The sequence below is a fragment of the Heptranchias perlo genome, unplaced genomic scaffold (assembly GCF_035084215.1).
Source record: "Heptranchias perlo isolate sHepPer1 unplaced genomic scaffold, sHepPer1.hap1 HAP1_SCAFFOLD_583, whole genome shotgun sequence".
NCBI classification, from domain to species: Eukaryota; Metazoa; Chordata; class Chondrichthyes; order Hexanchiformes; family Hexanchidae; genus Heptranchias; species Heptranchias perlo.
This window is the reverse complement of record NW_027139605.1, coordinates 1-71,302: the sequence shown is the minus strand read 5'-3', so window position 1 is coordinate 71,302 and position 71,302 is coordinate 1. Positions and strand designations below refer to the sequence as shown.

The window sequence follows — 71,302 nt, the reverse complement described above, 5'->3', positions numbered from 1 at the left end:
CTCTCTCTGATCCACTCGCTCTCTCTCTCTGATCCGCTCGCTCTCCATCTCTCTGATCCGCTCGCGTTCTCTCTATCTGATCCGCTCGCTCTCTCTCTCTCTCTGATCTGCACGCGCTCTCCCTCTGATCCGCTCGCGCTCTCTCTCTCTCTGATCCGCGCTCTCTCTCTCTCTGATCCGCTCTCTCTCTCTCTGATCCGCTCTCTCTCTCTCTCTGATCCGCTCTCTCTCTCTCTCTCTCTGATCCGCTCGCTCGCTCTCCCTCTGATCCTCTCGCTCTCTCTCTCTCTCTCTGATCCGCTCGCTCACTCTCTCTCTGATTCTCTCTTGCTCTCCCTCTGATCCGCTGCCTCTCTCTCTCTCTCTGATCTGCTCGCTCTCTCTCTCTCTGATCCGCTCGCTGGCTCGCGCTCTCCCTCTGATCCGCTCGCTGGCTCGCGCTCTCCCTCTGATCCGCTCGCGCTCTCCCTCTGATCCGCTCGCTCGCTCTCCCTCTGATCCACTCGCTGGCTCGCGTTCTCTCTCTCTGATCCGCTCTCTCTCTCTGCCTCTGATCCGCTCGCTCGCGTTCTCTCTCTCTGATCCGCTCGCTCTCTCTCTCCCTCTGATCCGCTCGCTCGCGTTCTCTCCCTCTGATCCGCTCGCTCGCGTTCTCGCTCTCTGATCCGCTCGCTCGCTCTCTCTCTCTCTCTGATCCGCTCGCTCGCGTTCTCTCTCTCTGATCCGCTCGCTCGCGTTCTCTCTCTCTGATCCGCTCGCTCGCGCTGTCCCTCTGATCCGATCGCTCGCTCGCTCTCTCTCTGATCCGCTCGCTCGCGTACTCTCTGATCCGCTCTCTCTCTCTCTGATCCGCTCGCTCGTTCTCTCTCTGATCCGCTCGCTTGCGTTCTCTCTCTCTGATCCGCTCACTCGCGTTCTCTCTCTCTGATCCGCTCGCTGGCGCTCTCCCTCTGATCCGCTCGCGCTCTCCCTCTGATCCGCTCGCTCGCGTTCTCTCCCTCTGATCCGCTCGCTCGCGTTCTCTCTCTCTGATCCGCTCGCTCGCGTTCTCTCTCTCTGATCCGCTCGCTCGCGTTCTCTCTCTCTGATCCGCTCGCTCGCGCTCTCCCTCTGATCCGCTCGCTCGCGCTCTCCCTCTGATCCGCTCGCTCGCTCGCTCTCTCTCTGATCCGCTCGCTCGCGTACTCTCTGATCCGCTCTCTCTCTCTCTCTGATCCGCTCGCTCGCTCTCTCTCTGATCCGCTCGCTCTCTCTCTCTCTCTCTGATCCGCTCTCTCTCTCTCTCTGATCCGCTCGCGCTCTCCCTCTGATCCGCTCGCTCTCTCTCTCTCTCTCTGATCCGCTCTCTCTCTCTCCCTCTGATCCGCTGGCTCTCTCTCTCTCTGATCCGCTCGCTCTCTCTCTCTCTCTGATCCGCTCGCTGGCTCGCGCTCTCTCTCTGATCCGCTCGCTGGCTCGCGCTCTCCCTCTGATCCGCTCGCTGGCTCAAGCTCTCCCTCTGATCCGCTCGCTCGCTCTCTCTCTGATCCGCTCGTGCTCTCACTCTGATCCGCTCGCGCTCTCCCTCTGATCCGCTCGCTCGCTCTCCCTCTGATCCGCTCGCTGGCTCGCGTTCTCTCTCTCTGATCCGCTCTCTCTCCCTCTGATCCGCTCGCTCGCGTTCTCTCTCTCTGATCCGCTCGCTCTCTCTCTCTGATCCGCTCGCTCTCTCTCTCTGATCCGCTCGCTCTCCATCTCTCTGATCCGCTCGCTCTCCATCTCTCTGACCCGCTCGCGTTCTCTCTCTCTGATCCGCTCGCTCTCTCTCTCTGATCCGCTCGCTCGCGTTCTCTCTCTCTGATCCGCTCGCTCTCTCTCTCCCTCTGATCCGCTCGCTCGCTCTCCCTCTGATCCGCTCGCTGGCTCGCGTTCTATCTCTCTGATCCGCTCTCTCTCCCTCTGATCCGCTCGCTCGCGTTCTCTCTCTCTGATCCACTCGCTCGCGTTCTCTCTCTCTGATCCGCTCGCTCGCGTTCTCTCTCTCTGATCCGCTCGCTCTCTCTCTCTGATCCGCTCGCTCTCCATCTCTCTGATCCGCTCGCGTTCTCTCTCTCTGATCCGCTCGCTCTCTCTCTCTCTCTGATCCGCTCGCGCTCTCCCTCTGATCCGCTCGTGCTCTCCCTCTGATCCGCTCGCGCTCTCTCTCTCTCTGATCCGCTCACTCGCGTTCTCTCTCTCTGATCCACTCGCTCTCTCTCTCTGATCCGCTCGCTCTCCATCTCTCTGATCCGCTCGCGTTCTCTCTATCTGATCCGCTCGCTCTCTCTCTCTCTCTGATCTGCACGCGCTCTCCCTCTGATCCGCTCGCGCTCTCTCTCTCTCTGATCCGCGCTCTCTCTCTCTCTGATCCGCTCTCTCTCTCTCTGATCCGCTCTCTCTCTCTCTCTGATCCGCTCTCTCTCTCTCTCTCTCTGATCCGCTCGCTCGCTCTCCCTCTGATCCTCTCGCTCTCTCTCTCTCTCTCTGATCCGCTCGCTCACTCTCTCTCTGATTCTCTCTTGCTCTCCCTCTGATCCGCTGCCTCTCTCTCTCTCTCTGATCTGCTCGCTCTCTCTCTCTCTGATCCGCTCGCTGGCTCGCGCTCTCCCTCTGATCCGCTCGCTGGCTCGCGCTCTCCCTCTGATCCGCTCGCGCTCTCCCTCTGATCCGCTCGCTCGCTCTCCCTCTGATCCACTCGCTGGCTCGCGTTCTCTCTCTCTGATCCGCTCTCTCTCTCTGCCTCTGATCCGCTCGCTCGCGTTCTCTCTCTCTGATCCGCTCGCTCTCTCTCTCCCTCTGATCCGCTCGCTCGCGTTCTCTCCCTCTGATCCGCTCGCTCGCGTTCTCGCTCTCTGATCCGCTCGCTCGCTCTCTCTCTCTCTCTGATCCGCTCGCTCGCGTTCTCTCTCTCTGATCCGCTCGCTCGCGTTCTCTCTCTCTGATCCGCTCGCTCGCGCTGTCCCTCTGATCCGATCGCTCGCTCGCTCTCTCTCTGATCCGCTCGCTCGCGTACTCTCTGATCCGCTCTCTCTCTCTCTGATCCGCTCGCTCTCTCTCTCTCTCTCTCTCTCTGATCCGCTCTCTCTCTCTCTCTCTCTGATCCGCTCGCGCTCTCCCTCTGATCCGCTCGCTCTCTCTCTCTCTCTCTGATCCGCTCACTCTCTCTCTCTCTCTCTCTGATCCGCTCGCGTTCTCTCTCTCTGATCCGCCCGCTCTCTCTCTCTCTGATCCGCTCTCTCTCTCTCTGATCCGCTCTCTCTCTCTCTGATCCGCTCGCTCTCTCTCTCTCTCTGATCCGCTCTCTCTCTCTCTGATCCGCTCGCTCGCTCTTTCTCTGATCCGCTCGCTCGCGTTCTCTCTCTCTGATCCGCTCTCTCTCTCTCTGATCCGCTCGCGCTCTCCCTCTGATCCTCTCGCTCTCTCTCTCTCTCTCTGATTCGCTCTCTCTCTCTCTCTCTGATCCGCTCTCTCTCCCTCTGATCCTCTCGCTCTCTCTCTCTCTCTGATCCGCTCGCTCACTCTCTCTCTGATCCTCTCGCGCTCTCCCTCTGATCCGCTGGCTCTCTCACTCTCTCTCTCTGATCTGCTCGCTCTCTCTCTCTCTGATCCGCTCGCTGGCTCGCGCTCTCCCTCTGATCCGCTCGCTGGCTCGCGCTCTCCCTCTGATCCGCTCGCTGGCTCGCGCTCTCCCTCTGATCCGCTCGCGCTCTCCCTCTGATCCGCTCGCGCTCTCCCTCTGATCCGCTCGCGCTCTCCCTCTGATCCGCTCGCGCTCTCCCTCTGATCCGCTCTCTCTCTCTCTCTCTGATCCGCTCGCTCTCCCTCTGATCCGCTCGCTCGCTCTCCCTCTGATCCGCTCGCTGGCTCGCGTTCTCTCTCTCTGATCCGCTCTCTCTCTCTCCCTCTGATCCGCTCGCTCGCGTTCTCTCCCTCTGATCCGCTCGCTCGCGTTCTCGCTCTCTGATCCGCTCGCTCGCTCTCTCTCTCTCTCTGATCCGCTCGCTCGCGTTCTCTCTCTCTGATCCGCTCGCTCGCGTTCTCTCTCTCTGATCCGCTCGCTCGCGCTGTCCCTCTGATCCGATCGCTCGCTCGCTCTCTCTCTGATCCGCTCGCTCGCGTACTCTCTGATCTGCTCTCTCTCTCTCTGATCCGCTCGCTCTCTCTCTCTCTCTCTCTCTCTCTCTGATCCGCTCTCTCTCTCTCTCTCTCTGATCCGCTCGCGCTCTCCCTCTGATCCGCTCGCTCTCTCTCTCTCTCTCTCTCTGATCCGCTCACTCTCTCTCTCTCTCTCTCTGATCCGATCGCGTTCTCTCTCTCTGATCCGCCCGCTCTCTCTCTCTCTGATCCGCTCTCTCTCTCTCTGATCCGCTCTCTCTCTCTCTGATCCGCTCGCTCTCTCTCTCTGATCCGCTCTCTCTCTCTCTTTGATCCGCTCGCTCGCTCTTTCTCTGATCCGCTCGCTCGCGTTCTCTCTCTCTGATCCGCTCTCTCTCTCTCTGATCCGCTCGCGCTCTCCCTCTGATCCTCTCGCTCTCTCTCTCTCTCTCTGATTCGCTCTCTCTCTCTCTCTCTGATCCGCTCTCTCTCCCTCTGATCCTCTCGCTCTCTCTCTCTCTCTGATCCGCTCGCTCACTCTCTCTCTGATCCTCTCGCGCTCTCCCTCTGATCCGCTGGCTCTCTCTCTCTCTCTCTCTCTGATCTGCTCGCTCTCTCTCTCTCTGATCCGCTCGCTGGCTCGCGCTCTCCCTCTGATCCGCTCGCTGGCTCGCGCTCTCCCTCTGATCCGCTCGCGCTCTCCCTCTGATCCGCTCGCTCGCTCTCCCTCTGATCCGCTCGCTGGCTCGCGCTCTCCCTCTGATCCGCTCGCTGGCTCGCGCTCTCCCTCTGATCCGCTCGCGCTCTCCCTCTGATCCGCTCGCGCTCTCCCTCTGATCCGCTCTCTCTCTCTCTCTCTGATCCGCTCGCTCTCCCTCTGATCCGCTCGCTCGCTCTCCCTCTGATCCGCTCGCTGGCTCGCGTTCTCTCTCTCTGATCCGCTCTCTCTCTCTCCCTCTGATCCGCTCGCTCGCGTTCTCTCTCTGTGATCCGCTCGCTCTCTCTCCCTCTGATCCGCTCGCTCTCTCTCTCCCTCTGATCCGCTCGCTCGCGTTCTCTCTCTCCGATCCGCTCGCTCTCTCTCTCTCTCTGATCCGCTCGCGCTCTCCCTCTGATCCGCTCGCTCTCCCTCTGATCCGCTCGCGCTCTCCCTCTGATCCGCTCGCGCTCTCCCTCTGATCCGCTCGCTCGCTCTCCCACTGATCCGCTCGCTGGCTCGCGTTCTCTCTCTCTGATCCGCTCTCTCTCTCTCCCTCTAATCCGCTCGCTCGCTCTCCATCTCTCTGATCCGCTCGCGTTCTCTCTCTCTGATCCGCTCGCTCTCTCTCTCTGATCCGCTCGCTCGCATTCTCTCTCTCTGATCCGCTCGCTCGCGTTCTCTCTCTCTGATCCGCTCGCTCTCCATCTCTCTGATCCGCTCGTGTTCTCTCTCTCTGATCCGCTCGCTCTCTCTCTCTGATCCGCTCGCTCGCGTTCTCTCTCTCTGATCCGCTCGAGCTCTCCCTCTGATCCGCTCGCTGGCTCGCGCTCTCCCTCTGATCCGCTCGCTGGCTCGCTCTCTGATCCGCTCGCTCGCGTTCTCTCTCTCTGATCCGCTCGCTCTCTCTCTGATCCGCTCGCGCTCTCCCTCTGATCCTCTCGCTCTCTCTCTCTCTCTCTGATTCGCTCTCTCTCTCTCTCTCTGATCCGCTCTCTCTCCCTCTGATCCTCTCGCTCTCTCTCTCTCTCTGATCCGCTCGCTCACTCTCTCTCTGATCCTCTCGCGCTCTCCCTCTGATCCGCTGGCTCTCTCACTCTCTCTCTCTGATCTGCTCGCTCTCTCTCTCTCTGATCCGCTCGCTGGCTCGCGCTCTCCCTCTGATCCGCTCGCTGGCTCGCGCTCTCCCTCTGATCCGCTCGCTGGCTCGCGCTCTCCCTCTGATCCGCTCGCGCTCTCCCTCTGATCCGCTCGCGCTCTCCCTCTGATCCGCTCGCGCTCTCCCTCTGATCCGCTCGCGCTCTCCCTCTGATCCGCTCGCGCTCTCCCTCTGATCCGCTCTCTCTCTCTCTCTCTGATCCGCTCGCTCTCCCTCTGATCCGCTCGCTCGCTCTCCCTCTGATCCGCTCGCTGGCTCGCGTTCTCTCTCTCTGATCCGCTCTCTCTCTCTCCCTCTGATCCGCTCGCTCGCGTTCTCTCCCTCTGATCCGCTCGCTCGCGTTCTCGCTCTCTGATCCGCTCGCTCGCTCTCTCTCTCTCTCTGATCCGCTCGCTCGCGTTCTCTCTCTCTGATCCGCTCGCTCGCGTTCTCTCTCTCTGATCCGCTCGCTCGCGCTGTCCCTCTGATCCGATCGCTCGCTCGCTCTCTCTCTGATCCGCTCGCTCGCGTACTCTCTGATCTGCTCTCTCTCTCTCTGATCCGCTCGCTCTCTCTCTCTCTCTCTCTCTGATCCGCTCTCTCTCTCTCTCTCTCTGATCCGCTCGCGCTCTCCCTCTGATCCGCTCGCTCTCTCTCTCTCTCTCTCTCTGATCCGCTCACTCTCTCTCTCTCTCTCTCTGATCCGATCGCGTTCTCTCTCTCTGATCCGCCCGCTCTCTCTCTCTCTGATCCGCTCTCTCTCTCTCTGATCCGCTCTCTCTCTCTCTGATCCGCTCGCTCTCTCTCTCTGATCCGCTCTCTCTCTCTCTTTGATCCGCTCGCTCGCTCTTTCTCTGATCCGCTCGCTCGCGTTCTCTCTCTCTGATCCGCTCTCTCTCTCTCTGATCCGCTCGCGCTCTCCCTCTGATCCTCTCGCTCTCTCTCTCTCTCTCTGATTCGCTCTCTCTCTCTCTCTCTGATCCGCTCTCTCTCCCTCTGATCCTCTCGCTCTCTCTCTCTCTCTGATCCGCTCGCTCACTCTCTCTCTGATCCTCTCGCGCTCTCCCTCTGATCCGCTGGCTCTCTCTCTCTCTCTCTCTCTGATCTGCTCGCTCTCTCTCTCTCTGATCCGCTCGCTGGCTCGCGCTCTCCCTCTGATCCGCTCGCTGGCTCGCGCTCTCCCTCTGATCCGCTCGCGCTCTCCCTCTGATCCGCTCGCTCGCTCTCCCTCTGATCCGCTCGCTGGCTCGCGCTCTCCCTCTGATCCGCTCGCTGGCTCGCGCTCTCCCTCTGATCCGCTCGCGCTCTCCCTCTGATCCGCTCGCGCTCTCCCTCTGATCCGCTCGCGCTCTCCCTCTGATCCGCTCTCTCTCTCTCTGATCCGCTCGCTCTCCCTCTGATCCGCTCGCTCGCTCTCCCTCTGATCCGCTCGCTGGCTCGCGTTCTCTCTCTCTGATCCGCTCTCTCTCTCTCCCTCTGATCCGCTCGCTCGCGTTCTCTCTCTGTGATCCGCTCGCTCTCTCTCCCTCTGATCCGCTCGCTCTCTCTCTCCCTCTGATCCGCTCGCTCGCGTTCTCTCTCTCCGATCCGCTCGCTCTCTCTCTCTCTCTGATCCGCTCGCGCTCTCCCTCTGATCCGCTCGCTCTCCCTCTGATCCGCTCGCGCTCTCCCTCTGATCCGCTCGCGCTCTCCCTCTGATCCGCTCGCTCGCTCTCCCACTGATCCGCTCGCTGGCTCGCGTTCTCTCTCTCTGATCCGCTCTCTCTCTCTCCCTCTAATCCGCTCGCTCGCTCTCCATCTCTCTGATCCGCTCGCGTTCTCTCTCTCTGATCCGCTCGCTCTCTCTCTCTGATCCGCTCGCTCGCGTTCTCTCTCTCTGATCCGCTCGCTCGCGTTCTCTCTCTCTGATCCGCTCGCTCTCCATCTCTCTGATCCGCTCGTGTTCTCTCTCTCTGATCCGCTCGCTCTCTCTCTCTGATCCGCTCGCTCGCGTTCTCTCTCTCTGATCCGCTCGAGCTCTCCCTCTGATCCGCTCGCTGGCTCGCGCTCTCCCTCTGATCCGCTCGCTGGCTCGCTCTCTGATCCGCTCGCTCGCGTTCTCTCTCTCTGATCCGCTCGCTCTCTCTCTGATCCGCTCGCTTGCTCTCTCTCTCTCTGATCCGCTCGCTCTCTCTCTCTCTCTGATCCGCTCGCTCTCTCTCTGATCCGCTCGCTCACTCTCTCTCTCTTTGATCCGCTCGCTCTCTCTCTCTCTGATCCGCTCGCTTGCGTTCTCTCTCTCTGATCCGCTCTCTCGCGTTCTCTCTCTCTGATCCGCTCGCTCGCGCTCTCCCTCTGATCCGCTCGCGCTCTCCCTCTGATCCGCTCGCTCGCGTTCTCTCTCTCTGATCCGCTCTCTCTCTCTCTCTCTCTGATCCGCTCGCGCTCTCCCTCTGATCCGCTCGCTCTCTCTCTCTCTCTCTGATCCGCTCTCTCTCTCTCTCTCTCTGATCCGCTCGCGCTCTCCCTCTGATCCGCTCGCTCTCTCTCTCTCTCTCTGATCCGCTCTCTCTCTCTCCCTCTGATCCGCTGGCTCTCTCTCTCTCTCTGATCCGCTCTCTCTCTCTCTCTCTCTGATCCGCTCTCTCTCCCTCTGATCCTCTCGCTCTCTCTCTCTCTCTGATCCGCTCGCTCACTCTCTCTCTGATCCTCTCGCGCTCTCCCTCTGATCCGTTGGCTCTCTCTCTCTCTCTCTCTCTGATCTGCTCGCTCTCTCTCTCTCTGATCCGCTCGCTGGCTCGCGCTCTCCCTCTGATCCGCTCGCTGGCTCGCGCTCTCCCTCTGATCCGCTCGCGCTCTCCCTCTGATGCGCTCGCTCGCTCTCCCTCTGATCCGCTCGCTGGCTCGCGCTCTGCCTCTGATCCGCTCGCTGGCTCGCGCTCTCCCTCTGATCCGCTCGCGCTCTCCCTCTGATCCGCTCGCGCTCTCCCTCTGATCCGCTCGCGCTCTCCCTCTGATCCGCTCTCTCTCTCTCTCTCTCTGATCCGCTCGCTCTCCCTCTGATCCGCTCGCTCGCTCTCCCTCTGATCCGCTCGCTGGCTCGCGTTCTCTCTCTCTGATCCGCTCTCTCTCTCTCCCTCTGATCCGCTCGCTCGCGTTCTCTCTCTGTGATCCGCTCGCTCTCTCTCTCCCTCTGATCCGCTCGCTCGCGTTCTCTCTCTCTGATCCGCTCTCTCTCTCTCCCTCTGATCCGCTCGCTCGCGTTCTCTCTCTGTGATCCGCTCGCTCTCTCTCTCCCTCTGATCCGCTCGCTCGCGTTCTCTCTCTCCGATCCGCTCGCTCTCTCTCTCTCTCTGATCCGCTCGCGCTCTCCCTCTGATCCGCTCGCTCTCCCTCTGATCCGCTCGCGCTCTCCCTCTGATCCGCTCGCGCTCTCCCTCTGATCCGCTCGCTCGCTCTCCCTCTGATCCGCTCGCTGGCTCGCGTTCTCTCTCTCTGATCCGCTCTCTCTCTCTCCCTCTAATCCGCTCGCTCGCTCTCCATCTCTCTGATCCGCTCGCGTTCTCTCTCTCTGATCCGCTCGCTCTCTCTCTCTGATCCGCTCGCTCGCATTCTCTCTCTCTGATCCGCTCGCTCGCGTTCTCTCTCTCTGATCCGCTCGCTCTCCATCTCTCTGATCCGCTCGCGTTCTCTCTCTCTGATCCGCTCGCTCTCTCTCTCTGATCCGCTCGCTCGCGTTCTCTCTCTCTGATCCGCTCGAGCTCTCCCTCTGATCCGCTCGCTGGCTCGCGCTCTCCCTCTGATCCGCTCGCTGGCTCGCTCTCTGATCCGCTCGCTCGCGTTCTCTCTCTCTGATCCGCTCGCTCTCTCTCTGATCCGCTCGCTTGCTCTCTCTCTCTCTGATCCGCTCGCTCTCTCTCTCTCTCTGATCCGCTCGCTCACTCTCTCTCTCTTTGATCCGCTCGCTCTCTCTCTCTCTGATCCGCTCGCTTGCGTTCTCTCTCTCTGATCCGCTCGCTCGTGTTCTCTCTCTCTGATCCGCTCGCTCGCGCTCTCCCTCTGATCCGCTCGCGCTCTCCCTCTGATCCGCTCGCTCGCGTTCTCTCTCTCTGATCCGCTCTCTCTCTCTCTCTCTCTGATCCGCTCGCGCTCTCCCTCTGATCCGCTCACTCTCTCTCTCTCTCTCTGATCCGCTCTCTCTCTCTCTCTCTGATCCGCTCGCGCTCTCCCTCTGATCCGCTCGCTCTCTCTCTCTCTCTCTGATCCGCTCTCTCTCTCTCTCTCTCTGATCCGCTCGCGCTCTCCCTCTGATCCGCTTGCTCTCTCTCTCTCTCTCTGATCCGCTCTCTCTCTCTCCCTCTGATCCGCTGGCTCTCTCTCTCTCTCTGATCCGCTCGCTCTCTCTCTCTCTCTGATCCGCTCGCTGGCTCGCGCTCTCCCTCTGATCCGCTCGCTGGCTCGCGCTCTCCCTCTGATCCGCTCGCTCGCTCTCTCTCTGATCCGCCCGCGCTCTCCCTCTGATCCGCTCGCGCTCTCCCTCTGATCCGCTCGCTCGCTCTCCCTCTGATCCGCTCGCTGGCTCGCGTTCTCTCTCTCTGAACCGCTCTCTCTCCCTCTGATCCGCTCGCTCGCGTTCTCTCTCTCTGATCCGCTCGCTCGCGTTCTCTCTCTCTGATCCGCTCGCTCTCTCTCTCTGATCCGCTCGCTCTCCATCTCTCTGATCCGCTCGCGTTCTCTCTCTCTGATCCGCTCGCTCTCTCCCTCTGATCCGCTCGCTGGCTCGCGCTCTCCCTCTGATCCGCTCGCGCTCTCCCTCTGATCCGCTCGCTCGCTCTCCCTCTGATCCGCTCGCTGGCTCGCGTTCTCTCTCTCTGATCCGCTCTCTCTCTGCCTCTGATCCGCTCGCTCGCGTTCTCTGCCTCTGATCCGCTCGCTCGCGTTCTCTCTCTCTGATCCGCTCGCTCTCTCTCTCCCTCTGATCCGCTCGCTCGCGTTCTCTCCCTCTGATCCGCTCGCTCGCGTTCTCGCTCTCTGATCCGCTCGCTCGCTCTCTCTCTCTCTCTGATCCGCTCGCTCGCGTTCTCTCTCTCTGATCCGCTCGCTCGCGTTCTCTCTCTCTGATCCGCTCGCTCGCGCTCTCCCTCTGATCCGCTCGCTCGCTCGCTCTCTCTCTGATCTGCTCGCTCGCGTACTCTCTGATCCGCTCTCTCTCTCTCTGATCCGCTCGCTCTCTCTCTCTCTCTGATCCGCTCGCGCTCTCCCTCTGATCCGCTCGCTCTCTCTCTCTCTCTCTCTGATCCGCTCTCTCTCTCTCCCTCTGATCCGCTGGCTCTCTCTCTCTGATCCGCTCGCTCTCTCTCTCTCTGATCCGCTCGCTGGCTCGCGCTCTCCCTCTGATCCGCTCGCTGGCTCACGCTCTCCCTCTGATCCGCTCGCTCGCTCTCTCTCTGATCCGCCCACGCTCTCCCTCTGATCCGCTCGCGCTCTCCCTCTGATCCGCTCGCTCGCTCTCCCTCTGATCCGCTCGCTGGCTCGCGTTCTCTCTCTCTGAACCGCTCTCTCTCCCTCTGATCCGCTCGCTCGCGTTCTCTCCCTCTGATCCGCTCGCTCGCGTTCTCTCTCTCTGATCCGCTCGCGCTCTCCCTCTGATCCGCTCGCGCTCTCCCTCTGATCCGCTCGCGCTCTCTCTCTCTGATCCGCTCACTCGCGTTCTCTCTCTCTGATCCGCTCGCTCTCTCTCTCTGATCCGCTCACTCTCTCTCTCTCTCTCTCTGATCCGTTCTCGTTCTCTCTCTCTGATCCGCTCGCTCTCTCTCTCTCTGATCCGCTCTCTCTCTCTCTCTCTGATCCGCTCTCTCTCTCTCTCTGATCCGCTCGCTCTCTCTCTCTCTCTGATCCGCTCTCTCTCTCTCTGATCCGCTCTCTCTCTCTCTCTTTGATCCGCTCGCTCGCTCTTTCTCTGATCCGCTCACTCGCGTTCTCTCTCTCTGATCCGCTCTCTCTCTCTCTGATCCGCTCGCGCTCTCCCTCTGATCCTCTCGCTCTCTCTCTCTCTCTCTGATTCGCTCTCTCTCTCTCTCTCTGATCCGCTCTCTCTCCCTCTGATCCGCTCGCTCGCTCTCCCTCTGATCCGCTCGCTGGCTCGCGTTCTCTCTCTCTGATCCGCTCTCTCTCTCTCCCTCTGATCCGCTCTCTCTCTCTCTCTCTGATCCGCTCTCTCTCTCTCTCTGATCCGCTCGCTCTCTCTCTCTCTCTGATCCGCTCTCTCTCTCTCTGATCCGCTCTCTCTCTCTCTCTTTGATCCGCTCGCTCGCTCTTTCTCTGATCCGCTCGCTCGCGTTCTCTCTCTCTGATCCGCTCTCTCTCTCTCTGATCCGCTCGCGCTCTCCCTCTGATCCTCTCGCTCTCTCTCTCTCTCTCTCTGATTCGCTCTCTCTCTCTCTCTCTGATCCGCTCTCTCTCCCTCTGATCCGCTCGCTCGCTCTCCCTCTGATCCGCTCGCTGGCTCGCGTTCTCTCTCTCTGATCCGCTCTCTCTCTCTCCCTCTAATCCGCTCGCTCGCTCTCCATCTCTCTGATCCGCTCGCGTTCTCTCTCTCTGATCCGCTCGCTCTCTCTCTCTGATCCGCTCGCTCGCATTCTCTCTCTCTGATCCGCTCGCTCGCATTCTCTCTCTCTGATCCGCTCGCTCTCCATCTCTCTGATCCGCTCGCGTTCTCTCTCTCTGATCCGCTCGCTCTCTCTCTCTGATCCGCTCGCTCGCGTTCTCTCTCCCTGATCCGCTCGCGCTCTCCCTCTGATCCGCTCGCTGGCTCGCGCTCTCCCTCTGATCCGCTCGCTCGCTCGCTCTCTGATCCGCTCGCTCGCGTTCTCTCTCTCTGATCCGCTCGCTCTCTCTCTGATCCGCTCGCTTGCGCTCTCTCTCTGATCCGCTCGCTCTCTCTCTCTCTCTGATCCGCTCGCTCTCTCTCTGATCCGCTCGCTCACTCTCTCTCTCTGATCCGCTCGCTCTCTCTCTCTCTGATCCGCTCGCTTGCGTTCTCTCTCTCTGATCCGCTCGCTCACGTTCTCTCTCTCTGATCCGCTCGCTCGCGCTCTCCCTCTGATCCGCTCGCGCTCTCCCTCTGATCCGCTCGCTCGCGTTCTCTCTCTCTGATCCGCTCGCTCGCGTTCTCTCTCTCTGATCCGCTCGCTCGCGTACTCTCTGATCCGCTCGCTCGCGCTCTCTCTCTGATCCGCTCGCTCGCATTCTCTCTCTCTGATCCGCTCGCTCTCTCTCTGATCCGCTCGCTCGCGTTCTCTCTCTCTGATCCGCTCTCTCTCTCTCTCTCTAATCCGCTCGCTCGCTCTCCATCTCTCTGATCCGCTCGCGTTCTCTCTCTCTGATCCGCTCGCTCTCTCTCCCTGATCCGCTCGCTCGCATTCTCTCTCTCTGATCCGCTCGCTCGCGTTCTCTCTCTCTGATCCGCTCGCTCTCCATCTCTCTGATCCGCTCGCGTTCTCTCTCTCTGATCCGCTCGCTCTCTCTCTCTGATCCGCTCGCGCTCTCCCTCTGATCCGCTCGCTGGCTCGCGCTCTCCCTCTGATCCGCTCGCTCGCTCGCTCTCTGATCCGCTCGCTCGCGTTCTCTCTCTCTGATCCGCTCGCTCTCTCTCTGATCCGCTCGCTTGCGCTCTCTCTCTGATCCGCTCGCTCTGTCTCTCTCTCTGATCTGCTCGCTCTCTCTCTGATCCGCTCGCTCACTCTCTCTCTCTGATCCGCTCGCTCTCTCTCTCTCTGATCCGCTCGCTTGCGTTCTCTCTCTCTGATCCGCTCGCTCACGTTCTCTCTCTCTGATCCGCTCGCTCGCGCTCTCCCTCTGATCCGCTCGCGCTCTCCCTCTGATCCGCTCGCTCGCGTTCTCTCTCTCTGATCCGCTCGCTCGCGTTCTCTCTCTCTGATCCGCTCGCTCGCGTTCTCTCTCTCTGATCCGCTCGCTCGCGCTCTCTCTCTGATCCGCTCTCTCTCCCTCTGATCCTCTCGCTCTCTCTCTCTCTCTCTGATCCGCTCGCTCACTCTCTCTCTGATCCTCTCGCGCTTTCCCGCTGATCCGCTGGCTCTCTCTCTCTCTCTCTGATCTGCTCGCTCTCTCTCTCTCTGATCCGCTCGCTGGCTCGCGCTCTCCCTCTGATCCGCTCGCTGGCTCGCGCTCTCCCTCTGATCCGCTCGCTCTCTCTCTGATCCGCTCCCGCTCTCCCTCTGATCCGCTCGCGCTCTCCCTCTGATCCGCTCGCTCGCTCTCCCTCTGATCCGCTCGCTGGCTCGCGTTCTCTCTCTCTGATCCGCTCTCTCTCTCTCCCTCTAATCCGCTCGCTCGCTCTCCATCTCTCTGATCCGCTCGCGTTCTCTCTCTCTGATCCGCTCGCTCTCTCTCTCTGATCCGCTCGCTCGCATTCTCTCTCTCTGATCCGCTCGCTCGCGTTCTCTCTCTCTGATCCGCTCGCTCTCCATCTCTCTGATCCGCTCGCGTTCTCTCTCCCTGATCCGCTCGCTCTCTCTCCCTGATCCGCTCGCTCGCGTTCTCTCTCTCTGATCCGCTCGCGCTCTCCCTCTGATCCGCTCGCTGGCTCGCGCTCTCCCTCTGATCCGCTCGCTCGCTCGCTCTCTGATCCGCTCGCTCGCGTTCTCTCTCTCTGATCCGCTCGCTCTCTCTCTGATCCGCTCGCTTGCGCTCTCTCTCTCTGATCCGCTCGCTCTCTCTCTCTCTCTGATCCGCTCGCTCTCTCTCTGATCCGCTCACTCACTCTCTCTCTCTCTGATCCGCTCGCTCTCTCTCTCTCTGATCCGCTCGCTTGCGTTCTCTCTCTCTGATCCGCTCGCTCGCGTTCTCTCTCTCTGATCCGCTCGCTCGCGCTCTCCCTCTGATCCGCTCGCGCTCTCCCTCTGATCCGCTCGCTCGCGTTCTCTCTCTCTGATCCGCTCGCTCGCGTTCTCTCTCTCTGATCCGCTCGCTCGCGTTCTCTCTCTCTGATCCGCTCGCTCGCGCTCTCCCTCTGATCCGCTCGCTCGCTCGCTCTCTCTCTGATCCGCTCGCTCGCGTACTCTCTGATCCGCTCGCTCGCGCTCTCTCTCTGATCCGCTCGCTCGCGCTCTCACTCTGATCCGCTCGCTCGCGTTCTCTCTCTATGATCCGCTCGCTCGCTCTCTCTCTGATCCGCTCGCTCGCTCTCTCTCTGATCCGCTCGCTCGCGTTCTCTCTCTCTGATCCGCTCGGTCGCTCTCTCTCTGATCCGCTCGCTCGCTCTCTCTCTGATCCGCTCGCTTGCGTTCTCTCTCTCTGATCCGCTCGCTCGCGTTCTCTCTCTCTGATCCGCTCGCTCTCCATCTCTCTGATCCGCTCGCGTTCTCTATCTCTGATCCGCTCGCTCTCTCCCTCTGATCCGCTCGCGCTCTCTCTCTCTCTGATCCGCTCACTCGCGTTCTCTCTCTCTGATCCGCTCGCTCTCTCTCTGATCCGCTCGCTCTCCATCTCTCTGATCCGCTCGCTCTCCATCTCTCTGATCCGCTCGCGTTCTCTATCTCTGATCCGCTCGCGCTCTCCCTCTGATCCGCTCGCGCTCTCCCTCTGATCCGCTCGCGCTCTCTCTCTCTGATCCGCTCACTCGCGTTCTCTCTCTCTGATCCGCTCGCTCTCTCTCTCTGATCCGCTCACTTTCTCTCTCTCTCTCTCTGATCCGTTCTCGTTCTCTCTCTCTGATCCGCTCGCTCTCTCTCTCTCTGATCCGCTCTCTCTCTCTCTCTCTGATCCGCTCTCTCTCTCTCTCTGATCCGCTCGCTCTCTCTCTCTCTCTGATCCACTCTCTCTCTCTCTGATCCGCTCTCTCTCTCTCTCTTTGATCCGCTCGCTCGCTCTTTCTCTGATCCGCTCGCTCGCGTTCTCTCTCTCTGATCCGCTCTCTCTCTCTCTGATCCGCTCGCGCTCTCCCTCTGATCCTCTCGCTCTCTCTCTCTCTCTCTGATTCGCTCTCTCTCTCTCTCTCTGATCCGCTCTCTCTCACCCTGATCCTCTCGCTCTCTCTCTCTCTCTCTGATCCGCTCGCTCGCTCTCCCTCTGATCCGCTCGCTGGCTCGCGCTCTCCCTCTGATCCGCTCGCTGGCTCGCGCTCTCCCTCTGATCGGCTCGCGCTCTCCCTCTGATCCGCTCGCGCTCTCCCTCTGATCCGCTCGCGCTCTCCCTCTGATCCGCTCTCTCTCTCCCTCTGATCCGCTCGCGCTCTCCCTCTGATCCGCTCGCTCGCGTTCTCTCTCTCTGATCCGCTCGCTCGAGTTCTCTCTCTCTGATCCGCTCGCTGGCTCGCGCTCTCCCTCTGATCCGCTCGCTGGCTCGCGCTCTCCCTCTGATCCGCTCGCTCGCTCTCCCTCTGATCCGCTCGCTCGCTCTCTCTCTGATCCGCTCGCGCTCTCCCTCTGATCCGCTCGCGCTCTCCCTCTGATCCGCTCACTCGCTCTCCCTCTGATCCGCTCGCTGGCTCGCGTTCTCTCTCTCTGATCCGCTCTCTCTCTCTCCCTCTGATCCGCTCGCTCGCGTTCTCTCTCTGTGATCCGCTCGCTCTCTCTCTCCCTCTGATCCGCTCGCTCGCGTTCTCTCCCTCTGATCCGCTCGCTCGCGTTCTCTCTCTCCGATCCGCTCGCTCTCTCTCTCTCTCTGATCCGCTCGCGCTCTCCCTCTGATCCGCTCGCTCTCCCTCTGATCCGCTCGCGCTCTCCCTCTGATCCGCTCGCGCTCTCCCTCTGATCCGCTCGCTCGCTCTCCCTCTGATCCGCTCGCTCGCTCTCTCTCTGATCCGCTCGCGCTCTCCCTCTGATCCGCTCGCGCTCTCCCTCTGATCCGCTCACTCGCTCTCCCTCTGATCCGCTCGCTGGCTCGCGTTCTCTCTCTCTGATCCGCTCTCTCTCTCTCCCTCTGATCCGCTCGCTCGCGTTCTCTCTCTGTGATCCGCTCGCTCTCTCTCTCCCTCTGATCCGCTCGCTCGCGTTCTCTCCCTCTGATCCGCTCGCTCGCGTTCTCTCTCTCCGATCCGCTCGCTCTCTCTCTCTCTCTGATCCGCTCGCGCTCTCCCTCTGATCCGCTCGCTCTCCCTCTGATCCGCTCGCGCTCTCCCTCTGATCCGCTCGCGCTCTCCCTCTGATCCGCTCGCTCGCTCTCCCTCTGATCCGCTCGCTGGCTCGCGTTCTCTCTCTCTGATCCGCTCTCTCTCTCTCCCTCTAATCCGCTCGCTCGCTCTCCATCTCTCTGATCCGCTCGCGTTCTCTCTCTCTGATCCGCTCGCTCTCTCTCTCTGATCCGCTCGCTCGCATTCTCTCTCTCTGATCCGCTCGCTCGCGTTCTCTCTCTCTGATCCGCTCGCTCTCCATCTCTCTGATCCGCTCGCGTTCTCTCTCTCTGATCCGCTCGCTCTCTCTCTCTGATCCGCTCGCTCGCGTTCTCTCTCTCTGATCCGCTCGAGCTCTCCCTCTGATCCGCTCGCTGGCTCGCGCTCTCCCTCTGATCCGCTCGCTGGCTCGCTCTCTGATCCGCTCGCTCGCGTTCTCTCTCTCTGATCCGCTCGCTCTCTCTCTGATCCGCTCGCTTGCTCTCTCTCTCTGATCCGCTCGCTCTCTCTCTCTCTCTGATCCGCTCGCTCTCTCTCTGATCCGCTCGCTCACTCTCTCTCTCTTTGATCCGCTCGCTCTCTCTCTCTGATCCGCTCGCTTGCGTTCTCTCTCTCTGATCCGCTCTCTCGCGTTCTCTCTCTCTGATCCGCTCGCTCGCGCTCTCCCTCTGATCCGCTCGCGCTCTCCCTCTGATCCGCTCGCTCGCGTTCTCTCTCTCTGATCCGCTCTCTCTCTCTCTCTCTCTGATCCGCTCGCGCTCTCCCTCTGATCCGCTCGCTCTCTCTCTCTCTCTCTGATCCGCTCTCTCTCTCTCTCTCTCTGATCCGCTCGCGCTCTCCCTCTGATCCGCTCGCTCTCTCTCTCTCTCTCTGATCCGCTCTCTCTCTCTCCCTCTGATCCGCTGGCTCTCTCTCTCTCTCTGATCCGCTCGCTCTCTCTCTCTCTCTGATCCGCTCGCTGGCTCGCGCTCTCCCTCTGATCCGCTCGCTGGCTCGCGCTCTCCCTCTGATCCGCTCGCTCGCTCTCTCTCTGATCCGCCCGCGCTCTCCCTCTGATCCGCTCGCGCTCTCCCTCTGATCCGCTCGCTCGCTCTCCCTCTGATCCGCTCGCTGGCTCGCGTTCTCTCTCTCTGAACCGCTCTCTCTCCCTCTGATCCGCTCGCTCGCGTTCTCTCTCTCTGATCCGCTCGCTCGCGTTCTCTCTCTCTGATCCGCTCGCTCTCTCTCTCTGATCCGCTCGCTCTCCATCTCTCTGATCCGCTCGCGTTCTCTCTCTCTGATCCGCTCGCTCTCTCCCTCTGATCCGCTCGCTGGCTCGCGCTCTCCCTCTGATCCGCTCGCGCTCTCCCTCTGATCCGCTCGCTCGCTCTCTCTCTGATCCGCTCTCTCTCTGCCTCTGATCCGCTCGCTCGCGTTCTCTCTCTCTGATCCGCTCGCTCTCTCTCTCCCTCTGATCCGCTCGCTCGCGTTCTCTCCCTCTGATCCGCTCGCTCGCGTTCTCGCTCTCTGATCCGCTCGCTCGCTCTCTCTCTCTCTCTCTGATCCGCTCGCTCGCGTTCTCTCTCTCTGATCCGCTCGCTCGCGTTCTCTCTCTCTGATCCGCTCGCTCTCTCTCTCCCTCTGATCCGCTCGCTCGCGTTCTCTCCCTCTGATCCGCTCGCTCGCGTTCTCGCTCTCTGATCCGCTCGCTCGCTCTCTCTCTCTCTCTGATCCGCTCGCTCGCGTTCTCTCTCTCTGATCCGCTCGCTCGCGTTCTCTCTCTCTGATCCGCTCGCTCGCGCTCTCCCTCTGATCCGCTCGCTCGCTCGCTCTCTCTCTGATCTGCTCGCTCGCGTACTCTCTGATCCGCTCTCTCTCTCTCTGATCCGCTCGCTCTCTCTCTCTCTGATCCGCTCGCGCTCTCCCTCTGATCCGCTCGCTCTCTCTCTCTCTCTCTCTGATCCGCTCTCTCTCTCTCCCTCTGATCCGCTGGCTCTCTCTCTCTCTCTGATCCGCTCGCTCTCTCTCTCTCTGATCCGCTCGCTGGCTCGCGCTCTCCCTCTGATCCGCTCGCTGGCTCACGCTCTCCCTCTGATCCGCTCGCTCGCTCTCTCTCTGATCCGCCCACGCTCTCCCTCTGATCCGCTCGCTCTCTCTCTCTGATCCGCTCGCTCTCCATCTCTCTGATCCGCTCGCGCTCTCCCTCTGATCCGCTCGCGCTCTCCCTCTGATCCGCTCGCGCTCTCTCTCTCTGATCCGCTCACTCGCTCTCTCTCTGATCCGCTCTCTCTCTCTCTCTCTGATCCGCTCTCTCTCTCTCTCTGATCCGCTCGCTCTCTCTCTCTCTCTGATCCGCTCTCTCTCTCTCTGATCCGCTCTCTCTCTCTCTCTTTGATCCGCTCGCTCGCTCTTTCTCTGATCCGCTCGCTCGCGTTCTCTCTCTCTGATCCGCTCTCTCTCTCTCTGATCCGCTCGCTCTCTCTCTCTGATCCGCTCGCTCTCTCTCTCTCTGATCCGCTCTCTCTCTCTCTCTCTGATCCGCTCTCTCTCTCTCTCTGATCCGCTCGCTCTCTCTCTCTCTCTGATCCGCTCTCTCTCTCTCTGATCCGCTCTCTCTCTCTCTCTTTGATCCGCTCGCTCGCTCTTTCTCTGATCCGCTCGCTCGCGTTCTCTCTCTCTGATCCGCTCTCTCTCTCTCTGATCCGCTCGCTCTCTCTCTCTGATCCGCTCACTCTCTCTCTCTCTCTCTCTGATCCGTTCTCGTTCTCTCTCTCTGATCCGCTCGCTCTCTCTCTCTCTGATCCGCTCTCTCTCTCTCTCTCTGATCCGCTCTCTCTCTCTCTCTGATCCGCTCGCTCTCTCTCTCTCTCTGATCCGCTCTCTCTCTCTCTGATCCGCTCTCTCTCTCTCTCTTTGATCCGCTCGCTCGCTCTTTCTCTGATCCGCTCGCTCGCGTTCTCTCTCTCTGATCCGCTCTCTCTCTCTCTGATCCGCTCGCGCTCTCCCTCTGATCCTCTCGCTCTCTCTCTCTCTCTCTCTGATTCGCTCTCTCTCTCTCTCTCTGATCCGCTCTCTCTCCCTCTGATCCGCTCGCTCGCTCTCCCTCTGATCCGCTCGCTGGCTCGCGTTCTCTCTCTCTGATCCGCTCTCTCTCTCTCCCTCTAATCCGCTCGCTCGCTCTCCATCTCTCTGATCCGCTCGCGTTCTCTCTCTCTGATCCGCTCGCTCTCTCTCTCTGATCCGCTCGCTCGCATTCTCTCTCTCTGATCCGCTCGCTCGCGTTCTCTCTCTCTGATCCGCTCGCTCTCCATCTCTCTGATCCGCTCGCGTTCTCTCTCTCTGATCCGCTCGCTCTCTCTCTCTGATCCGCTCGCTCGCGTTCTCTCTCTCTGATCCGCTCGCGCTCTCCCTCTGATCCGCTCGCTGGCTCGCGCTCTCCCTCTGATCCGCTCGCTCGCTCGCTCTCTGATCCGCTCGCTCGCGTTCTCTCTCTCTGATCCGCTCGCTCTCTCTCTGATCCGCTCGCTTGCGCTCTCTCTCTCTGATCCGCTCGCTCTCTCTCTCTCTCTGATCCGCTCGCTCTCTCTCTGATCCGCTCGCTCACTCTCTCTCTCTCTGATCCGCTCGCTCTCTCTCTCTCTGATCCGCTCGCTTGCGTTCTCTCTCTCTGATCTGCTCGCTCACGTTCTCTCTCTCTGATCCGCTCGCTCGCGCTCTCCCTCTGATCCGCTCGCGCTCTCCCTCTGATCCGCTCGCTCGCGTTCTCTCTCTCTGATCCGCTCGCTCGCGTTCTCTCTCTCTGATCCGCTCGCTCGCGTTCTCTCTCTCTGATCCGCTCGCTCGCGCTCTCCCTCTGATCCGCTCGCTCGCTCGCTCTCTCTCTGATCCGCTCGCTCGCGTACTCTCTGATCCGCTCGCTCGCGCTCTCTCTCTGATCCGCTCGCTCGCGTTCTCTCTCTCTGATCCGCTCGCTCGCTTTCTCTCTGATCCGCTCGCTCGCTCTCTCTCTGATCCGCTCGCTCGCGTTCTCTCTCTCTGATCCGCTCTCTCTCTCTCTGATCCGCTCGCGCTCTCCCTCTGATCCTCTCGCTCTCTCTCTCTCTCTCTGATTCGCTCTCTCTCTCTCTCTCTGATCCGCTCTCTCTCCCTCTGATCCTCTCGCTCTCTCTCTCTCTCTCTGATCCGCTCGCTCACTCTCTCTCTGATCCTCTCGCGCTCTCCCCCTGATCCGCTGGCTCTCTCTCTCTCTCTCTGATCTGCTCGCTCTCTCTCTCTCTGATCCGCTCGCTGGCTCGCGCTCTCCCTCTGATCCGCTCGCTGGCTCGCGCTCTCTCTCTGATCCGCTCGCTCTCTCTCTGATCCGCTCCCGCTCTCCCTCTGATCCGCTCGCGCTCTCCCTCTGATCCGCTCGCTCGCTCTCCCTCTGATCCGCTCGCTGGCTCGCGTTCTCTCTCTCTGATCCGCTCTCTCTCTCTCCCTCTAATCCGCTCGCTCGCTCTCCATCTCTCTGATCCGCTCGCGTTCTCTCTCTCTGATCCGCTCGCTCTCTCTCTCTGATCCGCTCACTCGCATTCTCTCTCTCTGATCCGCTCGCTCGCGTTCTCTCTCTCTGATCCGCTCGCTCTCCATCTCTCTGATCTGCTCGCGTTCTCTCTCCCTGATCCGCTCGCTCTCTCTCCATGATCCGCTCGCTCGCGTTCTCTCTCTCTGATCCGCTCGCGCTCTCCCTCTGATCCGCTCGCTGGCTCGCGCTCTCCCTCTGATCCGCTCGCTCGCTCGCTCTCTGATCCGCTCGCTCGCGTTCTCTCTCTCTGATCCGCTCGCTCTCTCTCTGATCCGCTCGCTTGCGCTCTCTCTCTCTGATCCGCTCGCTCTCTCTCTCTCTCTGATCCCCTCGCTCTCTCTCTGATCCGCTCACTCACTCTCTCTCTCTGATCCGCTCGCTCTCTCTCTCTCTGATCCGCTCGCTTGCGTTCTCTCTCTCTGATCCGCTCGCTCGCGTTCTCTCTCTCTGATCCGCTCGCTCGCGCTCTCCCTCTGATCCGCTCGCGCTCTCCCTCTGATCCGCTCGCTCGCGTTCTCTCTCTCTGATCCGCTCGCTCGCGTTCTCTCTCTCTGATCCGCTCGCTCGCGTTCTCTCTCTCTGATCCGCTCGCTCGCGCTCTCCCTCTGATCCGCTCGCTCGCTCGCTCTCTCTCTGATCCGCTCGCTCGCGTACTCTCTGATCCGCTCGCTCGCGCTCTCTCTCTGATCCGCTCGCTCGCGCTCTCACTCTGATCCGCTCGCTCGCGTTCTCTCTCTCTGATCCGCTCGCTCGCTCTCTCTCTGATCCGCTCGCTCGCTCTCTCTCTGATCCGCTCGCTCGCATTCTCTCTCTCTGATCCGCTCGGTCGCTCTCTCTCTGATCCGCTCGCTCGCTCTCTCTCTGATCCGCTCGCTTGCGTTCTCTCTCTCTGATCCGCTCGCTCGCGTTCTCTCTCTCTGATCCGCTCGCTCTCCATCTCTCTGATCCGCTCGCGTTCTCTCTCTCTGATCCGCTCGCTCTCTCCCTCTGATCCGCTCGCGCTCTCTCTCTGATCCGCTCGCTCTCCATCTCTCTGATCCGCTCGCGCTCTCCCTCTGATCCGCTCGCGCTCTCCCTCTGATCCGCTCGCGCTCTCTCTCTCTGATCCGCTCACTCGCGTTCTCTCTCTCTGATCCGCTCGCTCTCTCCCTCTGATCCGCTCGCGCTCTCTCTCTGATCCGCTCACTCGCGTTCTCTCTCTCTGATCCGCTCGCTCTCTCTCTCTGATCCGCTCACTCTCTCTCTCTCTCTCTCTGATCCGTTCTCGTTCTCTCTCTCTGATCCGCTCGCTCTCTCTCTCTCTGATCCGCTCTCTCTCTCTCTCTCTGATCCGCTCTCTCTCCATCTCTCTGATCCGCTCGCTCTCTCTCTCTGATCCGCTCGCGTTCTCTATCTCTGATCCGCTCGCGCTCTCCCTCTGATCCGCTCGCGCTCTCCCTCTGATCCGCTCGCGCTCTCTCTCTCTGATCCGCTCACTCGCGTTCTCTCTCTCTGATCCGCTCGCTCTCTCTCTCTGATCCGCTCACTCTCTCTCTCTCTCTCTCTGATCCGTTCTCGTTCTCTCTCTCTGATCCGCTCGCTCTCTCTCTCTCTGATCCGCTCTCTCTCTCTCTCTCTGATCCGCTCTCTCTCTCTCTCTGATCCGCTCGCTCTCTCTCTCTCTCTGATCCGCTCTCTCTCTCTCTGATCCGCTCTCTCTCTCTCTCTTTGATCCGCTCGCTCGCTCTTTCTCTGATCCGCTCGCTCGCGTTCTCTCTCTCTGATCCGCTCTCTCTCTCTCTGATCCGCTCGCGCTCTCCCTCTGATCCTCTCGCTCTCTCTCTCTCTCTCTGATTCGCTCTCTCTCTCTCTCTCTGATCCGCTCTCTCTCACCCTGATCCTCTCGCTCTCTCTCTCTCTCTCTGATCCGCTCGCTCACTCTCTCTCTGATCCTCTCGCGCTCTCCCTCTGATCCGCTGGCTCTCTCTCTCTCTCTCTGATCTGCTCGCTCTCTCTCTGATCCGCTCGCTGGCTCGCGCTCTCCCTCTGATCCGCTCGCTGGCTCGCGCTCTCCCTCTGATCCGCTCGCTCTCTCTCTGATCCGCTCCCGCTCTCCCTCTGATCCGCTCGCGCTCTCCCTCTGATCCGCTCGCTCGCTCTCCCTCTGATCCGCTCGCTGGCTCGCGTTCTCTCTCTCTGATCCGCTCTCTCTCTCTCCCTCTAATCCGCTCGCTCGCTCTCCATCTCTCTGATCCGCTCGCGTTCTCTCTCTCTGATCCGCTCGCTCTCTCTCTCTGATCCGCTCGCTCGCATTCTCTCTCTCTGATCCGCTCGCTCGCGTTCTCTCTCTCTGATCCGCTCGCTCTCCATCTCTCTGATCCGCTCGCGTTCTCTCTCTCTGATCCGCTCGCTCTCTCTCTCTGATCCGCTCGCTCGCGTTCTCTCTCTCTGATCCGCTCGCGCTCTCCCTCTGATCCGCTCGCGCTCTCCCTCTGATCCGCTCGCTCGCTCTCCCTCTGATCTGCTCGCTGGCTCGCGTTCTCTCTCTCTGAACCGCTCTCTCTCCCTCTGATCCGCTCGCTCGCGTTCTCTCCCTCTGATCCGCTCGCTCGCGTTCTCTCTCTCTCTGATCCGCTCGCTCTCTCTCTCTGATCCGCTCGCTCTCCATCTCTCTGATCCGCTCGCGTTCTCTCTCTCTGATCCGCTCGCTCTCTCTCTCTGATCCGCTCGCTCGCGTTCTCTCTCTCTGATCCGCTCGCTCTCTCTCTCCCTCTGATCCGCTCGCTCGCTCTCCCTCTGATCCGCTCGCTCGCGTTCTCTCTCTCTGATCATCTCTCTCTCCCTCTGATCCGCTGGCTCGCGTTCTATTTCTCTGATCCGCTCTCTCTCCCTCTGATCCGCTCGCTCGCGTTCTCTCTCTCTGATCCGCTCGCTCGCGATCTCTCTCTCTGATCCGCTCGCTTGCGTTCTCTCTCTCTGATCCGCTCGCTCGCGTTCTCTCCCTCTGATCCGCTCGCGCTCTCCCTCTGATCCGCTCGCTCGCGTTCTCTCTCTCTGATCCGCTCGCTCGCGTTCTCTCTCTCTGATCCGCTCGCTCGCGTTCTCTCTCTCTGATCCGCTCGCTCGCGCTCTCTCTCTGATCCGCTCGCTCGCGCTCTTTCTCTGATCCGCTCGCTCGCGTTCTCTCTCTGATCCGCTCGCTCGCTCTCTCTCTGATCCGCTCGCTCGCTCTCTCTCTGATCCACTCGCTTGCGTTCTCTCTCTCTGATCCGCTCGGTCGCTCTCTCTCTGATCCGCTCGCTCGCTCTCTCTCTGATCCGCTCGCTCGCGTTCTCTCTCTCTGATCCGCTCGCTCTCTCTCTCTCTCTGATCTGCTCGCTCTATCTCTCTGATCCGCTCGCTCGCTCTCTCTCTCTGTGATCCGCTCTCTCTCTCTCTCTCTCTGATCCGCTCTCTCTCTCTCTGATCCGCTCGCTCTCTCTCTCTCTGATCCGCTCGCTCTCTCTCTCTCTCTGATCCGCTCGCTCTCTCTCTCTCTCTGATCCGCTTGCTCGCTCTCTCTGTGATCCGCTCTCTCTCTCTCTCTCTGATCTGCTCGCTCTCTCTCTGATCCGCTCGCTCTCTCTCTCTCTGATCCGCTCGCTCTCTCTCTCTCTCTGATCCGCTCGCTCTCTCTCTCTCTGATCCGCTCGCTCTCTCTCTGATCCTCTCTCTCTCTCTCTCTGTGATCCGCTCGCTCTCTCTCTCTCTGATCCGCTCGCTCGCTCTCTCTCTCTCTGATCCGCTCTCTCTCTCTCTCTCTCTGATCCGCTCGCTCTCTCTCTCTCTGATCCGCTCGCTCTCTCTCTCTCTGATCCGCTTGCTCGCTCTCTGATCCGCTCGCTCGCTCTCTCTCTCTGATCCGCTCGCTCGCTCTCTCTCTCTGATCCGCTCGCTCTCTCTCTCTCTGATCCGCTCTCTCTCTCTCTGATCCGCTCGCTCGCTCTCTCTCTCTGATCCGCTCGCTCTCTCTCTCTCTGATCCGCTCTCTCTCTCTCTCTCTGATCCGCTCTCTCTCTCTCTCTGATCCGCTCGCTCTCTCTCTCTCTCTGATCCGCTCTCTCTCTCTCTGATCCGCTCTCTCTCTCTCTTTGATCCGCTCGCTCGCTCTTTCTCTGATCTGCTCGCTCGCGTTCTCTCTCTCTGATCCGCTCTCTCTCTCTCTGATCCGCTCGCGCTCTCCCTCTGATCCTCTCGCTCTCTCTCTCTCTCTCTGATTCGCTCTCTCTCTCTCTCTCTGATCCGCTCTCTCTCACCCTGATCCTCTCGCTCTCTCTCTCTCTCTCTGATCCGCTCGCTCACTCTCTCTCTGATCCTCTCGCGCTCTCCCTCTGATCCGCTGGCTCTCTCTCTCTCTCTCTGATCTGCTCGCTCTCTCTCTCTCTGATCCGCTCGCTGGCTCGCGCTCTCCCTCTGATCCGCTCGCTGGCTCGCGCTCTCCCTCTGATCCGCTCGCTCTCTCTCTGATCCGCTCCCGCTCTCCCTCTGATCCGCTCGCGCTCTCCCTCTGATCCGCTCGCTCGCTCTCCCTCTGATCCGCTCGCTGGCTCGCGTTCTCTCTCTCTGATCCGCTCTCTCTCTCTCCCTCTAATCCGCTCGCTCGCTCTCCATCTCTCTGATCCGCTCGCGTTCTCTCTCTCTGATCCGCTCGCTCTCTCTCTCTGATCCGCTCGCTCGCATTCTCTCTCTCTGATCCGCTCGCTCGCGTTCTCTCTCTCTGATCCGCTCGCTCTCCATCTCTCTGATCCGCTCGCGTTCTCTCTCTCTGATCCGCTCGCTCTCTCTCTCTGATCCGCTCGCTCGCGTTCTCTCTCTCTGATCCGCTCGCGCTCTCCCTCTGATCCGCTCGCTGGCTCGCGCTCTCCCTCTGATCCGCTTGCTCGCTCGCTCTCTGATCCGCTCGCTCGCGTTCTCTCTCTCTGATCTGCTCGCTCTCTCTCTGATCCGCTCGCTTGCGCTCTCTCTCTCTGATCCGCTCGCTCTCTCTCTCTCTCTGATCCGCTCGCTCTCTCTCTGATCCGCTCGCTCACTCTCTCTCTCTCTGATCCGCTCGCTCTCTCTCTCTCTGATCCGCTCGCTTGCGTTCTCTCTCTCTGATCCGCTCGCTCGCGTTCTCTCTCTCTGATCCGCTCGCTCGCGCGCGCTCTCCCTCTGATCCGCTCGCGCTCTCCCTCTGATCCGCTCGCTCGCGTTCTCTCTCTCTGATCCGCTCGCTCGCGTTCTCTCTCTCTGATCCGCTCGCTCGCGTTCTCTCTCTCTGATCCGCTCGCTCGCGTTCTCTCTCTCTGATCCGCTCGCTCGCGTTCTCTCTCTCTGATCCGCTCGCTCGCGTTCTCTCTCTCTGATCCGCTCGCTCGCTCTCTCTCTGATCCGCCCGCGCTCTCCCTCTGATCCGCTCGCGCTCTCCCTCTGATCCGCTCGCTCGCTCTCCCTCTGATCCGCTCGCTGGCTCGCGTTCTCTCTCTCTGAACCGCTCTCTCTCCCTCTGATCCGCTCGCTCGCGTTCTCTCCCTCTGATCCGCTCGCTCGCGTTCTCTCTCTCTCTGATCCGCTCGCTCTCCATCTCTCTGATCCGCTCGCGTTCTCTCTCTCTGATCCGCTCGCTCTCTCTCTCTGATCCGCTCGCTCGCGTTCTCTCTCTCTGATCCGCTCGCTCTCTCTCTCCCTCTGATCCGCTCGCTCGCTCTCCCTCTGATCCGCTCGCTCGCGTTCTCTCTCTCTGATCAGCTCTCTCTCCCTCTGATCCGCTGGCTCGCGTTCTATTTCTCTGATCCGCTCTCTCTCCCTCTGATCCGCTCGCTCGCGTTCTCTCTCTCTGATCCGCTCGCTCGCGATCTCTCTCTCTGATCCGCTCGCTTGCGTTCTCTCTCTCTGATCCGCTCGCTCGCGTTCTCTCCCTCTGATCCGCTCGCGCTCTCCCTCTGATCCGCTCGCTCGCGTTCTCTCTCTCTGATCCGCTCGCTCGCGTTCTCTCTCTCTGATCCGCTCGCTCGCGTTCTCTCTCTCTGATCCGCTCGCTCGCGCTCTCCCTCTGATCCGCTCGCTCGCTCGCTCTCTCTCTGATCCGCTCGCTCGCGTACTCTCTGATCCGCTCGCTCGCGCTCTCTCTCTGATCCGCTCGCTCGCGCTCTTTCTCTGATCCGCTCGCTCGCGTTCTATCTCTGATCCGCTCGCTCGCTCTCTCTCTGATCCGCTCGCTCGCTCTCTCTCTGATCCACTCGCTTGCGTTCTCTCTCTCTGATCCGCTCGGTCGCTCTCTCTCTGATCCGCTCGCTCGCTCTCTCTCTGATCCGCTCGCTCGCGTTCTCTCTCTCTGATCCGCTCGCTCTCTCTCTCTCTCTGATCTGCTCGCTCTATCTCTCTGATCCGCTCGCTCGCTCTCTCTCTCTGTGATCCGCTCTCTCTCTCTCTCTCTCTGATCCGCTCTCTCTCTCTCTGATCCGCTCGCTCTCTCTCTCTCTGATCCGCTCGCTCTCTCTCTCTCTGATCCGCTCGCTCTCTCTCTCTCTCTGATCCGCTTGCTCGCTCTCTCTGTGATCCGCTCTCTCTCTCTCTCTCTGATCTGCTCGCTCTCTCTCTGATCCGCTCGCTCTCTCTCTCTCTCTGATCCGCTCGCTCGCTCTCTCTCTCTGATCCGCTCGCTCTCTCTCTCTCTGATCCGCTCGCTCTCTCTCTGATCCGCTCTCTCTCTCTCTGTGATCCGCTCGCTCTCTCTCTCTCTGATCCGCTCGCTCGCTCTCTCTCTCTCTGATCCGCTCTCTCTCTCTCTCTCTCTGATCCGCTCGCTCTCTCTCTCTCTCTGATCCGCTCGCTCTCTCTCTCTCTGATCCGCTTGCTCGCTCTCTGATCCGCTCGCTCGCTCTCTCTCTCTGATCCGCTCGCTCGCTCTCTCTCTCTGATCCGCTCGCTCTCTCTCTCTCTGATCCGCTCTCTCTCTCTCTGATCCTCTCGCTCGCTCTCTCTCTCTGTGATCCGCTCGCTCTCTCCCTCTCTGATCCGCTCGCTCGCTCTCTCTCTGATCCGCTCTCTCTCTCTCTCTCTGATCCGCTCGCTCTCTCTCTCTCTGATCCGCTTGCTCGCTCTCTGATCCGCTCGCTCTCTCTCTCTCTGATCCGCTCGCTCTCTCTCTGTGATCCGCTCGCTCTCTCTCTCTGATCCGCTCGCTCTCTCTCTCTGATCCGCTCGCTCGCTCTCTCTCTGATCCGCTCTCTCTCTCTCTCTCTGATCCGCTCGCTCTCTCTCTGATCCGCTCGCTCTCTCTCTCTCTCTGATCCGCTCGCTCTCTCTCTCTGATCCGCTCGCTCTCTCTCTCTCTGATCCGCTCTCTCTCTCTCTCTCTGATCCGCTCTCTCTCTCTCTGATCCGCTCGCTCGCTCTCTGATCCGCCCGCTCGCTCTCTCTCTCTGATCCGCTCGCTCGCTGATCCGCCCGCTCGCTCTCTCTCTCTCTGATCCGCTCGCTCTCTCTCTCTCTGATCCGCCCGCTCACTCTCTCTCTCTGATCCACTCGCTCTCGCTCTCTCTGATCCGCTCGCTCTCGCTCTGATCCGCTCTCTCTCTCTCTGATCCGCTCTCTCTCTCTCTGATCCGCTCTCTCTCTGATCCGCTCGCTCGCTGATCCGCCCGCTCGCTCTCTCTCTCTCTGATCCGCTCGCTCTCTCTCTCTGATCCGCCCGCTCGCTCTCTCTCTCTGATCCACTCGCTCTCGCTCTCTCTGATCCGCTCGCTCTCGCTCTGATCCGCGCTCTCTCTCTCTGATCCGCGCTCTCTCTCTCTCTGATCCGCTCGTGCTCGCTCTGATCCGCTCGCTCGCTCTCCCTCTCTCTTCATCACCTGGCAGTCACAAGGAACGCCCACTGCAGTTGAACATCAGGCCAGAAGAAGAAGAAGAAGAAGAAGATCTTGAGTTCTGAAGAGCTGACCAACCTTCAGGCCTGATGGGCAAAACCCTTGGTTTAATGGTTGTATATGTATTAATGATTTGCCTGATGTGTGTATCAATTGTTAAGTCATTAAATCAGGTTGTGAATTATTAAGTGTATAACGGGATTTTATAAAAGTCATATGTATGGTTTGATTTTGCTTCATGAATGCTCGTATAAGTGATGACATCATTAATTAATTACTTTTGATTAATGAACCTACCGTGAGTGAGGGTGACTTTCTTTCCTTGACTATTCATCCAATGTCCAAGAATCACAAGAAATAAGGAATTCCCCACGGTGCGTGGTTTGCTTTTTCATGACCTTATTCACCTGTGTCGCTACTTTTCGTGATTTGTGTATCTGTATCCCCAGATCCCTCTGCTCCTTTACCCCATTTGGACTCTTATTATCCAATCAGTATGGGGCCTCCTTATTCTTCCTACAAAATACACCACCTCACACTTATCTATATTGAAATTCATTTGCCAATTACATGCCCATTCTGTAAGTTTATTAATGACTTCCTGTATTTTGTCACAGTCCTCCTGGGTATTAACTACACCCCCCAATTTTGTGTCCTTTCATCATCTTAAATATCTCAATTACATCACCCCTTAATCTTCTATACATGAGGCAAACAAGCTGAGTCTACACAAATCTTTTAACATTATAAACACCTCGATCAGATCACCCCTCAATCTTCGAAACTCGAGGGAATACAAGAAAAGCAAACCAAGTTTATATCCTCGTAATTTAACCCTTTTAGCCCCGGGATCATTCTGGTGAATCTGGGCTGCACCCCCTCCAAGGCCAATCTATCCTTCCTGAGGTGCGGTGCCCAGAACTGAACACAGTCTCCAGATGTGGTCTGACCAGAGCTCTGCACAGCTGGAACATAACTTCCTCCCCTTTGTATTCCAGCCCCCGAGATAAAGGCCAACGTTCCATTAGCCTTTCCCAATCCTTTTTGTATCTCCACTGGCTTTTAATGATTTCTGTACTTGGACTCCCAAATCTCTCTGTTCCTCTCTAGTTCCTAGTTTCTCACCGTGTAGAAAATACTCTGATTTATCTTTCTTAGGTCTAAAGTCAATGACCTCACACTTTCCCACATTGAACTCCATTTGCCACAGTTTTGCCCACTCACTTAATCTGTCTCTGTCCCTTCACAACTCCCTGCTCCCGTCTACACTATTTCCTGTCCCTCCTAATTTAGTGTCGTCAGTAAACTTGGATATCCAGCTCTCTATTCTTCATCCAAGTCATGACCAGTACAGATCCCTGGGGGACACCACTGGTCACCTCCTGCCAATCAGAGGACATCCCCTTTCTCCCCACTCTCTGTCTCCAACCTCCCAGCCAATGTTCAACCCAGGTCTAAATGGTGAGAAGCTGGGAACTGGGTGAGCAGAGAGATTTAGGGGTCTAAGTACAGAAATCACTGAAAGGTCGTAGACAGGTACAGAAAATCTGAGTCCATTCCCATTCTCCCCACTCCCTGTCTCCAACCCCCTGACCAATTCCTGATCCAAGCCAATAGGTTGCCTCCAATTCCATGCACTCTCATTTTTGTTAACAGTCTCTTATGTGGAACCTTATCGAATACCTTAAATGGCCACAGAAATAATATCCACAGACACTCCCTTATCTACCACGTTAGTTACTGATGCAAAAAATTCAACCAGGTTCGTTAGACATGACTTACCCGTTACAAATCCACACTGGCTCTCTCTGATCAGCTCATATTTGATGAAATGCTCAGTCACTCTGTCCCTGATGATAGATTCTAGTAGGGCCGTACATCTGACATTAAACTGACAGGTCTGTAGTTATCTGTAACTCCTGTCCTAGGTTCTCAATCTCCTACATTTAATCTTATCCCCATGGCTCCTCATTCTAGAGTCTGTGTCCATCTACCCTGTCCCATCCTTTCATCATTTTAAACAGTTCGATCAGATTGCCCCTAATCTGTTTGCGACAATCTTCAGCCAGATGTGTTGAGCAGATGATCCATCTCGGCCTCCTCCCGATATCCCCACCATCACAGAAGCCAGTCTTCAGCCAATTCGATTCACTCCACGTGATATCAAGAAACGGCTGAGTGCACTGGACACTGCAAAGGCTATGGGCCCCGACAACATCCCGGCTGTAGTGCTGAAGACCTGTGCTCCAGAACTAGCTGCGCCTCTAGCCAAGCAGTTCCAGTACAGCTACAACACTGGCATCTACCCGACAATGTGGAAAATTGCCCAGGTATGTCCTGTCCACAAAAAGCAGGACACATGCAATCTGGCCAATTACCGCACCATCAGTCTACTCTCAATCATCAGCAAAGTGATGGAAGGTGTCGTCGACAGTGCGATCAAGCAGCACTTACTCACCAATAACCTGCTCACCGATGCTCAGATTGGGTTCCGCCAGGACCACTCGGCTCCAGACCTCATTACAGACTTGGTCCAAACATGGACAAAAGAGCTGAATTCCAGAGGTGAGGTGAGAGTGACTGCCCTTGACATCAAGGCAGCATTTGACCGAGTGTGGCACCAAGGAGCCCGAGTAAAATTGAAGTCAATGGGAATCAGGGGGCAAACTCTCCAGTGGCTGGAGTCATACCGAGCACAAAGGAAGATGGTAGTGGTTGTTGGAGGCCAATCATCTCAGCCCCAGGACATTGCTGCAGGAGTTCCTCAGGGCAGTGTCCTCGGCCCAACCATCTTCAGCTGCTTCATCAATGACCTTCCCTCCATCATAAGGTCAGAAATGGGGATGTTCGCTGATGATTGCACAGTGTTCAGTTCCATTCATAACCCCTCAGATAATGAAGCAGTCCGAGCCCGCATGCAGCACGTCCTGGACAACATCCAGGCTTGGGCTGATAAGTGGCAAGTAACATTCGCGCCAGACAAGTGCCAGGCAATGACCATCTCCAACAAGAGAGAGTCCAACCACCTCCCCTTGACATTCAACGGCATTACCATCACCGAATCCCCCACCATCAACATCCTGGGGGTCACCATTGACCAGAAACTTAACTGGACCAGCCACATAAGTACTGTGGCTACAAGAGCAGGTCAGAGGCTGGGTCTTCTGTGGCGAGTGACTCACCTCCTGACTCCCCAAAGCCTTTCCACCATCAACAAGGCACAAGTCAGGAGTGTGATGGAATACTCTCCACTTGCCTGGATGAGTGCAGCTCCAACAACACTCAAGAAGCTCAACACCATCCAGGACAAAGCAGCCCGCTTGATTGGCACCCCATCCACCACCCTAAACATTCACTCCCTTCACCACTGGCACACCGTGGCTGCAGTGTGTACCATCCACAGGATGCACTGCAGCAACTCGACAAGGCTTCTTCGACAGCACCTCCCAAACCCGCGACCTCTGCCACCTAGAAGGACAAGGGCAGCAGGCACATGGGAACAACACCACCTGCACGTTCCCCTCCAAGTCACACATCATCCCAACTTGGAAATATATCGCCGTTCCTTCATCGTCGCTGGGTCAAAATCCTGGAACTCCCTTCCTAACAGCACTGTGGGAGAACCTTCACCACACGGACTGCAGCGGTTCAAGAAGGCGGCTCACCACCACCTCAAGAGCAATTAGGGATGGACAATAAATGCCGGCCTCGCCAGCGACGCCCACATCCCATGAACAAATAAAAAAATCTGTGTTGCTGTAGTGAAAAAAACTTTGTGTTTCTTTGTATTTCCTCACAGCCAGCAGTGTCCTGGGGAATCTGTGTTGTCCCCTCTCGAAAGCCTCAATCTCCTTCCTATAGTGTGGAGTCTAATACTGCACACAGTGCTCGAACTGGGCTCTGATTAAGGTTATGGACAGGCTCCTCATCACCGATTGGTTGTTAGATTCTATACTTCGTGATAAAACCTTCAATTCCATGAGCTTATTTTAAACCTTATCACCCTGAGGTGCTGCCTTTAATGTCCTGTGAACCTGTCCCCCTCTGAGACCCTCTGCTCTCCCACTGTCCGAGCCTCCTCCCATTCCCAGTATCATCACTGCTGGTTTTAACCAAAATACAACCCCTCACACTGACTGACATTAAATTCCATCTCACACTTTGTAGCCCATCCCCCATCTTATCAATATCCCTTTACAGCCTCCTTTGGTGTCAAACTCCAACCTCACTCCCTCTGGGCCTGTATCCTAATCACTGATAGACACGGTGAACAGGAGTGGCTCCAGAACTGAACCCTGAGGGACACCACGACCCACTTCCAACCACTCGGAGAAACTACCCTTAACTCCAACTCTCGGTTTGCTCCCTTTCAACCAATTTATGATCCAGTTAACTATCCTCCCCGTAATTCCATACCCCTTCATCATACAATCGTACAGCACAGAAGGCGGCCATTCGGCCCATCCTGCCTGTGCTGGTTCTTTGAACGATCCAGCCAATTAGTCCCACTCGCCCTGCTCTTTCCCCATTGCCCTGCAAATTTCTCCCCTTCAAATATTTATCCGATTTCCCTTTTGAAAGTTATTATTGAATCTGCTCCCACCGCCCTTTCAGGCAGTGCATTCCAGATCATAACAACTGGCTGTGTAAAGAAAATTCTCCTCATCTCCCCTTTGGCAGATTTGCTAATTACCTTAAATCTGTGTCCTCTGGTTACTGACCCTCCTGCCACTGGAAACAGTTTCTCCTTATTTACTCTATCAAAACCCTTCATGATTTTGAACACCTCTATTAAATCTCCCCTTAACCTTCTCTGCTCTAAGAAAAACAATCCCAGCTTCTCCAGTCTATCCACATAACTGAAGTCCCTCATCCCTGGAACCATTCTCCTCTGCACCCTCTCTAAGGCCTTCACATCCTTCCTAAAGTGCGGTGCCCAGAATCAGACACAATACTCCAGCTGAGGCCTAACCAGTGTTTATAAAGGTTTAGCATAACTTCCTTGTTTTTGTACTCTATGCCTCTATTTATAAAGCCCAGGATCCCATTTGCTTTTTTAACAGCCTTCTCAACTTGTCCTGCCACCTTCAAAGATTTGTGTACATACACCCCCAGGTCTCTCTGTTCCTGAACCCCCTTTAGAATTTAGTTTATATTGCCTCTCCTCATTCTTCCTACCAAAATGTATCACTTCACACTTCTATGTGTTAAATTTCATCTGCCATGTGTCTGCCCATTTCACCAGTCTGTCTGTGGCCTCCTGAAGTCTGTTACTATCCTTTTCACTGTTTTCTACATTTCTGAATTCTGAGTCATCTGCAAACTTTGAAATTATACCCTCTATACCCAAGTCCAGGTCATTAATGTATCTCAAAAAGAGCAGTGGTCCTAATACTGAGCCCTGGGGAACCCCACTGTAAACTTCCCTCCAGTCTGAAAAACAACCGTTCACCACGACTCTCTGCTTTCTGTCCCTGAGCCAATTTTGTACCTATGCTGCCACTGTCCCTTTAAGAACATAATAGGAGCAGGAGTAGGCCAATCGGCCCCTCGAGCCTGCTCCGCCATTCAATAAGATCATGGCTGATCTGATCCTAACCTCAAATCTAAATTCATGTCCAATTTCCTGCCCGCTCCCCGTAACCCCTAATTCCCTTTACTTCTCGGAAACTGTCGATTTCTGTTTTAAATTTATTTAATGATGTAGCTTCCACAGCTTCCTGGGGCAGCAAATTCCACAGACCCACCACGCTCTGAGTGAAGAAGTTTCTCCTCATGTCAGTTTTGAAAGAGCAGCCCCTTATTCTAAGATTATGCCCCCTACTTCCAGGTTAACCCATCCTTGGGAACATCCTTACCGCATCCACCCGATCAAGCCCCTTCACAATCTTATATGTTTCAATAAGATCGCCTCTCAATCTTCTGAACTCCAATGAGTAGAGTCCCAATCTACTCTACCTCTCCTCATATGTCCGCCCCCTCATCCCCGGGATTAACCGAGTGAACCTTCTTTGTACTGCCTCGAGAGCAAGTATGTCTTTTCTTAAGTATGGACACCAAAACTGTATGCAGTATTCCAGGTGCGGTCTCACCAATATCTTATATAACTGCAGCAATACCTCCCTGTTTTTATATTCTATCCCCCGAGCAATAAAAGCCAACATTCCGTTGGCCTTCTTGATCACCTGCTGCACCTGCAAACTAACTTTTTGATTTTCTTGCACTAGGACCCCCAGATCCCTTTGTACTGCAGTACTTTCCAGTTTCTCGCCATTAAGATAATAACTTGCTCTCTGATTTTTCCTGCCAAAGTGCATAACCTCACATTTTCCAATATTGTATTGCATCTGCCAAATCTCCGCCCACTCACCCAGCCTGTCTATATCCCCTTGTAGGTTTTTTATGTCCACCTCACTCTCTACTTTCCCTCCCATCTTTGTATCATCTGCAAACTTTGATGTTACACTCGGTCCCCTCCTCCAAATCGTTAATATAGATTGTAAAGAGTTGGGGACCCAGCACCGACCCCTGCGGAACACCACTGGCCACTGGTTGCCAGTCTGAGATTGAACCATTTATCCCAACTCTCTGCTTCCTGTTAGATAACCAATCCTCCACCCATGCCAGAATATTACCCCCAATCCAGTGATTCTTTATCTTGGGCAATAATCTTTTATGTGGCACCTTGTCGAATGCCTTCTGGAAGTCTAAATACACTACGTCCACTGGTTCCCCTTTATCCACCCTGTACGTTATGTTCTCAAAGAACTCAAGCAAATTTGTCAGACATGACTTCCCCTTCGTAAAGCCATGCTGACTTTGTCCTATTAAATTATGTTTATCCAAATGTTCCGTTACTGTCTCCTTAATAATAGACTCCAAAATTTTACCCACCACAGATGTTAGGCTAACTGGTCTATAATTTCCAGCCTTCTGCCTACTACCCTTTTTAAATAAGGGTGTTACATTAGCAGTTTTCTAATCTGCCAAGACCTTTGCTGAGTCCAGAGAATTTTGGAAAATTATTACCAAAGCATCCACAATCCCTACTGCCACTTCCCTCAAGACCCTAGGATGTAAGTCATCAGGTCCAGGGGATTTATCTGCCTTGAGTCCCATTAATTTACTGAGTACCAATTCCTTAGTGATTTTAATCGTATTTAGCTCCTCCCCCCAGAGCCCCCTGTTTGTCCAGTGTTGGGATATTCATCCTATGGGCTTTAATTTTACTAATAAGTCAATTATGTGGCACTTTATCAAATGCCTTTTTGAAAGTCCATATACACAACATCCACCTCACTGCCCTCATCAACCCTCTCCGTTACTTCATCAAAGAACTCAATCAAGTTGGTCAAACACGATTTGCCTTCAACAAATCCGTGCTGACTTTCTTTTATTAACCCAAATGACCAACATTCCCCCACCCCAGAGTACTGTACAGACAGAGAGAAGAAGTGGGGACCACACCTCATTTATTATAGAAATTCAGGAAAGAGAAAATTGCAGCAACAAAGCCCCGTTTGCAATGCAGAAACCCCCTACCCCCCGTTCCAAAAAAAATATCTGGTACACAGATTCCCCGATCTCCCATCGATAAACACCCCCGATCTCAGCCCGTGCGTCCGTGCTCCCACCCCCGGGACTGAGGGTCTCGGGGTACAGGTCCCCCCCGGACTGAGGGTCTCGGGGAACAGGATCCCCCCCCAGGCACTGAGGGTCTCGGGGCACAGGTTCCCCCCCCAGGCACTGAGGGTCTCGGGGTACAGGTTCCTTCCCCCCCGGACCGAGGGTGTGGGGTACAGGTTCCCCCCGGACCGAGGGTCTCGGGGTACAGGTTCCCCCCGGACCGAGGGTCTCGGGGTACAGGTTCCCCCCACCCTTGGACCGAGGGTCTCAGGGTACAGGTTCCCTCCCCTCCCCCCCAGACCGAGGGTCTCGGGGTACAGGTTCCCCTCCCCCCAGACCGAGGGTCTCGGGGTACAGGTTCCCTGGGGGTCAGGGTCTGTGGTCACCACCCTTGGTCCAGGGTCATTTGGACTGACTGTGATCGAACCTCTCTTCCCCTCAGTACAACTGACAATCGAACTAGAAACTGAGTGGGGATGAGATGGAGATCGGGGAATTCTCCCATGAGATCAGTTCCCTTCATCTTTATAAAACTCAATTGCTAAATTTAAATCTGAGATAGATAGCTTTTTGGCAACCAACGGTATTAAGGGATATGGGCCAAAGGCAGGTATCTGGAGTTAGATCACAGATCAGCCATGATCTTATCAAATGGCGGAGCAGGCACGAGGGGCTGAATGGCCTACTCCTGTTCCTATATTCCTATAACTCTGGTTCGGCCTCAGCTGGAGTATTGTGTTCAATTCTGGGCACCGCACTTTAGGAAGGATGTGAAGGCCTTAGAGAGGGTGCAGAGGAGATTTACTAGAATGATTCCAGGGATGAGGGACTTCAGTTATGTGGATAGACTGGAGAAGCTGGGATTGTTCTCCTTAGAACAGAGAAGGTTAAGGGGAGATTTAATAGAGGTGTTCAAAATCATGAAGGGTTTAGACAGAGTAAATAAAGAGAAACTGTTCCCATTGGTGGAAGGGTTGAGAACCAGAGGACACAGAATTAAGGTGATTGGCAAAAGAACCAAAGACGACATGGGGAAAAACTTTTTACACAGCGAGTGGTTTTGATCTGGAATGCACTGCCCGAGGGGGTGGTGGAGGCAGATTCAATCATGGCCTTCAAAAGGGAACTGGATAAGGACTTAAAATGAAAACATTTGCAGGGCTACGGAGAAAGGACGGGGAGTGGGACTGGCTGGATTGCTCTTGCAGAGAGCCGGCACAGGCCCGATGGGCTGAATGGCCTCCGTCCGTGCTGTAACCATTCTATGATTTTATGATCTGAGGGAAAATTAAACAGATTTAACTTTTAAGAAGCAATTGCAACAGTGAACAGGAGCCCCCACAGTGAGAGCAGTGACTGTCTCAGGGTCAGAGAGTATGTGCAGAGTAAAGAGTGCAGGTCAAAGGTCATCATCCCCACACACACCAGCAAAACCCATCAGACCCACCTCATCCCAACACATACAGGTCATCATGCTCCCAATACAGAAATCACACATTACAATAATCGACAATCCCTACAATTACAATTGAACAGAGTCACAGATTAGAGGAGTGATCAGTCACTCCCCATCACCCTGATATAAAGCCGCCATCCCCAATTCTCATCAACTCCTCCCGCTGTGGCTGAAGTCCCCGGAGTATCAGTCGGTACCTGGGAGGCCCCTGGGAAAGAGAAACAATCGATGGTCAGACCGAGGAGAACCCATCAGACCCACCTCATCCCCACACACACCAGCAAAACCCATCAGACCCACCTCATCCCAACACACACCAGCAAAACCCATCAGACCCAACTCATCCCCACACACACCAGCAAAACCCACCTCATCCCCACACACACCAGCAAAACCCACCTCATCCCCACACACACCAGCAAAACCCACCTCATCCCCACACACACCAGCAAAACCCATCAGACCCACCTCATCCCCACACACACCAGCAAAACCCATCAGACCCACCTCATCCCCACACACACCAGCAAAACCCATCAGACCCACCTCATCCCCACACACACCAGCAAAACCCATCAGACCCACCTCATCCCCACACACATACCGAGCATATTAACATCGAGCGGGAGGAGGTATTGGCGGTTTTAGCAGGCCTAAAAATGGATAAATCCCCAGGCCCGGACGAAATGTATCCCAGGCTACTGTGTGAGGCAAAGGAGGAGATTGCGGGGGCTCTAACACATATATTCAGAGGATGTGCCAGAGGACTGGAGAACTGCTAATGTAGTACCATTATTCAAGAAGGGGAGTAGGGAAAAACCGGGGAACTACAGGCCAGTGAGCCTAACATCAGTGGTAGGAAAATTATTGGAAAAAATTCTGAAGGACAAAATTAGTCTCCACTTGGAGAAGCAAGGATTAATCAGGGATAGTCAACATGGCTTTGTCAAGGGAAGATCATGTCTGACTAATTTGATTGAATTTTTTGAGGGGGTGACTAGGCGTGTGGATGAGGGTAACGCAGTGGATGTGGTATACATGGATTTCAGTAAGGCCTTCGATAAAGTCCCCCACAGGAGACTGGTCACGAAGGTACGAGCCCATGGAGTACAGGGTGCCTTGGCACTTTGGATACAAAACTGGCTTAGTGGCAGAAGGCAGAGGGTGATGGTCGAAGGTTGTTTTTGTGACTGGAAGCCTGTGGCCAGTGGGGTACCACAGGGATCTGTGCTGGGTCCCTTGCTGTTTGTGGTCTACATTAACGACTAGGATATGAATGTAAAAGGTATCATCAGTAAGTTCGCTGATGATACAAAAATTGGTAGGGTGGTAAATAGCGAGGAGGATAGCCTCAGTCTGCAGGACGATATAGATGGGTTGGTCAGATGGGCGGAACAGTGGCAAATGGAATTTAACCCGGAAAAGTGCGAGGTGATGCACTTTGGAGGGACTAACAAGGCAAGGGAATACACAATGAATGGGAGGACCCTAGGCAAGACAGAGGGTCAGAGGGATCTTGGTGTGCAAGTTCACAGATCCCTGAAGGCGGCGGAACAGGTAGATAAGGTGGTAAAGAAGGCGTATGGGATACTTGCCTTTATTAGCCGAGGCATAGAATATAAGAGCAAGGAGGTTATGATGGAGCTGTATAAAACACTGGTTAGGCCACAGCTGGAGTACTGTGTGCAGTTCTGGTCGCCGCACTACAGGAAGGATGTGATCGCTTTGGAGAGGGTGCAGAGGAGATTCACCAGGATGTTACCAGGGCTGGAGCGCTTCAGCTATGAAGAGAGACTGGGAAGATTGGGTTTGTTTTCCTTGGAGCAGAGGAGGCTGAGGGGGGACATGATTGAGGTGTACAAAATTATGAGGGGCACAGATAGGATGGATACTAAGGAGCTTTTTCCCTTCGTTGAGGGTTCTATAACAAGGGGGCATAGATTCAAGATAAAAGGCGGGAGGTTTAGAGGGGATGTGAGAAAGAACTTTTTCACCCAGAGGGTGGTTGGAGTCTGGAACTCACTGCCTGAGAGGATTGTGGAGGCAGGAACCCTCACAACATTCAAGAAGCATTTGGATGAGCACTTGAAATGCCATAGCATACAAGGCTACGGACCAAATGCTGGAATATGGGATTAGATTAGACTGGGCTTGATGGCCGGCGCGGACACGATGGGCCGAAGGGCCTCTATCCGTGCTGTATAACTCTATGACCAGCAAAACCCATCAGACCCACCTCATCCCCACACACACCAGCAAAACCCATCAGATCCACCTCATCCCCACACACACCAGCAAAACCCATCAGACCCACCTCAGCCCCCCCACACACCAGCAAAACCCATCAGATCCACCTCATCCCAACACACACCAGCAAAACCCATCAGACCCACCTCAGCCCCCCCACACACCAGCAAAACCCATCAGATCCACCTCATCCCCACACACACCAGCAAAACCCATCAGACCCACCTCATCCCCCCAACACACCAGCAAAACCCATCAGACCCACCTCATCCCAACACACACCAGCAAAACCCATCAGACCCACCTCATCCCCACACACACCAGCAAAACCCATCAGACCCACCTCATCCCCACACACACACCAGCAAAACCCATCAGACCCACCTCATCCCAACACACACCAGCAAAACCCATCAGACCCACCTCATCCCAACACACACACCAGCAAAACCCATCAGACCCACCTCATCCCAACACACACCAGCAAAACCCATCAGACCCACCTCATCCCCACACACACCAGCAAAACCCATCAGACCCACCTCACCAAACACCAGTAATACTAAGTCCTGCAGGAGACAACACAAAATCTCAGTGACCAATTTCAGGGAAAACTCTGGGAAATTCGACTCCATTCAGGACATGGAGCAGCTGAGAGGGTGCCCCGTCCAGGGTGGAATGTCACCAGATGTTTTTAACCCCCCCCCACCCCAAGATATCTCCACCCTGAGACTGCAGAGCACCGGCCATCTCCAGAGACCAGTCTCAAAGCTCAGTGTAATGGACTGTGACCGGGCTGTATGGAACGGTTTTTAGTGACTATACAGGGAGAGCCAGAGACTGTGCTCAGATTCCACTGTGAGACAGTACAGTTAACGCCAGCTGTAATCCCCCAGTTAGAAGCCCAGTGAAGGATTGTTCCTATTGATCAATACTATTCATACCTCAGGCAGTGGCAGAGGAGGCTGATGAGGATTCCCCTTTGTCAGAAGCTGTTAATGGAAGGACAGACGTTAAAAAAACTGTTCATTATCAGAGAGACAGACAGGCGTGCGTAAGCGTACACACACACACACGGGGTCAGACACACACACACACACTCGGAGACAGACACACACACACACACTCGGAGACAGACACACACACACACACTCGGAGACAGACACACACACACACACTCGGAGACAGACACACACACACACTCGGAGACAGACACACACACACTCGGAGACAGACACACACACACACTCGGAGACAGACACACACACACACTCGGAGACAGACACACACACACACTCGGAGACAGACACACACACACACTCGGAGACAGACACACACACACACTCGGAGACAGACACACACACACACTCGGAGACAGACACACACACACACTCGGAGACAGACACACACACACACTCGGAGACAGACACACACACACACTCGGAGACAGACACACACACACACTCGGAGACAGACACACACACACACTCGGAGACAGACACACACACACACTCGGAGACAGACACACACACACACTCGGAGACAGACACACACACACACTCGGAGACAGACACACACACACACTCGGAGACAGACACACACACACTCGGAGACAGACACACACACACTCGGAGACAGACACACACACACTCGGAGACAGACACACACACACTCGGAGACAGACACACACACACACTCGGAGACAGACACACACACACACTCGGAGACAGACACACACACACACTCGGAGACAGACACACACACACTCGGAGACAGACACACACACACACTCGGAGACAGACACACACACACACTCGGAGACAGACACACACACACACTCGGAGACAGACACACACACACACTCGGAGACAGACACACACACACACTCGGAGACAGACACACACACACACTCGGAGACAGACACACACACACACTCGGAGACAGACACACACACACACTCGGAGACAGACACACACACACACTCGGAGACAGACACACACACACACTCGGAGACAGACACACACACTCGGAGACAGACACACACACACTCGGAGACAGACACACACACACACTCGGAGACAGACACACACACACACTCGGAGACAGACACACACACACACTCGGAGACAGACACACACACACACTCGGAGACAGACACACACACACACTCGGAGACAGACACACACACACACTCGGAGACAGACACACACACACACTCGGAGACAGACACACACACACACTCGGAGACAGACACACACACACACTCGGAGACAGACACACACACACACTCGGAGACAGACACACACACACACTCGGAGACAGACACACACACACACTCGGAGACAGACACACACACACACTCGGAGACAGACACACACACACACTCGGAGACAGACACACACACACACTCGGAGACAGACACACACACACACTCGGAGACAGACACACACACACACTCGGAGACAGACACACACACACTCGGAGACAGACACACACACACTCGGAGACAGACACACACACACTCGGAGACAGACACACACACACTCGGAGACAGACACACACACACACTCAGAGACAGACAGACACACACACTCAGAGACAGACACACACACACACTCAGAGACAGACACACACACACACTCAGAGACAGACACACACACACACTCAGAGACAGACACACACACACACTCAGAGACAGACACACACACACACTCAGAGACAGACACACACACACACTCAGAGACAGACACACACACACACTCAGAGACAGACACACACACACACTCAGAGACAGACACACACACACACTCAGAGACAGACACACACACACACTCAGAGACAGACACACACACACACTCAGAGACAGACACACACACACACTCAGAGACAGACACACACACACACTCAGAGACAGACACACACACACACTCAGAGACAGACACACACACACACTCAGAGACAGACACACACACACACTCAGAGACAGACACACACACACACTCAGAGACAGACACACACACACACTCAGAGACAGACACACACACACTCAGAGACAGACACACACACACTCAGAGACAGACACACACACACTCAGAGACAGACACACACACACTCAGAGACAGACACACACACACACTCAGAGACAGACACACACACACACTCAGAGACAGACACACACACACACTCAGAGACAGACACACACACACACACACTCAGAGACAGACACACACACACACTCAGAGACAGACACACACACACACTCAGAGACAGACACACACACTCAGAGACAGACACACACACACACTCAGAGACAGACACACACACACACTCAGACAGACACACACACACACTCAGACAGACACACACACACTCAGAGACAGACACACACACACACTCAGACAGACACACACATACACTCAGACAGACACACACACACACTCAGACAGACACACACACACACTCAGACAGACACACACACACACTCAGACAGACACACACACACACTCAGACAGACACACACACACTCAGACAGACACACACACACTCAGACAGACACACACACACTCAGACAGACACACACACACTCAGACAGACACACACACACACTCGGAGACAGACACACACACACTCAGACAGACACACACACACTCAGACAGACACACACACACTCAGAGACAGACACACACACACTCAGAGACAGACACACACACACTCGGAGACAGTCACACACACACTCGGAGACAGTCACACACACACTCGGAGACAGTCACACACACACTCGGAGACAGTCACACACTTACACACAAACACAGAGGCGGTCGCTCGGTCTCAGTCGCGGTCGCTCGGTCGCGGTCGCATGCGCGCACGCGGTCACACACTGACAGTCACACACACACACGCACAGACACACATAGAAACATAGAAAATAGGAGCAAGAGCAGGCCATTCGGCCCTTCGGGCCTGCTCCGCATTCATGGCTGATCATCTAACTCAGTACCCTGTTCCCGCTTTGTCCCCATATCCCTTGATCCCTTTAGCATTAAGAAATACATCTATCTCCTTCTTGAATACATCTAATAACTTGGCCTTCACTGCCTTCTGTGGTAGAGAATTCCACAGTTCACCACCCTCTGAGTGAAAAAATTTCTCCTCATCTCGGTTCTAAATGGCATACCCCGTATCCTGAGACTGTGACCCCTGGTTCTGGACTCCCCAGCCATCGGGAACATCCTCCCTGCATCTAGTCTGTCTAGTCCTGTTAGAATTTTATATGTTTCGATGAGATCATAGGAACAGGAGTAGGCCATTCAGCCCCTCGAGCCTGCTCCGCCATTTGATAAGATCATGGCTGATCTGTGATCTAACTCCATGTACCTGCCTTTGGCCCATATCCCTTAATACCTTTGGTTGCCAAAAAGCTATCTATCTCAGATTTAAAGTTAGCAATTGAGCCAGTATCAATTGCCGTTTGCGGAAGAGAGTTCCAAACTTCTACCACCCTTTGTGTGTTGAAATGTTTTCTAATCTCACTCCTGAAAGGTCTGGCTCTAATTTTTAGACTGTGCCCCCTACTCCTAGAATCCCCAACCAGCGGAAATAGTTTCTCTCTATCCACCCTATCTGTTCCCCTTAATATCTTATAAACTTCGATCAGATCACCCCTTAACCTTCAAAACTGTAGAGAATACAACCCCAATTTGTGTAACCTCTCCTCGTAACTTAGCCCTTGAAGTCCAGGGATCACCTCCCAATCTTCTAAACTCGAGTGAATATAGGCCTAGTCGACCCAATCTCTCCTCATACGTCAGTCTTGCCATCCCAGGAATCAGTCTGGTAAACCTTCGTTGCACTCCTGCCATGACACGGACATCCTTCCTCAGATAAGGAGACCAAAACTGCGCACAATACTCCAGATGTGGTCTCACCAAGGCCCTGTATAACTGTAGCAAGACATCCCTGTTCCTGTACTCAAATCCTCTTGTAATGAAGGCCAACATACCATTCGCCTTCCTAACTGCTTGCTGCACCTGAATGCTCGCTTTCAGCGACTGGTGTACAAGGACACCCAGGTCTCGTTGCACCTCCCCTTTTCCCAATCTATCACCATTCAGATAATAATCTGCCTTTCTGTTTTTATAACCAAAGTGGATAACCTCACATTTATTCACGTTATACTGCATCTGCCATGTTCTTGCCCACTCACCCAACTTGTCTAAATCACATTGGAGCCTCTTTGCATCCTCCTCACAGCTCACATTCCACCCCAGCTTTGTGTCGTCTGCAAACTTGGAAATGTTACATTTAGTTCCCTCATCCAAATCATTGATATATATTGTGAATAGCTGGAGCCCAAGCACTGATTCCTGCGGTACCCCACTAGTCACTGCCTTCCACGCAGAAAAAGACCCATTTATTCCTACTCTGTTTACTGTCTGTCAACCAATTCTCAATCCATGCCAGTATATTCCCCCCAATCCCATGTGCTTTAATTTTACACACTAACCTCTTGTGTGTGACCTTATCAAAAGCCTTCTGAAAATCCAAGTACACCACATCCATTGGTTCTCCCCTATCTATTCTACTAGTTACATCCTCAAAAAACTCCAGTAGATTTGTTAAGCATGATTTAGGAACATACGAACAGGAGTAGGCCATTCAGCCCCTCGTGCCTGCTCCGCCATTTGATAAGATCATGGCTGATCTGCGATCTAACTCCATATACCTGCCTTTGGCCCATATCCCTTAGCTTTTTGGTAACCAAAGGTATTATCTATCTCAGATTTAAATTTAGCAATTGAGCTAGTATCAATTGCCGTTTGCGGAAGAGAGTTCCAAACTTCTACCACCATTTGTGTATAGAAATATTTTCTAATCTCATTCCTGAAAGGTCTGGCTCTAATTTTTAGACTGTGCCCCCTACTCCTAAAATCCCCAACCAGCGGAAATAGTTTCTCTCTATCCACCCTATCTGTTCCCCTTAATATCTTATAAACTTCGATCAGATCACCCCTTAACCTTCGAAACTCGAGAGAATACAACCCCAATTTGTGTAATCTCTCCTCGTAACTTAACCCTTGAAGTCCGGGTATCATTCTAGTAAACCTACGCTGCACTCCCTCCAAGGCCAATATGTCCTTCCGAAGGTGCGGTGCCCAGAACTGCTCACAGTACTCCATATGCGGTCTAACCAGGGTTTTGTATTGCTGCAGCATAACTTCTGACCCCTGGTACTCTTGTCCTCTAGATATAAAGGCCAGCATTCCATTAGCCTTATTGATTATTTTCTGCACCTGTTCATGACACTTCAATGATCTATGTACCTGAACCCCTGAGTCCCTTTGGACATCCACTGTTTTTAACTTTTTACCATTTCCCTTTCATAAACCCATACTGACTTTGTCCAATCACCGTTAATGCCTTCCAAGTGTTCTGTTATCACATCTTTTATAATAGACTCGAGCATTTTCCCCACTACTGATGTTAGGCTAACTGGTCTGTAATTCCCTGTTTTTTCTCTCCCTCCTTTTTTAAATAGTGGGGTTACATTTGCCACCCTCCAATCTGTAGGAACTGTTCCAGAGTCTATAGAATTTTGGAAGATGATCACCAATGCATCCACTATTTCCAGGGCCACTTCCTTTAGTACTCTGGGATGTAGATTATCAGGCCCTGGGGATTTGTCAGCCTTTAGCCCCATTAATTTCCCTAGCACTTTTTTTTACTAATACTGATTTCCTTCAGTTCCTCCCTCTCACTAGACCCTTGGTTCCCTAACATTTCTAGGGGGTTATTTGTGTCCTCCTTTGTGAAGACAGAACCAAAGTATGTGTTTAATTGTTCTGCCATTTCTTTGTTCCCCATTATAATTTCCCCCATTTCTGACTGTAAGGGACCTACATTTGTCTTCACTAATCTTTTTCTCTTGACATATTTATAGATGCTTTTACAGTCAGTTTTTATGTTCCCTGCTAGTTTACTCTCATACTCTATTTTTCCCCTCTTAATCAATCTCTTTGTCCTCCTTTGCTGAATTCTAAACTGCTCCCAATCCTCAGGCTTGTCGCTTTTTCTGGCAATTTTATATGTCTCCTCTTTGGATCTAATACTATCACTATTTTTTTTTGTAAGCTACGGTTGAGCCACCTTTCCTGTTTAATTTTTGCACCAGACAGGAATGAATAATTGTTGTAATTCCTGCACACGTTCTTTAAATATTAGCCATTGCCTATCCACCGTCATCCCTTTTAGTAAAGTTCCCCAATCTATCATAGCCAACTTGCACCCCATACTTTCGTAATTTCCTTTATTTAGATTCAGGACCCGAGTTTCGGATTCGACTACTTCACTCTCCATCTTAATGAGGAATTCTATCATGTTATGGTCACTCTTCCCTAAGGGACCCCGCACAACAAGATTGTTAATTAATCCTTTCTCATTGCACAATACCCAGTCTAGGATTGCCTGTTCTCCAGTTGGCTCCTCAACGTATTGGTCTCGAAAACCATCACGTACACACTCCAGGAATTCCTCCCCCACAGTATTATTGCTAATATCATCCTTGGTCACCTTGCAGCCATGTCTACGTAATTGCAACTATATCATACCCGTTAATATCTATCTGCGCTGTTAATTCATCTATCTTATTGCGAATGCTCCGCGCATTAAGACACAATGCCTTTAGACTTGTCTTTTTAAGATTGCTAGTCATCTTAGTTTTATTTTGCACTATGGCCCTATTTGTTTTTCGCCCTTGTTTTCTCTGCTTTCCACTATTGCTTCTTCCCTTTGTTTCTTTCCTTGTTTCCCCCTCTGTCTCCCTGCTCAGGTTCCCATCCCCCTGCTACTCTAGTTTAAACCTTCCCCAACAGCACGAGCAACACACACAGAGACACACACACACAGTCACGCAGACGGCCGCACTCTTGCGCGCACAGCGACGGTCTCACACAGGCTAAGAGAACGGTCTCACACAGGCACAGAGACGCAGAGAGACAATCGCACTCGCGCGCGCAGAGAAGTGTCACACAAACGCACAGAGACTGTCACACAAACGCACAGAGACTGTCACACAAACGCACAGAGAGTGTCACACAAACGCACAGAGAGTGTCACACAAACGCACAGAGACTGTCACACAAACGCACAGAGACTGTCACACAAACGCACAGATAGTGTCACACAAACGCACAGATAGTGTCACACAAACGCACAGAGAGTGTCACACAAACGCACAGAGAGTGTCACACAAACGCACAGAGAGTGTCACACAAACGCACAGAGAGTGTCACACAAGCGCACAGAGACTGTCACACAAACGCACAGAGACTGTCACACAAACGCACAGAGACGGTCACACACAGACAGTCACACACACTCACAGGGCCCGATCAGTCTACTCTCAATCATCAGCAAAGTGATGGAAGGTGTCGTCGACAGTGCTATCAAGCGGCACTTACTCACCAATAACCTGCTCACCGATGCTCAGTTTGGGTTCCGCCAGGACCACTCGGCTCCACACCTCATTACAGACTTGGTCCAAACATGGACAAAAGAGCTGAATTCCAGAGGTGAGGTGAGAGTGACTGCCCTTGACATCAAGGCAGCATTTGACCGAGTGTGGCACCAAGGAGCCCGAGTAAAATTGAAGTCAATGGGAATCAGGGGGAAAACTCTCCAGTGGCTGGAGTCATACCTAGCACAAAGGAAGATGGTAGTGGTTGTTGGAGGCCAATCATCTCAGCCCCAGGGCATTGCTGCAGGAGTTCCTCAGGGCAGTGTCCTCGGCCTAAACATCTTCGGCTGCTTCATCAATGAACTTCCCTCCGTCATAAGGTCAGAAATGGGGATGTTCACTGATGATTGCACAGTGTTCAGTTCCATTCACAACCCCTCAGATAATGAAGCAGTCCGAGCCCACATGCAGCAAGACCTGGACAACATCCAGGCTTGGGCTCATAAGTGGCAAGTAACATTCGCACCAGACAAGTGCCAGTCAATGACCATCTCCAACAAGAGAGAGTCTAACCACCTCCCCTTGACATTCAACGGCATTACCATCACCAAATCCTCCACCATCAACATCCTGGGGGTCACCATTGACCAGAAACTTAACTGGACCAGCCATATAAATACTGTGGCTACAAGAGCAGGTCAGAGGCTGGGTATTCTGCGGCGAGTGACTCACCTCCTGACTCCCCAAAGCCTTTCCACCATCTACAAGGCACAAGTCAGGAGTGTGATGGAATACTCTCCACTTGCTTGGACGAGTGCAGCTCCAACAACACTCAAGAAGCTCGACACCATCCAGGACAAAGCAGCTCGCTTGATTGGCACCCCATCCACCACCCTAAATATTCACTCCCTTCACCATCGGCGCACTGTGGCTGCAGTGTGTACCATCCACAGGATGCACTGCAACAACTCGCCAAGGCTTCTTCGACAGCACCTCCCAAACCCGCGACCTCTACCACCTAGAAGGACAAGAGCAGCAGGCTCATGGGAACAACACCACCTGCACGTTCCCCTCCAAGTCACACACCATCCCGACTTGGAAATATATCGCCGTTCCTTCATTGTCGCTGGGTCAAAATCCTGGAACTCCCTTCCTAACAGCACTGTGGGAGAACCTTCACCACACGGACTGCAGCGGTTCAAGAAGGCGGCTCACCACCACCTTCTCAAGGGCAATTAGGGATGGGCAATAAATGCCGGCCTCGCCAGCGAAGCCCACATCCCATGAACAAATCAAAAAATTCACACACAGACACAGACATTCGCACAGACACCCCCCCCAGACAGTCACACACAGAGATACAGACAGTCACACTCACATACACACAGACGCATAGTCTCACGCACAGAGACAGTCGCACACACACAGTCACAAACACACAAACAGTCGCACACACACCACACATACAGAGACAGTCACAAACACGCACACAATCACAGACACACACAAACACAGCCACACACACAGAGCCAGAGTCACGTAGACAGACAGAGAGACAGGCATACACACACACATCAGAGAGAGACACACACAGACACACACAGAAAGTGAGACACAGAGAGAGAGAGAGAGAGAGAGAGAGAGAGAAATAAACTGTTCATTGTATCAGACACAGAATTAAGGACAATTCCTGCTCTTCACCGTTACACGGAGATCCAGAGGGTGGTTTGAGGAGCAACTTACTCGTTGTAGGATTGTAGCCGCTCTTCATTCCCACTGTAAAACAAGAAACCCTCGGTGAGACCGACAGTCAGAGAGGAGAGAGGCGCAAACTCCCAGAGGCAGAGAGAGATGGCCACCATTTTATATTTCCCAGCACCCACCTTGCTCCCCCCACATGGAGCCCGAAGCCCCAATCCCTCCCCCCAGAAACCCTCCCTGCACCACCTCCCCACTTCCCAGGGCCCCCCAATCCTCCCCTCACACCCTCGGCCCCTTCCCCCCACTCCCTGGGCCCCCTCCTCCCCCTCCCTCACACCCAGGGCCACCTCCTCCCCCTCCCTCACACCCAGGGCCACCTCCTCCCCCTCCCTCACACCCAGGGCCACCTCCTCCCCCTCCCTCACACCCTGGGCCCCCTCCTCCCCCTCCCTCACACCCAGGGCCCCCTCCTCCCCCTCCCTCACACCCAGGGCCACCTCCTCCCCCTCCCTCACACCCAGGGCCACCTCCTCCCCCTCCCTCACACCCAGGGCCACCTCCTCCCCCTCCCCTCACACCCTGGGCCCCCTCCTCCCCCTCCCCTCACACCCTGGGCCACCTCCTCCCCCACCCTCACACCCAGGGCCACCTCCTCACACCCTGGGCCCCCTCCTCCCCCTCCCCTCACACCCTGGGCCCCCACCTCCCCCTCCCTCACACCCTGGGCCCCCCTCCTCCCCCTCCCCTCACTCCATGGGCCCCCTCCTCCCCCTCCCCTCACTCCATGGGCCCCCTCCTCCCCCTCCCCTCACTCCATGGGCCCCCTCCTCCCCCTCCCCTCACTCCATGGGCCCCCTCCCCTCACTCCATGGGTCCCCTCACTCCATGGGCCCGCTCCTCCCACTCCCCTCACTCCATGGGCCCCCTCCTCCCCCTCCCCTCACTCCATGGGCCCCCTCCTCCCCCTCCCCTCACTCCATGGGCCTCCTCCTCCCCCTCCCTTCACTCCATGGGCCCCCTCCTCCCCCTCCCATCACTCCATGGGCCCCCTCCTCCCCCTCCCCTCACTCCATGGGCCCCCTCCTCCCCCTCCCCTCACTCCATGGGCCCCCTCCTCCCCCTCCCCTCACTCCATGGGCCCCCTCCTCCCCCTCCCCTCACTCCATGGGCCCCCTCCTCCCCCTCCCCTCACTCCATGGGCCCCCTCCTCCCCCTCCCCTCACTCCATGGGCCTCCTCCTCCCCCTCCCTTCACTCCATGGGCCCCCTCCTCCCCCTCCCATCACTCCATGGGCCCCCTCCTCCCCCTCCCCTCACTCCATGGGCCCCCTCCTCCCCCTCCCCTCACTCCATGGGCCCCCTCCTCCCCCTCCCCTCACTCCATGGGCCTCCTCCTCCCCCTCCCTTCACTCCATGGGCCCCCTCCTCCCCCTCCCCTCACTCCATGGGCCCCCTCCTCCCCCTCCCTGGGCCCCCTCCTCCCCCTCAGTGAGGATCTGCAGATTTTTTCACCATTTCCTACCTCTCTTTCTGTAGATGACGACAGCTCCAGCGATGAGAGTGAGCAGCAGGATCAGAATCACAACCCCGATAATCACAGGGAGCAGGGAGGCAGACTCCGGGACTGTTAGAGAGAGAGAGAGAGAGAGAGAGTCAGACATCGGGGATCAGAGAGACAGACAGAGACACAATGGGGATCAGGGAGGGAGAGGGAGAGAGAGAGAGAGAGAGAGTCAGACATCGGGGATCAGAGAGAGAGAGAGAGAGAGAGTCAGACATCGGGGATCAGAGAGAGGGAGAGAGTCACACATCTGGGATCAGAGAGAGAGTCACACATCGGAGATCAGAGAGAGGGAGAGAGGGAGAGAGAGAGAGAGCGAGTCACACAGAAACAGACAGTCACCCGTCAGGGACCAGACAGACAGACTGAGACACAGAACCAGATAGGCAGAGAGCAAGACAGACACAGAGAGAATGACACAGAGCGAGACAGACACAGAATGACCCGTCGAGGATCAAAGAGAGAGAAGTTTGGTATCGTACTGGGAGGCACCCAGCACCAGACCCCGTAGACAGTACAAGGATTAATACCGTACTGGGGGGCACCCAGCACCAGACCCCGTAGACAGTACAAGGATTAATACCGTACTGGGGGGCACCCAGCACCAGACCCTGTAGACAGTACAAGGATTAATACCATACTGGGAGGCACCCAGCACCAGACCCCGTAGACAGTACAAGGATTAATACCGTACTGGGGGGCACCCAGCACCAGACCCCGTAGACAGTACAAGGATTAATACCATACTGGGGGGCACCCAGCACCAGACCCCGTAGACAGTACAAGGATTAATACCGTACTGGGGGGCACCTAGCACCAGACCTCGTAGACAGTACAAGGATTAATACCATACTGGGGGGCACCCAGCACCAGACCCCGTAGACAGTACAAGGATTAATACCATACTGGGGGGCACCCAGCACCAGACCCCGTAGACAGTACAAGGATTAATACCGTACTGGGGGCACCCAGCACCAGACCCCGTAGACAGTACAAGGATTAATACCGTACTGGGGGGCACCCAGGACCAGACCCCACCAGTTGACCCATTTTGGATTCCGAGTCCAGTCCCCATATTCGCCCTATACAGCCGGATCCACTGAATAAAGCAGAGTCTCTGTGGGTGAGGCACAGGGACAATCTTTACAGATCCTCAGGGCCGGTCGCTGTCAGACTGTAATATCCCAGGATACAGCGGGCCCCGTCGGACTGTAATATCCCAGGATACAGCGGGCCCCGTCGGACTGTAATATCCCAGGATACAGCGGGCCCCGTCGGACTGTAATATCCCAGGATACAGCGGGCCCCGTCGGACTGTAATATCCCAGGGTACACCGGGCCCTGTCATACTGTAATATCCCAGGATACAGCGGGCCCCGTCGGACTGTAATATCCCAGGATACCCCGGGCCCTGTCGGACTGTAATATCCCAGGATACACCGGGCCCTGTCATACTGTAATATCCCAGGATACACCGGGCCCTGTCATACTGTAATATCCCAGGATACACCGGGCTCTGTCGGTCTGTAATATCCCAGGATACAGCGGGCCCTGTCGGTCTGTAATATCCCAGGATACACCGGGCCCTGTCGGTCTGTAATATCCCAGGATACAGCGGGCCCCGTCGGACTGTAATATCCCAGGATACAGCGGGCCCCGTCGGACTGTAATATCCCAGGATACAGCGGGCCCCGTCGGACTGTAATATCCCAGGGTACACCGGGCCCTGTCATACTGTAATATCCCAGGATACAGCGGGCCCCGTCAGACTGTAATATCCCAGGATACCCCGGGCCCTGTCGGACTGTAATATCCCAGGATACACCGGGCCCTGTCATACTGTAATATCCCAGGATACACCGGGCCCTGTCATACTGTAATATCCCAGGATACACCGGGCCCTGTCGGTCTGTAATATCCCAGGATACAGCGGGCCCTGTCGGTCTGTAATATCCCAGGATACACCGGGCTCTGTCGGTCTGTAATATCCCAGGATACAGCGGGCCCTGTCGGTCTGTAATATCCCAGGATACACCGGGCCCTGTCGGTCTGTAATATCCCAGGATACAGCGGGCCCTGTCGGTCTGTAATATCCCAGGATACACCGGGCCCTGTCGTACTGTAATATCCCAGGATACACCGGGCCCTGTCATACTGTAATATCCCAGGATACACCGGGCCCTGTCATACTGTAATATCCCAGGATACACCGGGCCCTGTCGGTCTGTAATATCCCAGGATACAGCGGGCCCTGTCGGTCTGTAATATCCCAGGATACACCGGGCTCTGTCGGTCTGTAATATCCCAGGATACAGCGGGCCCTGTCGGTCTGTAATATCCCAGGATACACCGGGCCCTGTCGGTCTGTAATATCCCAGGATACAGCGGGCCCTGTCGGTCTGTAATATCCCAGGATACACCGGGCCCTGTCGGTCTGTAATATCCCAGGATACAACGGGCCCTGTTGGTCTGTAATATCCCAGGATACAGCGGGCCCTGTCGGTCTGTAATATCCCAGGATACACCGGGCCCTGTCGGTCTGTAATATCCCAGGATACAGCGGGCCCTGTCGGTCTGTAATATCCCAGGATACAGCGGGCCCTGTCGGTCTGTAATATCCCAGGATACACCGGGCCCTGTCGGTCTGTAATATCCCAGGATACAGCGGGCCCTGTCGGTCTGTAATATTCCAGGGTACAGAGGGCCGTGTCAGACTGTAATATCCCAGGATACACCGGGCTCTGTCGGTCTGTAATATCCCAGGATACAGCGGGCCCTGTCTGACTGTAATATCCCAGGGTACAGAGGGCCGTGTCAGACTGTAATATCCCAGGATACACCGGGCTCTGTCGGACTGTAATATCCCAGGATACACTGGACCCTCTTGTACAGAGGACGGCCAATTAATATCAGTTTCTACATCGACTCTATAACAGTGAGAGACAGTCTTACCATAAAACACCAGCACCCTCTCCCCCAGCCCGCTGTGATCCACCTGACAGGAATACTGGGCCCCGTCCTTCTCCTCAAACTCCGTCCATTTCCTGACCTGGTAGGTGCCGTCGTGATTGGGCAAAGTCCCACTGGACAGGGTCTCCTCGATGGACTCTCCATCTCGCAGCAGATTCACCTCGATGGCTCGAGGGTAAAATCCAGTGACAGCACAGGACAGGCGGTTAGTCCCGGGCGGACGGGTAAAATACACGACAGGGGCAACTGAGAGACAGAGAGAGGAAGAGGAAGAGGAGTAAGAACAGGAAGCTCAAGGCAGAGAATCCTCCCTCCCCTCACTCCCCCCCTCACTCACCCCCCTCACTCACCCCCCTCACTCACTCACCGACTCTCATTCCCCCCCCTCACTCACCGACCCTCACTCCCCCCCTCGCTCACCGACCCTCACTCCCCCCCTCACTCACCCCCCTCACTCACCGACTCTCACTCACCGACTCTCACTCTCCCCCCTCACTCACCCCCCTCACTCACCGACTCTCACTCCCCCCCCTCACTCCCCCCCCCTCACTCACCGACTCTCACTCTCCCCCCTCACTCACCCCCTCTCACTCACCGACTCTCACTCTCCCCCCTCACTCCCCCCCCTCACTCACCGACTCTCACTTCCCCCCCTCACTCACCCCCCTCACTCACCGACCCTCACTCTCCCCCCTCACTCACCCCCCTCACTCACCCCCCTCACTCACCGACTCTCACTCTCCCCCTCACTCACCGACTCTCACTCACCCCCCTCACTCACCCCCTCACTCACCGACTCTCACTCTCCCCCCTCACTCTCCCCCCTCACTCCCCCCCCTCACTCACCGACTCTCACTCTCCCCCCTCACTCCCCCCCCTCACTCACCGACTCTCACTCTCCCCCCTCACTCACCCCCCTCACTCACCGACTCTCACTCTCCCCCCTCACTCACCGACTCTCACTCTCCCCCCTCACTCACCGACTCTCACTCTCCCCCCTCACTCACCGACTCTCACTCACCGACTCTCACTCCCCCCCCTCACTCTCCCCCCTCACTCTCCCCCCTCACTCACCGACTCTCACTCCCCCCCCTCACTCACCGACTCTCACTCCCCCCCCTCACTCCCCCCCCTCACTCTCCCCCCTCACTCCCCCCCCCTCACTCACCGACTCTCACTCCCCCCCTCACTCACCGACTCTCACTCCCCCCCCTCACTCTCCCCCCTCACTCCCCCCCCTCACTCACCGACTCTCACTCTCCCCCCTCACTCTCCCCCCTCACTCCCCCCCCTCACTCACCCCCCTCACTCACCGACTCTCATTCCCCCCCTCACTCACCGACCCTCACTCCCCCCTCACTCACCGACTCTCATTCCCCCCTCACTCACCGACTCTCATTCCCCCCCCTCACTCACCGACCCTCACTCCCCCCTCACTCACCGACTCTCATTCCCCCCTCACTCACCGACTCTCATTCCCCCCCTCACTCTCCCCCCTCACTCCCCCCACTCACTCACCCCCCCTCACTCACCGACTCTCACTCCCCCCCCTCACTCACCCCCCTCACTCACCCCCCTCACTCACCGACTCTCACTCCCCCCCCTCACTCACCCCCCTCACTCCCCCCCCTCACTCACCCCCCTCACTCACCCCCCTCACTCACCGACTCTCACTCTCCCCCTCACTCCCCCCCCCTCACTCACCCCCCCTCACTCACCGACTCTCATTCCCCCCCTCACTCACCGACTCTCACTCCCCCCCCTCACTCACCCCCCTAACTCACCCCCCTCACTCACCGACTCTCACTCTCCCCCCTCACTCCCCCCCCTCACTCACCCCCCCTCACTCACCCCCCCTCACTCACCGACTCTCATTCCCCCCCCTCACTCCCCCCCCCTCACTCACCCCCCCTCACTCACCCCCCCTCACTCACCGACTCTCATTCCCCCCCCTCACTCACCGACCCTCACTCCCCCCTCACTCACCGACTCTCATTCCCCCCTCACTCACCGACTCTCATTCCCCCCCCTCACTCACCGACCCTCACTCCCCCCTCACTCACCGACTCTCATTCCCCCCTCACTCACCGACTCTCATTCCCCCCCCTCACTCACCGACTCTCATTCCCCCCCTCACTCACCGACCCTCACTCCCCCCCTCACTCACCGACCCTCACTCCCCCCCTCACTCACCGACCCTCACTCCCCCCCCCTCACTCACCGACCCTCACTCACCACCTGACTCACCGACCCTCACTCCCCCCCTCACTCACCGACTCTCATTCCCCCCCTCACTCACCGACTCTCATTCCCCCCTCACTCACCGACCCTCACTCCCCCCCTCACTCACCGACCCTCACTCCCCCCTCACTCACCGACCCTCACTCACCGACTCTCATTCCCCCCCTCACTCACTGACCCTCACTCCCCCCTCACTCACCGACCCTCACTCCCCCCTCACTCACCGACTCTCATTCCCCACCCTCACTCACCGACCCTCACTCCCCCCTCACTCACCGACCCTCACTCACCGACTCTCATTCCCCCCCCTCACTCACCGACTCACATTCCCCCCCCTCACTCACCGACTCTCACTCCCCCCCCTCACTCACCGACTCTCATTCCCCCCCCTCACTCACCGACTCTCATTCCCCCCCCCTCACTCACCGACCCTCACTCCCCCCTCACTCCCACCCCTCACTCACCGTCTCTCACTCCCCCCTCACTCACCGACTCTCACCTCTCCCCCCCCCGACTCTCACTCCCCCCTCACTCACCGACGATCACTCCCCCTCCCCCCTCACTCACCGACTCTCACTCCCCCCTTCACTCACCGACCCTCACTCCCCCCTTCACTCACCGACCCTCACTCCCCCCCTCACTCACCGACTCTCACTCCCCCCCTCACTCACCGTCTCTCACTCCCCCCTCACTCACCGTCTCTCACTCCCCCCTCACTCACCGACTCTCACCCCTCCCCCCCGACTCTCACTCCCCGCTCACTCACCGACTCACACTCCCCCTCCCCCCTCACTCACCGACTCTCACTCCCCCTCCCCCCTCACTCACCGACTCTCACACCCCCTCCCCCCTCACTCACCGACTCTCACTCCCCCTCCCCCCTCACTCACCGACCCTCACTCCCCCCCTCATTCACCGACCCTCGCTCACCGACCCTCGCTCACCGACCCTCACTCACCGACCCTCACTCACCGACCCTCACTCCCCCCCCTCACTCACCGACCCTCACTCCCCCCCTCACTCACTGACTCTCACCCCTCCCCCCGACTCTCACTCCCCCCTCACTCACCGACGCTCACTCCCCCTCCCCCCTCCCCCACCGACTCTCACTCCCCCTCCCCCACCGACTCTCACTCCCCCCTCACTCACCGACTCTCACTCCCCCCCTCACTCACCGACTCTCACTCCCCCCCCTCACTCCCCCCCCTCACTCACCGACTCTCACCCCTCCCCCCCAACTCTCACTCCCCCCTCACTCACCGACTCTCACTCCCCCTCCCCCCTCACTCACCGACCCTCACTCACCGACCCTCACTCACCGACCCTCACTCACCGACCCTCACTCCCCCTCCCCCTCACTCACCGATCCTCACTCCCCCCACTCACTCACCGACCCTCACTCCCCCCTCACTCACCGACCCTCACTCCCCCCCTCACTCACCGATCCTCACTCCCCTCCCCTCACTCACCGACCCTCACTCACCGACCCTCACTCACCGACTCTCACCCCTCCCCCTCACTCCCCCTCCCCCCTCACTCACCGACTCTCACTCCCCCTCCCCCCTCACTCACCGACCCTCACACCCCCCCTCACTCACCGACTCTCACTCCCCCCTCACTCACTCCCCCCCTCACTCACCGACCCTCACTCCCCCCCCTCACTCACCGACTCTCACTCCCCCCTCACTCACAGACTCTCACCCCTCCCCCCTCGACTCTCACTCCCCCCCCCGACTCACTCCCCCCTCACTCACCGACTCTCACTCCCCCCCCTCACTCACCGACTCTCACTCCCCCCCTCACTCACCGACTCTCACTCCCCCCCCTCACACCGACTCTCACTCCCCCCCTCACTCACCGACTCTCACTCCCCCTCCCCCTCACTCACCCATCTTCACTCACCCACCCTCACTCACCCACCCTCACTCACTCACTCACCCACCCTCACTCACTCACCCACCCTCACTCACTCACCCACCCTCACTCACTCACCCACCCTCACTCACTCACCCACCCTCACTCACTCACCCACCCTCACTCACTCACCCACCCTCACTCACTCACCCACCCTCACTCACTCACCCACCCTCACTCACTCACCCACCCTCACTCACCCACCCTCACTCACTCACCCACCCTCACTCACTCACCCACCCTCACTCACTCACCCTCACTCACCCACCCTCACTCACCCACCCACCCTCACTCACCCACCCACCCTCACTCACCGACCCTCACTCCCCGACCCTCACTCCCCGACCCTCACTCCCCGACCCTCACCCCTCCCCCCCCGACTCTCACTCACCGACGCTCACTCCCCCTCCCCTCTCACTCACCGACTCTCACTCCCCCTCCCCCACCGACTCTCACTCCCCCCTCACTCACCGACTCTCACTCCCCCCTCACTCACCGACTCTCACTCCCCCCCTCACTCACCGACTCTCACTCCCCCCCTCACTCAGCGACTCTCACTCCCCCCCTCACTCACCGACTCTCACTCCCCCCTCACTCACCGACCCTCACTCCCCCCCCTTACTCACCGACCCTCACTCCCCCCCCTCACTCACCGTCTCTCACTCCCCCCCTCACTCACCGACTCTCACCCCTCCCCCCCGACTCTCACTCACCGACCCTGACTCCCCCTCCCCCCCGACTCTCACCCCTCCCCCTCACTCCCCCTCCCCCCTCACTCCCCCTCCCCCCTCACTCCCCCTCCCCCCTCACTCGCTGACTCTCACTCCCCCCTCACTCACCGACTCTCACTCCCCCCTCACTCACCGACCCTCACTCCCCCCCTCACTCACCGACCCTCACTCCCCCCCTCACTCACCGACTCTCACTCCCCCTCCCCCCTCACTCACCGACTCTCATCCCTCCCCCCTCGACTCTCACTCCCCCCCCGCGACTCTCACTCCCCCCTCACTCACCGACCCTCACTCCCCCCCTCACTCACCGACCCTCACTTCCCCCCTCACTCACCGACCCTCACTCCCCGACCCTCACTCCCCGACCCTCACTCACCCCCCCTCACTCACCCCCCCTCACTCCCCGACCCTAACTCCCCGACCCTCACTCCCCCCATCACTCACCGACTCTCACCCTCCCCCACCGACTCTCACCCCTCCCCCCCCGACTCTCACCCCTCCCCCCCCCGACTCTCACCCCTCCCCCCCCGACTCACTCCCCCCTCACTCACCGACTCTCACTCCCCGACCCTCACTCACCGACCCTCACCCCTCCCCCCCCGACTCTCACTCCCCCCTCACTCACCGACGCTCACTCCCCCTCCCCCCTCACTCACCGACTCTCACTCACCCCTCACTCACCGACTCTCACTCCCCCCCTCACTCACCGACTCTCACTCCCCCCCCTCACTCACCGACTCTCACTCCCCCCCTCACTCACCGACTCTCACTCCCCCCCCTCACTCACCGACTCTCACTCCCCCCCTCACTCACCGACTCTCACCCCTCCCCCCGAATCTCACTCCCCCCTCACTCACCGACTCTCACTCCCCCTCCCCCCTCACTCACCGACCCTCACTCACCGACCCTCACTCCCCCTCCCCCTCACTCACCGACCCTCACTCCCCCTCCCCCTCACTCACCGAACCTCACTCACCGACCCTCACCCCTCGACTCTCACCCCCCTCCCCCCCCTCACTCCCCCTCCCCCCTCACTCACCGACTCTCACTCCCCCCTCACTCACCGACCCTCACTCCCCCCCCCTCACTCACCGACTCTCACTCCCCCCCTCACTCACCGACTCTCACTACCCCTCCCCCCTCACTCACCGACTCTCATCCCTCCCCCTCGACTCTCACTCCCCCTGACTCTCACTCCCCCCTAACTCACCGACTCTCACTCCCCCCTCACTCACCGACTCTCACCCCTCCCCGACTCTCAATCCCCCTCCCCCTCACTCACCGACTCTCACTCCCCCCTCACTCACCGACCCTCACTCCCCCCTCACTCACCGACCCTCACTCCCCCTCACTCACCGACCCTCACTCCCCCCTCACTCACCGACCCTCACTCCCCCCCTCACTCACCGACCCTCACTCCCCCCCTCACTCACCGACTCTCACTCCCCCCTCACTCACCGACTCTCACTCCCCCCCTCACTCACCGACTCTAACTCCCCCCCTCACTCACCGACTCTCACTCCCCCCTCACTCACCGACCCTCACTCCCCCTCACTCACCGACCCTCACTCCCCCTCCCCCCTCACTCACCGACTCTCACTCCCCCTCCCCCTCACTCACCGACCCTCACTCCCCCTCCCCCCTCACTCACCGACCCTCACTCCCAAACCCCCCTCACTCACCGACTCTCATCCCTCCCCCCTCGACTCTCACTCCCCCCCTGACTCTCACTCCCCCCTCACTCACTGACTCTCACCCCTCCCCGACTCTCACTCCCCCTCCCCCTCACTCACCGACTCTCACTCCCCCTCACTCACCGACCCTCACTCCCCTCCCCCCTCACTCACCGACCCTCACTCCCTCCCCACACTCACCGACCCTCACTCCCCCCCCCACTCACCGACCCTCACTCCCCCCCCTCACTCACCGACCCTCACTCACCGACCCTCACTCCCCCCCCTCACTCACCGACCCTGACTCACCGACCCTCACTCCCCCCCCTCACTCACCGACCCTCACTCACCGACCCTCACTCCCCCCCTCACTCACCGACCCTCACTCCCCCCCCTCACTCACCGACCCTCACTCCTCCCCCCCGACTCTCACCCCTTCCCCCCCGACCCTCACTCCCCGACCCTCACTCCCCCTCCCCCCTCACTCACCGACCCTCACTCACCGACCCTCACTCACCGACCCTCACTCACCGACCCTCACTCCCCCTCCCCCTCACTCACCGACCCTCACTCCCCCCTCACTCACCGACCCTCACTCACCCTCCCCCCTCACTCACCCTCCCCCCTCACTCACCCCCTCACTCACCGAGTCTCACCCCTCCCCCCCGACTCTCACGCCCCATTCACTCACCGACTCTCACTCCCCCTCCCTCCTCACTCACTCACCGACTCTCACTCCCCCTCCCTCCTCACTCACTCACCGACTCTCACTCCCCCTCCCTCACTCACCCACCCTCCCCCCTCACTCACCGACTCTCACTCCCACCCTCACTCACCGACTCTCACTCCCACCCTCACTCACCGACTCTCACTCCCACCCTCACTCACCGACTCTCACTCCCCCCTCACTCACCAACTCTCACTCCCCCCTCACCGACCCTCACTCCCCCCCCTCACTCACCGACTCTCACTCCCCCTCCCCCCTCACTCACCGACTCTCATCCCTCCCCCGTCGACTCTCACTCCCCCCTCACTCACTGACTCTCACCCCTCCCCGACTCTCACTCCCCCTCCCCCTCACTCACCGACTCTCACTCCCCCCTCACTCATCGACCCTCACTCCCCCCCTCACTCACCGACCCTCACTCACCCCCTCACTCCCCCTCCCCCCTCACTCACCGACCCTCACTCACCGACCCTCACTCCCCCCCCTCACTCACCGACTCTCACTCCCCCCTCACTCACCGACTCTCACCCCTCCCCGACTCTCACTCCCCCTCCCCCTCACTCACCGACTCTCACTCCCCCCTCACTCACCGACCCTCACTCCCCCCTCACTCACCGACCCTCACTCCCCCTCACTCCCCCCCTCACTCACCGACTCTCACTCCCCCCTCACTCACCGACTCTCACTCCCCCTCACTCCCCCCCTCACTCACCGACTCTAACTCCCCCCCTCACTCACCGACTCTCACTCCCCCCTCACTCACCGACCCTCACTCCCCCTCCCCCACCGACTCTCACTCCCCCTCCCCCCTCACTCACCGACCCTCACTCCCCCTCCCCCCTCACTCACCGACCCTAACTCCCCCTCCCCCCTCACTCACCGACTCTCATCCCTCCCCCCTCGACTCTCACTCCCCCCCTCACTCACTGACTCTCACCCCTCCCCGACTCTCACTCCCCCTCCCCCTCACTCACCGACTCTCACTCACCGACCTCACTCCCCCCCTCACTCACCGACCCTCACTCCCCGACCCTCACTCCCCGACCCTCACTCCCCCTCCCCCCTCACTCACCGACCCTCACTCCCTCCCCACACTCACCGACCCTCACTCCCCCCCCTCACTCACCGACCCTCACTCCCCCCCTCACTCACCGACCCTCACTCACCGACCCTCACTCCCCCCCTCACTCACCGACCCTGACTCCCCCCCCTCACTCACCGACCCTCACTCACCGACCCTCACTCCCCCCCCTCACTCACCGACCCTCACTCCCCCCACTCACTCACCGACCCTCACTCCCCCCCCTCACTCACCGACCCTCACTGCCCCCCTCACTCACCGACCCTCACTCCCCCCCCTCCCCCACCGACTCTCACCCCTCCCCCCCGACTCTCACCCCTTCCCCCCCGACTCTCACTCCCCGACCCTCACTCCCCAACCCTCACTCCCCGACCCTCACTCCCCGACCCTCACTCACCGACCCTCACTCACCGACCCTCACTCCCCCCCTCACTCACCGACCCTCACTCACCGACCCTCACTCCCCCTCCCCCTCACTCACCGACCCTCACTCCCCCCTCACTCACCGACCCTCACTCACCCTCCCCCCTCACTCACCCTCCCCCCTCACTCACCCTCCCCCCTCACTCACCCTCCCCCCTCACCCCCTCACTCACCGACTCTCACTCCCCCTCCCTCCTCACTCACTCACCGACTCTCACTCCCCCTCCCTCCTCACTCACTCACCGACTCTCACTCCCCCTCCCTCACTCACCCACCCTCCCCCCTCACTCACCGACTCTCACTCCCACCCTCACTCACCGACTGTCACTCCCCCCCTCACTCACCGACTCTCACTCCCCCCTCACTCACCGACTCTCACTCCCCCCCTCACCGACCCTCACTCCCCCCCCTCACTCACCGACTCTCACTCCCCCTCCCCCCTCACTCACCGACTCTCACTCCCCCCTCACTCACCGACTCTCACTCCCCCCCTCACCGACCCTCACTCCCCCCCCTCACTCACCGACTCTCACTCCCCCTCCCCCCTCACTCACCGACTCTCATCCCTCCCCCGTCGACTCTCACTCCCCCCTCACTCACTGACTCTCACCCCTCCCCGACTCTCACTCCCCCTCCCCCTCACTCACCGACTCTCACTCCCCCCTCACTCATCGACCCTCACTCCCCCCCTCACTCCCCGACCCTCACTCCCCCCCTCACTCACTCACCGACCCTCACTCACCGACCCTCACTCACCGACCCTCACTCACCGACCCTGACTCCCCCCCCTCACTCACCGACCCTCACTCACCGACCCTCACTCACTCACCGACCCTCACTCCCCCCCCTCCCCCACCGACTCTCACCCCTCCCCCCCCGACTCTCACCCCTTCCCCCCCCGACTCTCACTCCCCCCTCACTCACCGACTCTCACTCCCCCTCACTCCCCGACCCTCACTCCCCCCCTCACTCACCGACCCTCACTCACCGACCCTCACTCACCGACCCTCACTCCCCCTCCCCCCTCACTCACCGACCCTCACTCCCCCTCCCCCCTCACTCACCCTCCCCCTCACTCCCCCCCTCACTCACCGAGTCTCACCCCTCCCCCCCGACTCTCACGCCCCCCCCGACTCTCACGCCCCCCCCCCCCGACTCTCACGCCCCATTCACTCACCGACTCTCACTCCCCCTCCCTCCTCACTCACTCACCGACTCTCACTCCCCCTCCCTCACTCACCCACCCTCCCCCCTCAATCACCGACTCTCACTCCCACCCTCACTCACCGACTCTCACTCCCACCCTCACTCACCGACTCTCACTCCCCCCCTCACTCACCGACTCTCACTCCCCCCCCACTCACCGACCCTCACTCTGCCCCCTCACTCACCGACCCTCACTCACCCCCCTCACTCACCGACCCTCACTCCCCCCCTCACTCACCGACCCTCACTCACCCCCCTCACTCACCGACCCTCACTCCCCCCCCTCACTCCCCCCCCTCACTCCCCCCCCTCACTCACCAACCCTCACTCCCCCCCCCTCACTCACCGACTCTCACTCCCCCCCCCTCACTCACCGACCCTCACTCCCCCCACTCACTCACCGACTCTCACTCCCCCCCACACTCACCGACCCTCACTCCCCCCCCACACTCACCGACCCTCACTCACCGACCCTCACTCACCCCCCTCACTCACCGACCCTCACTCACCGACCCTCACTCCCCCCCCTCACTCACCGACCCTCACTCCCCCCCCTCACTCACCGACCCTCACTCACCGACCCTCACTCCCCCCCCTCACTCACCGACCCTGACTCCCCCCCCTCACTCACCGACCCTCACTCACCAACCCTCACTCCCCCCCCTCACTCACCGACTCTCACTCCCCGCCCCCTCACTCACCGACCCTCACTCCCCCCACTCACTCACCGACCCTCACTCCCCCCTCACTCACCGACCCTCACTCCCCCCCCCTCACTCACCGACCCTCACTCCCCCCCACTCACTCACCGACCCTCACTCCCCCCCTCCCCCACCGACTCTCACTCCCCGACCCTCACTCCCCGACCCTCACTCCCCGACCCTCACTCCCCCTCCCCCCTCACTCACCGACCCTCACTCCCCCCCCTCACTCACCGACCCTCACTCCCCCCCCTCACTCACCGACCCTCACTCACCGACCCTCACTCCCCCCCCTCACTCACCGACCCTCACTCACCGACCCTCACTCACCGACCCTCACTCACCAACCCTCACTCACCCCCCTCACTCACCGACTCTCACTCCCCCCCCTCACTCACCGACCCTCACTCCCCCCACTTACTCACCGACCCTCACTCCCCCCCTCACTCACCGACCCTCACTCCCCCCCCTCACTCACCGACCCTCACTCCCCCTCCCCCACCGACTCTCACCCCTCCCCCCCGACTCTCACTCCCCGACCCTCACTCCCCGACCCTCACTCCCCGATCCTCACTCCCCGACCCTCACTCCCCGACCCTCACTCCCCCTCCCCCTTCACTCACCGACCCTCACTGCCCCCCCTCACTCACCGACCCTCACTCCCCCCCTCACTCACCGACCCTCACTCCCCCTCCCCTCACTCACCGACCCTCACTCCCCCCTCACTCACCGACCCTCACTCACCGAGTCTCACCCCTCCCACCCCGACTCTCACGCCCCCCCGACTGTCACGCCCCCCCCGACTCTCACGCCCCATTCACTCACCGACTCTCACTCCCCCTCCCTCCTCACTCACTCACCGACTCTCACTCCCCCTCCCTCACTCACCCACCCTCCCCCCTCACTCACCGACTCTCACTCCCACCCTCACTCACCGACTCTCACTCCCCCCCTCACTCACCGACTCTCACTCCCCCCCTCTCACTCCCCCCCTCTCTCACCGACTCTCACTCCCACCCTCACTCAGCGACTCTTCACTCCCTCCTCACTCACCGACTCTTCACTCCCCCCTCACTCACCGACTCTCACTCCCCCCCTCACTCACCGACTCTTCGCTCCCCCCTCACTCACCGACTCTCACTCCCCCCTCACTCACCGACTCTCACTCCCCCCCTCACCGACCCTCACTCCCCCCCCTCACTCACCGACTCTCACTCCCCCTCCCCCCTCAGTCACCGACTCTCATCCCTCCCCCGTCGACTCTCACTCCCCCCTCACTCACTGACTCTCACCCCTCCCCTGCTCTCACTCCCCCTCCCCCTCACTCACCGACTCTCACTCCCCCCTCACTCACCGACCCTCACTCCCCCCCTCACTCACCGACCCTCACTCACCCCCTCACTCCCCCTCCCCCTCACTCACCGACCCTCACTCACCGACCCTCACTCCCCCCCCTCACTCACCGACCCTGACTCCCCCCCCTCACTCACCGACCCTCATTCACCGACCCTCACTCACTCACCGACCCTCACTCCCCCCCTCCCCCACCGACTCTCACCCCTCCCCCCCCGACTCTCACCCCTTCCCCCCCCGACTCTCACTCCCCCCTCACTCACCGACTCTCACTCCCCCCTCACTCCCCGACCCTCACTCCCCGACCCTCACTCCCCCTCCCCCCTCACTCACCGACCCTCACACCCCCCCCTCACTCACCGACCCTCACTCACCGACCCTCACTCCCCCTCCCCCCTCACTCACCGACCCTCACTCCCCCCCTCACTCACCGACTCTCACTCCCCCTCCCCCCTCACTCACCCTCCCCCCTCACTCCCCCCCTCACTCACCGAGTCTCACCCCTCCCCCCCCGACTCTCACGCCCCCCCCGACTCTCACGCCCCCCCCCCGACTCTCACGCCCCATTCACTCACCGACTCTCACTCCCCCTCCCTCCTCACTCACTCACCGACTCTCACTCCCCCTCCCTCACTCACCCACCCTCCCCCCTCAATCACCGACTCTCACTCCCACCCTCACTCACCGACTCTCACTCCCACCCTCACTCACCGACTCTCACTCCCACCCTCACTCACCGACTCTCACTCCCACCCTCACTCACCGACTCTCACTCCCCCCCCACTCACCGACTCTCAGTCCCCCCCTCACTCACCGACTCTCACTCCCCCCCTCACTCACCGACTCTCACTCCCCCCCTCACTCACCGACTCTCACTCCCCCCCTCACTCACCGACTCTTCACTCCCCCCTCTCTCACCGACTCTTCACTCCCCCCTCTCTCACCGACTCTCACTCCCCCCCTCACTCACCGACTCTCACTCCCACCCTCACTCACCGACTCTCACTCCCCCCCTCACTCACCGACTCTTCACTCCCCCCCTCACTCACCGACTCTTCACTCCCCCCCTCACTCACCGACTCTTCACTCCCCCCTCTCTCACCGACTCTTCACTCCCCCCTCACTCACCGACTCTCACTCCCCCCCTCACTCACCGACTCTTCACTCACCCCTCTCTCACCGACTCTTCACTCCCCCCTCTCTCACCGACTCTTCACTCCCCCCTCACTCACCGACTCTCACTCCCCCCTCACTCACCGACTCTCACTCCCCCCCTCACTCACCGACTCTCACTCCCCCCCTCACTCACCGACTCTTCACTCCCCCCTCTCTCACCGACTCTTCACTCCCCCCTCTCTCACCGACTCTCACTCCCCCCCTCACTCACCGACTCTCACTCCCACCCTCACTCACCGACTCTCACTCCCCCCCTCACTCACCGACTCTTCACTCCCCCCTCTCTCACCGACTCTTCACTCCCCCCTCACTCACCGACTCTCACTCCCCCCCTCACTCACCGACTGTTCACTCCCCCCTCTCTCACCGACTCTTCACTCCCCCCTCTCTCACCGACTCTCACTCCCCCCTCACTCACCGACTCTCACTCCCCCCCTCACTCACCGACTCTCACTCCCACCCTCACTCACCGACTCTCACTCCCCCCCTCACTCACCGACTCTTCACTCCCCCCTCTCTCACCGACTCTTCACTCCCCCCTCTCTCACCGACTCTTCACTCCCCCCTCACTCACCGACTCTCACTCCCCCCCTCACTCACCGACTGTTCACTCCCCCCTCTCTCACCGACTCTTCACTCCCCCCTCTCTCACCGACTCTCACTCCCCCCTCACTCACCGACTCTCACTCCCCCCCTCACTCACCGACTCTTCACTCCCCCCTCACTCACCGACTCTCACTCCCCCCTCACTCACCGACTCTCACTCCCCCCTCACTCACCGACTCTCAGTTCCCCCCCTCACTCACCGACTCTCACTCCCCCCTCACTCACCGGCCCTCAGTTCCCTCTTTCCGTACTCGAGGTATTTCCTCAGCCACTCGATGCACTCCTCCTCCAGGTATCCCTTCCTCTGCTGGTTCATGGCCTTTTCCTGGTCCCACTTGTTCTTGGTGATCTCTCCCCACTGTACCGGTGTTACCCACACCATCTGATCCTTATCGAAGTTGATCAAATCCTCCCCGTCCCAGGCGTGCTGCTCGAACCCTCTCGTGGTCCCATCATCCCCCAGCTCACAGCCGTACATCACCTGATACGTGTGGATTCCTGTCAATCAAACACAGGGGGTCAGTCAGACCCACACCCCCCACCCAGGGTCAGGGGTCAGACCCACACCCCCCACCCAGGGTCAGGGGTCAGACCCACACCCCCCACCCAGGGTCAGGGGTCAGACCCACACCCCCCGCCCAGGGTCAGGGGTCAGACCCACACCCCCCGCCCAGGGTCAGGGGTCAGACCCACACCCCCCGCCCAGGGTCAGGGGTCAGACCCACACCCCCCGCCCAGGGTCAGGGGTCAGACCCACACCCCCCGCCCAGGTCAGGGGTCAGACCCACACCCCCCACCCAGGGTCAGGGGTCAGACCCACAACACCCACCCAGGGTCAGGGGTCAGACCCACAACACCCACCCAGGGTCAGGGGTCAGACCCACACCCCCCGCCCAGGGTCAGGGGTCAGAGTGAAGGAATACTGCGGAGTGATCCTCGACCCCCTCCTCCCTAGGCCGCACCACCCCTCTCCCCCCCGGACCGCCCTGACACCTCCCCTCAGACCGCCCTCTAATCGATGACATCTTCAGACCCCGCTCTGTGTATTTAAAGGACCCCCGCGAACGCCGTTGATGATCTCGAGCTTCGCGGCCGATGGGGGGAACTTCCCCTTTAAACTGATTAAATGTCGGCCGAATGTGGGGGCGGGGTCAGAATCCCAGACCCTGTCGAGGAGCCAATCGGTGAGCCCGAGAGAAACGGCCGATGTAAGGACGCTCCCCATTGGCTGCTCGAACGGCCGGGGGGGGGGGGTGCGACCTGCCCCGGACCCCGCCCCCCCCCCGGGCCCCGGATGAAGCCGAGGACTCACCGCCCGATTGGTTGGTCCGGGTCGAGAGGGTCTGAATATTGACTTTCCCCATGCGTTCCGCGCCCCGCACATTCCGTGTGTCCCGTTCCCAGTACTCGGGCCCCTCACGCTCCTCCATCCAGCGCTGCCGCGGGATCATCGTCCTCCGCTCGCTGTTATATTCAACAAACTGGGCCTCGTCCACATAACCGACAACAACAAAGTCCGGAAAACCAGGGATCGGGGTCATTGAGGTATAAAAATACCGGAGAGAGTGAGAGCCTGAAACACAGAGAGAGAGAGATCAGGGCATGAACCCCAAAACACCAACCCAGAGAGAGAGAGATCAGGGCATGAACCCCAAAACACCAACCGAGAGAGAGAGAGATCAGGGCATGAACCCCAAAACACCAACCCAGAGAGAGAGAGAGATCAGGGCATGAACCCCAAAACACCAACCCCAGAGAGAGAGATCAGGGCATGAACCCCAAAACACCAACCCCAGAGAGAGAGATCAGGGCATGAACCCCAAAACACCAACCCCAGAGAGAGAGAGATCAGGGCATGAACCCCAAAACACCAACCCCAGAGAGAGAGATCAGGGCATGAACCCCAAAACACCAACCCCAGAGAGAGAGAGATCAGGGCATGAACCCCAAAACACCAACCCCAGAGAGAGAGAGATCAGGGCATGAACCCCA

The 71,302-nt window shown here is 58.0% G+C and overlaps 1 protein-coding gene across 2 annotated transcripts; it reads right to left on the bottom strand.

Annotated features, from left to right (window-relative positions):
* Window positions 1-36,921: 36,921 nt before the first annotated feature.
* LOC137316295 (class I histocompatibility antigen, F10 alpha chain-like) lies at window positions 36,922-70,900 on the bottom strand. Of its 2 annotated transcripts, none has more exons than XM_067980364.1 (7): window positions 70,623-70,900; window positions 69,536-69,808; window positions 55,461-55,724; window positions 52,470-52,571; window positions 50,949-51,023; window positions 41,740-41,787; window positions 36,922-38,756 (listed from the first exon to the last, which is right to left on the bottom strand). In XM_067980364.1, exons 1-6 carry the CDS (start codon window positions 70,849-70,851, stop codon window positions 41,741-41,743), a joined length of 990 nt encoding a protein of 329 aa, XP_067836465.1. In that variant the 5' UTR covers window positions 70,852-70,900; the 3' UTR covers window positions 36,922-38,756; window position 41,740. The 2 variants fall into 2 exon arrangements, with proteins under 2 accessions (XP_067836465.1, XP_067836466.1); XM_067980365.1 differs by having other exon boundaries at window positions 50,991-51,023; window positions 70,623-70,899.
* Between the last annotated feature and the right edge of the window lie 402 nt (window positions 70,901-71,302).

Coding starts and splice junctions, on each gene's coding strand:
- LOC137316295 (XM_067980364.1), bottom strand. CDS start 70,851: ATGACCCCGATCCCTGGTTTTCCGGACTTTGTTGTTGTCGGTTATGTG. Junction 55,725..69,535: donor AAAGAGGGAACTGAGGGCCG/GTGAGTGAGGGG, acceptor TCTGTCTCTCAG/TTGCCCCTGTCGTGTATTTT. Junction 41,788..50,948: donor CTCTGGATCTCCGTGTAACG/GTGAAGAGCAGG, acceptor TTCCATTAACAG/CTTCTGACAAAGGGGAATCC.